Source organism: Silurus meridionalis, chromosome 7, assembly GCF_014805685.1.
Source record: "Silurus meridionalis isolate SWU-2019-XX chromosome 7, ASM1480568v1, whole genome shotgun sequence".
Lineage (NCBI taxonomy): Eukaryota > Metazoa > Chordata > Actinopteri > Siluriformes > Siluridae > Silurus > Silurus meridionalis.
Window position 1 is genome coordinate 20693585 of NC_060890.1, and position 72089 is coordinate 20765673.

Consider the following 72089-nt stretch of genomic DNA (forward strand, 5'->3'; position numbering starts at 1 on the left):
ATCAGAGGGTAGGTCACTCAAGGTCTTCCAAATCGACCTTGGATAACCATGTCTTTATGTACCTTGGTTTGTCTAAAAGAGCTTCTTCATCTTGGAAAATGTTTGGGCTTATTCATTCCAGTGAGGGGAAATCTTAATACTGCAGCATACAAAGTTGTCTGTAGATTATTTTTATTAACTTGAAACTAAGATAACCAGCTTCTGTTCCACACTAGATGAATGCATAGCTTTCTTTTCTATGCAGCAACTTTGCATAAAATATTAATGGTGTCCATGTTTTAACCCATCTAATCCTGGCTTTTATCACACAAACAGAAAGAAGCTCTTTCTGATGCCTCCACCTTTGAGCAAACCTTTGAGCAAACCTGTTATAAGAATGTCGGTGTTAATTCTCCAAAGCAAAAGTTTAAATGTTTTTCGACAACCCACCTTTGATGGGATTGTCAGTAAATGTCTTAGTCTGTTTAGAGCACATGACTATGTCTCTTTCAGAGTTGACTGGACAACCTAGGAGAACACTTTTCTGGGTGCCGCATCATGTCCCCTTACTTAGCAATCTTGCTTTTCCCCTTCTTTTAGACCTCATACAGTGGACCCTCTCTAATGCCCCACTTCATGTACACTGATTGCATAAGTAATGGGATGTGGTAGGGGTCAAGCTTCCACAATTATGCCTATGTGATTTTCCTCTTTGTCAGGTCACATTTATGCAGACACCTTTGGATGTAAACTCTTGATCCACATATATCTTTCTTCAGATAAAAAACCTAAACTCGATCATGACTGCCCTCTCTTTTAGCGTTTTTGGAAATGGGTAGATTCGCTGACTTATTACACTGTGTATGGATTTCCAGCAAAGACCCATTGCTTCACTATACTTCAACTTGCACAAACAAACAAGTTGTCATAATGGTTGCTTCACTGACTTGGTCATTCAGGAATCCTCTGTACATCGTTACAAGTCTTAATTTTGCTACCTTACAGCACTGCTGGGAGAGAGAGTTGTGACTGGCAAGATCTTATGTACAGTCCCATTAGTGAGAAATTTAGATGGAGTCCCAGCTAATTTTTAAGTTTCTTTTGGATGTTCCTCTTCTATTCCTTCACAAATTCAGTGGAATTTCATACCGTGTCAACAGCCACATTTGTCTTGGCAGTAATCCAAGCTGTTAAAGCCATGCCATAAACTTCATAAGCCCTAATGTTGTTTTGGTCTGTTAGAGTGTTAAATGTCTTTTCTTAATCTGCAGATTGCTAGTCGCATTTCTTCTATCCTAATCCCCATGTTCCTTCGAAATTTGCCTAGAGCATAATCTCGGGCCAGGTTGCCATGTCCTCAAGAGCGTTTACAAACAATGTTGCTTCAAAATAGGTTAATTGTCATTGTTATTGCCCAGTTTACTATGAAACTTTAAAACACCAATTGCTAAAGCTCGCTACATCAGCTTCTTTCCAAGATGCTGATATTAGGAGGATAGGGAGGGCTGCAAATGGGTTGATATAAGACTTAATTCCACCAAAAAAAACACATTTTGTTGTTTCACTTTCATCAGCTACATATCACCATAAAAATTTACATTTTGGTATGTGCTTTGCATGACACCACAAACAATTATATTTATTTCGTATGTAAAATTTTAAATATAATGGCATTCTAGTTTTTGTCAAAATAAATATAGACTTGCAAGCTTGCATATTATGAATGAGACCAAAATTGTTTTCAGCTTGTTTATGTGTTTATTGCTCTGCGTATGTTCCTTGTATTTTTAAAAATTATGTTTGTGAGTCAGTATAAATTGGTTACCTTTTCAGTACATGACAGACTACCTCTTCTATCAGACTCTCACTTATGTCAATGAATAAAAAAGATAATAAAGTCCCTGCTGGATTTTCCTCATTCCTGCTTCGCATTTCCTTTGACACAAATTGGATGTACTGTAATTTATTATGATTTTGGGGGGTTTCGAGCTTTCTGTGACCAAGGAGCCTGTCACCTTGCAGGTGGAATGCATGAGGAGAGCAGCAGAATCACCTTCCCCACTCTCTCACTCTCTTCACACACTGATTTACTATTCTACACACACACCTCTTGCAGACTAAGTGACATCAAGCCTCGTTATTGTCATCACATGCCACATTTGTAACCTGTTAAGGAGCAAATTGTGATAAAATGGGCCGATCGCCCCTCTTCACAGTGCACTTAAACAATGTGGACTCTGTGCTACATACACGCTCAAGTGCCAAGTGTCCCTATTTAACATGATCACCTCTTTTTTTGTGTGTTTCTGGCCCCAGCTATTTCTCACACATACAAAACTCATTCCTTCTCCTAAAAAGTCAAGGCCAGCAGGTGTTCAGTGTACACATGTTAAATTTATTTGTTGCTGCATGTCTTAGGTCTGCTATGATTCATAGTGGCAATGGCTGATACCATCCCTCTCTGATTTGTTCTATATAGTGAAAGGTCATGTTTGTCTGTGAAATTCTGTGGCGTAAGAATATTAAATGTGCTAAAGAGACATAAGACATAAGAATGTGTGTTTTACAAGTATTTCATGTTCTTCTGTAAAAAGGCCTTACTTATACTTTACTTATATACATATTTAATCATTACCATTTAAATGTAAACAACCTGGTTATGACAGGATGCTGTGTAATGAGTTTGACTACTTTGTAGATTTCAGTGTAGCCAGTGAAGCACAATGTAAAGATAGTAAACTAGTTTTATTTTTTACACTATTGTACCTTCAAAGCCTCCCTATTTAAATCTGTTTAATGTCTTTTGTATGGCAAACATTTTTTTTCAAGGAAAACAGTTTTAGATTCAGACCATTATGATTTTGTTATAAATGGGGCTTGTTTTTTTTTTTTGGTAATTATTTCACTACAGTTTTTATTTGTTCATTAACAATCTATTAACAAGAAATGTATTTATTCCATGTTTGTTTTGGGTAAGTGGTGTAGTTAGCAATTTAAACTTTGCATTTAAGAACATCATCAAAATTGTTTGAGATTTTATAAATGTTTTGTATAACTGAAATTAGCACTGGCTTTCATCACAAACATTTTGAGAACATTAAAAGGAAATTAAATTTAGAGACGTTATCATGTTTTATCTTTTTTTTGCCTTAGCATTGATCATAAATAAGAACAAAATGCAAGATGAAGATTCGGGAGAGCAGTGGCTTCTCGCTTCACTGGTGTAAACTCAGGATTTGATTGATCAAGAATGTGTGTGTGTGTGTGTGTGTGTGTAAGTGTGTGTGTGTGTGTGTGTGTGTGTGTGTGTGTGTGTGTGTTTGTGTGTGGAGGAAAGGAGTGACCCCTACTGTGCTTTAGTCTCCTTCGTCTCCCTCTGTATTCCTTTGAGGGTTCACATCACAAAATGCATAAAGTTGGTTTGTCTTTTCATTTCTCCTCATGTCATCCTGTAGGTCTTTAGTCGGATGGTTTCTCTCTCTCTCTCTCTCTCTCTCTCTCTCTCTCTCTCTCTCTCTCTCTCTCTCTCTCTCTCCCTCCCTCTCATCACTGTCTCCCTGTCAGCATCGTCACACCACAGGCTGCACCTGCTCTCTCATTCCTAATTAGACTTGTTTAATTAATTATATTCACCAGCACAACATCCTTAGAGTATTTGAGCTCTTCTTTCCTCTTATCCTGAGAGGCTCTGTCTCACATAATTCTTAATGTCATAAAATATTGGGGGGTTGGAGAAGGTTTTGGGGTGGGGGCAGCATTGTGCTGTGGAAATACACCAAGTGGAATTTGCAGCTATATATAATAAGCTAGTCATTTATGATGATCTTGTAGGGGGTCATGGATGTTGTTGAAGGAAAAGTATCTGGATTGGGGGAAATAATCTGTGCATATGAAATTGTTTTGTGGAGCAAATGTATAATTTACTGTATGATCATATTATTATGGTCCATTTGTTTTATAAACTAGTGAAGGGTTTGTGTGTGTGTGTGGGTGGGTAGGTGTGTGTGGCCACTACTCTACTCTAGGTAAGGGAATACTTGCCTGTATTCTTTGCCTCGCAGCTGCCAGGCCTCTGCTCTGCCCGCAGTGTCAATTCACATGCAGAGAAAAGAGCCAATGAAATATTCACCTTCTGATCAACTCTGACACAATGGGCTTGAACTAGAGTAACTTTTGGCAGCATTGTTGTGTGCAGCTGTATTGTGTGTCCTACATGCTGACACTGGCCATATGGAATGTTTATACACCCACACCACTTTGACCTGGCTCGTACTTTGAGGTCATGAGCTTGCTCGGGGCCAAATATGATTCGAACGAAAAATGAATAATCAGAATGCATAATGCAAAACAGTGGAATTTAATTTCATACATTTTATGAGATACATTTGCCCCTATGTATTACATGTACAGGCAACATTTCAGAAACTTAAGATCCTTTTAAGTACATGTAACTCAGGAGGAACCTGTTTCAGGGTCATAATTCCAAGAACCTTTTAAGCACTTGCATACTTTCTTTTTTGAATGGCTGATCCATTACTAAATTTATTGTATTTTGTAATATACTCTCTCTCTCTCTCTCTCTCTCTCTCTCTCTCTATATATATATATATATATATATATATATATATATATATATATATATATATATATATATATATATAAGAGAGAGAGAGAGAGAGAGAGAGAGAGAGAGAGAGAGAGAGAGAGAGAGAGAGAGAGAATATATATGTGTCTTCTTGTCATAAGGGGAAATAAAAAAAAAATCTGATTGACAGCTTGCCCATTTTGCAAAAATAATTATAAAAATAAAAATAAATAAGTCCAAGACTGTTTAGATAAGCTGAATTTTACATTTACATTTATGCTATTTGACAGATGCCCTTTCCAGACAATGTCTCCCCCAATAAATACATTCTAATACTGAATACCCTCACTTACCTGGACAATAAGGATGCATATGTTTGAATGCTGTTCATAGACTTCAGTTCAGCATTTAACAATATCATCCCTCAGCCCCTGATTGAGAAGCTGAGCTTACTGGGCCTGAACACCTCCCTATGCAACTGGATTCTGGACTTACTGACTGGGAGACCTCAGTTATTCCGGATCAGGAACAGCATCTCCAGCACCACCACACTGAGCAAAGGGGCCCCTCAGGGCTGTGTGCTCAGCCCCCTGCTGTTCACTCTGCTGACTCATGACTATGTAGCAATGCACAGCTTAAACAACATCATCAAGTTTGCTGATGACACGATCGTGGTGGGTCTCATCAGCAACAACAGCGAATCAGCACACAGAGAGGAGTTGAAACAGTTAACAGCCTGGTGTAAAGCCAACTCCAGCTCTATCAGCAAAAAAGCCCAGCAGTAGTGTCTCTACTTCCTGTGAAGGCATGGGAAAGCCCATCTCCCTCCTCTCATCCTGTCTTGGACCGCAAGACCCTACCGAGGATAGTGAGGACAGCTGAGAAGATCATCTGAGTCTCTCTTCCCTCTATCAGAGACATTTACACCACAACTTGCATGAGCAAAGCCAACAGCATTGTGGATGACCCCACACACAATCTTTACTCTCCTACATCAGGAAAGAGGTTCCGAAGCATTCGGGCCTCACATCCAGACTGTGCAACAATTTTTTCCCCTCAAGCCATCAGGCTCCTCAACACACAGAACTGAAATGGAACTGAAACCCACATGCACACACTCATTCAACTGTGTGTTACTGAGCTGTTACAAATCTGAACTCAAACACATACTCATTTTGATTTGCACACATTCATGTCTGTAGCACCATCCATTATATATATATATATATATATATATATATATATATATATATATATATATATATATATATACTGTATATATTTATAACTGTTTACATGCTGTTTTGCACATCTACCTGACTGCTGCTGTTGCTGTTTTGCGCAACCCTTTGTGTTTACATTTTCTGTTTATTCACACTCTTAAGTACACTCTTGCATACAATTCTATTTTGCACATTGTACTGTAAAACATACAGTAGATTTACTGGCAGCGCTATTTTGGGTTTTGTGTATCTGTTCTACACTGTCTTGTCTTTTGTCTTGTGCACAACTGTTTGCACTCGGTTGCCCACAATGCACTTCATTTTTCAATGTGTCCTGCATCAGCTACATATGGTTTAAATGACAATTAAAGCTTCTTGACTTTACTTGACTTGAGATTTAAGTAAAAAGTCAGTCTTTTATTTCATTCAAATCTTGCTGTATCATCCATGACCTGTCACACTACAGTATGTATGAGGTAAAATATAACACCATGGTCTCTGAAGGCTCATGAAGCTCTTTAGATGAAAAGCCATGGCAGTTCTCAGCAAAAAACTATGCATTTATTTGCATTAAAGGTCTTGGCTCTATTGTGTTAACTGCTGAGTGATGCTAAAGGAAGTGTTTATAGAAGGTTGAATGACAGCTGATGGGGTTGACAGGGACTGGAACGAGACAGTGGGATGCCCCCTCACTCTTCAGTATAATTAATAAATGGACTACCAGGGGATTTGTGTAGCACTGGCCGCTATGACAGGACCTGTCTTCAGAGCACTAAAGCATTAAATGACCAAGTCCTGTCAGGCTAACTTTCACTGCAGTCCCTAGACACAGGAGCTTCTCTGTAGCACTTCTGTTTTCACAATTTCTAGCTCTCGCACTTCTTTTTCACACACATACACACACACACACACACACACACACACACACACACACACACACACACACACAAAATACACTCCTTCCTACCCACTCCCTTATCTCCAATAAAAATAAATTGCTGCTTTCTTATTTTGTGTTCTAGCTTTTTGTTCTGGTTTATTTTCCATTTAAAGATTTTTGAAAAACAATTAATGGGTAATTAAAAGTGCATTTTAAAACAATAACAGAAATAGTTAGAAATTATTATTTAAATAAATGATATTGGGAAAATAACTTTTTCCTAATGTTGCTCTTTGTTGTACTCACCTATATTCCTCCTACCAATTATTTTAGCTGTTAAATCTAAATTTTTAGTTAATTTTGGTATATATTGTATTATGTAGTTCCCTTTTAGGAACTCGAGCTGCGTCGAAACGATTTGGGAACGCACCCGAGTGTTCACTCTCTGAAATAATGTGTGTAATCAGTCAAAAATTAGATGCTGGCCATCACCGGTGAGGTGACGTCATGACCAGGAGTATAAAACGCATATGAGTGATAGCAGCGTTGGCAGCTTCTGTCTGTTCACGAAGCGCTCTGTGTGTTTGTGTTGTCTGTCAGATTGTTTGTCAGAAAAAAAAAAAAAAAAAGGAAAGCAAAAAAAATAAATGGGAGCAGAGCATGCGAAGTCTGTTCTCGAGGGAACTGTGTTCACTGTGTGTTCATTCATATGGACAATACTGTGGTGGTCTCCTACATCTACCATCAAGGAGGTCTGTGTTCGCGCCCCCTGTGTGGGCTGGTGCACCAGATCATCCTTTGGGCCCAGTGGAAACTCCTCTCTTTAAAAGCAGTTTACATCCCCGGCCGGTTGAACGAGGCAGCAGACACCCTGTCGAGGCACGGGTTGAGAACCGGGAAATGGCAGCTCCACCCCGATGTGGTGGAGCAGGTTTTGGAGAAATTTGGAAGAACCAGGTGGATCTGTTCACGTATTGAGAGACGTCGCGCTATCCACTCTGGTTCTCCCTTACTTTCCCTTACTCAGGAGTGGCCGAGGCTGCGTCTGTACGCCTTTCCCTCCGTCACGCTGCTTCCAGGAGTTCTGGAGAGAGATTGCCGGGATGGAGTCCATCTCCTCCTGGTAGCTCCAAGGTGGCCGAGCAAACCATGGTTTGCAGGCCTTGTAGCCCTCCTTAAGCACCCTCCATGGGAGATTCCTCTGAAGAGGGATCTCCTTTCCCAGCTTGAGGGTGCCATATTTCACCCCTCCCCGGAGCTGTGGAGGCTTTCAATCAAGACCACGTTCTTGTTGGCTCTTTCAAGAGGGTAGGGGGCCTGCAGGCCCTTTTTGTGGCCCCCTCCTTTCTGGAGTTTACCCCGGGTATGGCCAGTGTCTTTCTGTACCTCCGTACGGGTTACGTCGATGTAAGATTACAGACATTCTAACCTCCTCCGTTCCAGGCCCCAGACCAGGAAAAACTGAACCGGTGCTCAATGGACATCTATGTCCACAGGACGGGTCCTTGGAGAAGGACCGTCGAGCTGCTGAGCAGGTGGATTGTTGATGCTATCACATCATTTTATGAGTCCTCTGGTCTCCCCGCTTCCTTCGGTGTCAGAGATCACTCCACCTGGAGTGTGGCTGCCTCAAAACCTTGGTCCTCTGGAGTTCCCCTCATATGTAACGCTGTGGGTTGGTTCACCCTGCTGACCTTGGTGTGGTTTTATAACCTAGACTGCAGTGCCACTCCTGGCCCCTCAGACCTTCTCTAGCTGTGTTGACAGGCACACACTAGGCAGGGACTGGTCAGTCTGGCATGATTGGACACTCATTTCCAAAGCATTTCGACGCAGCTTGAGTTCCTGACAGGGAATGTCTCTAGGTTACGTATGTAACCCTAGTTCCCTGAGTGAACGAGATGCTGCGTCTCTATGCCACACCTCCGGCATCCTCTGGCTGCCGCTGCCCTCACTCATATGCGTTCTATACTCCTGGTCATGACGTCACCTCACCGGTGATGGCCAGCGTCCCATTTTTGACTGATTACACACATTATTTCAGAACGTGAACACTTAGGGGGGGTTCCCAAAGCGTTTCGATGCAGCATCTCGTTCCCTCAGGGAACTAGGGTTACATACGTAACCTAGAGAGGATACTACACTGCTAGTAGATTTAATTATACTTACCTGCAATACCTTTTGCTAAAATTACATAATAAAGTGGAAACCTTTTTTTTTCTCTTAGCCCTGTGTTCGAGGGACATAAATACATAAAGTTGAATCAGCACAAGTGTGATTCCTAAACTGAAGATAAACCAATGGCCTTGCCATTCCCTTTTTGACATGTGTGAGCTATGAAGATTTGTACTATTTTGTTTTCTCTTTACGGTAGTATCATATTTTTGATTTTGATTTGATAACTAAATCATACCAGTAATTGACATTCAAATTAAAATTACACACATACTAACCATCTAGCTAGCAAACAACACCTACAGGGCATAATATTTTTTTGTTCATTTTTACTTCACACAAAACACTAAAAACTACTTATTTTTTAAATATTCTACTCCTTCCTTTTTTTTGTTTCTTACATTCTTGCTTTCATTCTTTTTTTCTTCTGTTGCATATAAAGCACTGTTCCTACTCTTCCTGAGTTTTCCAGCATCTGATGGCTCTAGTTCATTTCTGCTGGATTAATTGGTCCCTGAATGAATTCTGTTGACAGGGCAATTCATCATGAGTTTAGCCTGACAGTGACGGGGCAGGAGTGGGGGAGGGTCGAGAGCAGAGAGGGGCTGAGTAAAGAGGGGTATGGGAAACTACTTTCTCGCTTTCTCTCTCTCGACAACAATTTCATGTATTTTACCACAATCAGTGTAATGCACATAGGGTTTTGTCCTGACACATTTTGGAAGCATCCCAAGCTACTCTGACAGAGCATTTGATTGGACTGTTAAAGCAACGTGGTGCTGAAACGTGAATCCCCAAATGCCAATCAGATTGCCCAATATAATCACATTTGCACTAAGCATTAGCCTTTAATTGCATCATGTATCACACAATAGCCATTAGAGGTGATTAGCTAACAGTGATGGAAAATGAGGTTTGGCTCTGACAGGACTGGCCAGAACATTGGCACAATCTGTTTAATCTCTCTCTCTCTCTCTCTCTCTCTCTCTCTCTCTCTCTCTCTCTCTCTCTCTCTTTCTCTCTCTGTATCTTTCTATCTCAGACATTTTTGTGTCTATTTTTTTATTTGCACAAATATCTTTCACACATCGTCTACAACTCGAATGGAACTTTTAAATCATTGACTTATGACAGTTTTGGAGGGTGTAATTTCTTATGAAAAAATGGAAATGTAGATTTTATGTTCTTCATCTGGAGAAACTTTCCAATCCAAAACAGAAAATGTCCACTTTAGAAATCAATAGAAAGATGCCAAACACAGTGACCGAATACTGAGTAACTGATTACTTATAGATTCTCCAGTGTTCTGTATATGTATGCCCAAGTTTTCCCACACCACCCCACTGCTGCGCTCCCTTCACTGGCTTCCAGTAGCTGCACGTATCAGATTCAAAACACTGATGCTTGCCTACAAGGCCAAAAATGGACCAGCACCATCTTACCTCAGTGACCTCATCACATCTCGCACTGCACCACGCTGTCTGAGATCCTCCAGCACTGCTCGACTGGTACCTCCTTCTCTCAGAATGAGAGGTAAGTACACTTCAAGGCTCTTCTCTGTTCTGGCACCAAGGTGGTGGAATGAACTTCCCCTAGATGTCCGTACAGCAGAGTCCCTGATTATCTTCAAACGACGACTGAAAACTTACCTCTTCCTGAAATACCTAAATTAGCACTTTCCAAGTTTGTAGAATTCGAGTTATATTTATATTAAGTTTGTAATCTTGCGTACCAGTGTAGATTTATTCATTACTAGAGACTCAAAGCACTTTTGTACGTTGCTCTGGATAAGGGCGTCTGCTAAATGACACTTTCTAAACCCATGAGTCTTCAGCATTACAAATTGTTCCAGTATTTTGTATCCCTGTAACTCTAGACACATTTACTAAAATCAAGCTTGACAAATTGTCCATGCTCTGAATAACATGTGTAATCTGTCCAATGGAAAGTGTGATGTCATGACTGGTGACGAAGTGGAGTGGAGCCGACGCTAGCTTCTGTTTGTTCATGAAGCGCTCTGGGTGTTTTCTATATTAAATTGTCTGTCAATTGTTTTCCAATAGGAAGGCTACTAAGAAGACTAAGCACACCTACCGACTGTGTGTTTCCCCCTGCCCCCGCTATATTTTGGGGGATACACACAGTCTTTGTTTGGCTGTCTTTGTTTGGCTGTCTGGGAGTGGCGCACTGGAGTCTGGGATAGGAAGGGCCCTATCAACTGTGGCACATCAATTGCCTAGAGATGCTGGCCGTGCTTCTAGCGTTGAAGCATTTCCTACAGGACAGCAGAGGTCACCATGTGTGGATCTGTTCAGACAACACCTCAGTGGTCTCGTACATCAACCACCAGGGGGTCTGCGCTCATGCCTTCTGTACAGGCTGGCCCAGGGAATGGCGGCTCCACCCTTAGGTGGTGGAGCAGATATGGGAGAGATTTGACAAGGCTCATGTAGACCTGTTCGCAACTCAAAAGGCATCACACTGTCCCCTTTGGTTCTCCCTTACTCCTCTAGCCACTCTGGGGCTGTAGGCCTTGGCTCATGCTACGCCTGTACGCCTTTCCCACTTTGTGCTGCTTCTGGGAGTTCTGGAAAGAGTTCGATGGGATAGAGTCTATCTGCTTCTGGTGGCCCCGCGGTGGCTGGGCAGACCGTGGTTCGTAAACCTGGTGGCCCTTCTTGAGCACCCTTCCTGGGAGTTTCCTCTCAGGAGGGATCTCCTCTCTCAAGCAGGGTGCACAGTAGTTCACCCCTGCCCAGAATTGTGGAGGCTGTGGCTGTGGCCCCTCAGAAAGCACAGCTCCGAGATTCTGGTCTTTCCACCAAGGTGGTAGAGACCATTTTCTAATACAGAGCTCCCTCCACGAGGAGGTCGTATGCCACGAGATGGTGACTGTTCAGTGTATGGTGTGATCTGCACCAATTGGATCCAGTTAACTGCCTGGTCTTGGCCTCCAAGAACAATTCGCCAGAGAGTTCACTCCATGAGAGTGCCCAAGGCGTTCCTAAAGCATTGTTGACGCAGCATCTCTTTCTCCTTAGGGAACCAGTGTTACATACGTAACCTGGAGACGATTATTGTCAAACAACTGAATGTTAATTCTGTTAAAAATGTTCTTTTAAGTGAATTTAATTTACATAATATTTCCTTGTAGCATTATATTTATTTTTTGCTTTCTCTCTTCTTGCACACTCCTAATCTCTAGGAGTGTATCCATCAATGTTGAGATATCAGGATTGTGCACACAGTCTCCTGCACAGTCCTGCTGGCTCTGGTCAAAAATCACCCATAATTGCTGCTCAGGAAACATAACAAGCTGGGCTGCTCGACTGCCTCGCAGGGCTGAGGTAGGACATGATGGATCCCCTGAACTGGCATAATTTATTGCCAAATCCAATTAGATGCAGAACATAAAACAGCAGATAGATTTGCTGTTGGGTAATGTCACAGGGCTTTTCCTGATATGAAGATGTGAAATGCACGTCTGAATCCTCTATTTCAAGAACGATGCCATGGCAAATGAGATCGTCCCGGGGATTAGTGGGCGAAGATGAACTGATAAGACAAACTGAAGATGTGGCATAACACGGCCTTGTTTTAAACAAGTCACAGATAGGAGGCTGTTAAACGCTTATTCGTTTGTGCACTGGGCTGTGAAAATCAGATGAGTTTGTATTATGATGAGGGTTTTGAAAGAACGACATTTGTGTTGCGCCAGGCCTGTTGCTCGACTGCTCTGCCACTTTCATTTAAGCTTTGGAAACAAACAGGCAAATCTGTTACACTTGTGCAACAAATGGTATACCAATGATCATTTTAGTGATTATTTTCCATCACTAGTTTCCAAGAAGCTTTTCATTATTTATAAAAAAAAAAAAAGAAGAAGATAGAAAAATTAGGCTTTAAAAAGGTCAATCTAGAACCTTTGGATATTTATTTTTTCTTTATCAAAATGTGTTATAAATAGACATTATTTAACTATATGAATGTTTAGCCATCTAGACATCCACTCTTGAAAATTAGTCATATTATAAAACTGAATATTCTTTACAATAGTGCTATTATAACTGTACCGCACGAAGCACATAACATAGCCAGATTTTGGTACAACTTTTCTGACACTTTCAGAACTTGTATTTTGTCTTTGGTCAAAAATATGCAATCAGATTTTTACTGTTTAAATATTATTATTATTTTTATTATTATTATTATTATTTTATTATTATTATTGTTTTATTTTTTTTATTATTATTATTATTATTTGATTTATCTAAAAGCACCCATTAAAACCACTGAATCCAGTTCTGTACACTATATGAAATCTGTATTTAACCAGATGTACAAGTCTCGCAATCTGACATTTGCTTTAGACAACCAGAACAATCTGTATGTAGTGGTACTGTCAGTAATTATTCCAGGACAGTTATTTGCAGATTGCAGAGGGGGAAAAAACTGCCGCAATTACTTTCAGGAAAAGGAAGTTGGATGTCATTCATGTTGAAAGCAAGACAGTTTACAGGACTCAACCTATATAAAAAGTCATCAGGCTTTTTACTTTGTACACTACAGCACAGTGAAAAATACTGGAGCACAGATGGCAAGGGCCTTGCTCATGGGTCCAAGAGTTGTAACTTGGCAATATTGTGGCTTAAAGCCAATGTAACATAATACAATGCATGGGGTGGTAGCTTAGTAGTTAAGGCATTTGACTTTGGCTCAGAAGGCCGTGAGTTCAAATCCCAGCTACACCAAGTTGCCACTTCTGTGCCCTCGAGCAAGGCTCTTAACCCCCATATATGCTCAGTTGTATGAATGTGATAATTGTATTTCACTCTGGATAAGGGCATCTGCCAAAATGCCATAAATGTAAATACATTCTAGGTATTTGAACACTGCATGCATTTAGGAAAGAAGTATATTATCATCTTTATGCTTGTTATAATTTTTAAATTATGTTTTTTGAACAAATGAAATCCAGTTCCTATTTATTTTTAATTTAGGCTACATATGCATGATAGTAATATGCATATGAGGATGTTTCTGCAACCCAGTCTTGCAATCTTGAAGTGTGCACTAACATGTATGTGTTCTTTTGTATGTATGCATATATACATAACATTGACAGTGGCAGGTGCTTTTTTTGTTATGCGCCTCTGATGAAAGCCAATCCGCTTATCCCATCTCAATCTGCGTCTGTCTTTTTTCTTTTCTTTCTCTCTTTTTTTTCTCTGCTCCGGATGTCATCTGGCATGCTGAAGAGACACTGCGCTTGATTGGCAGCTGCATCCAGGTTCACAGTTTACTGGTTTCTGTGAAAGAGCCAGATATGCCAATTTAGACAGTGGAGTGATAAAAAAAAAACTTTGCCTCTAAATGGAATAATTTTACCACAGGGAATTCTCGGCAGAGGGATGGAAGAAATCAGGTGGGTTTTCTCCCCCTCTCACTAACAAGGCCTGAATGACAAACACAGACGACAGTTCGGAGCTGACGGAACATCCGGCCGTGAAGCTTCACAGGGGAGCAGCGAAACAAACGGGCAGGGAGAGGAAGTGAGAATAGAAGAAACTGATGCTGACACCATCAGGAAAAGAAAAGAAAAGATTTCAAAATATGAAAATCACACTTAAGAAAATCCGTAACATATCTAGTTTATTCCCTGGTCTACATTCTGCTGGACCTTTCTCGTTTATTCTCGTTTACATTCTGCTGGACCTTTTTTGTTTATTATTATTTTCAGCAAAATAAACAGAGAAACACTAGATAAAGCTATTTCCTGTTAACATGTTTTCTTTGTTATAATTAATTGTATTTTTTTTTAAGGAAAACTTCTGCAGAAACCCCCAGAACCCCATTTTATAGTGCTTTTTGCTTTTTTTCAGGACTGTGAAACTCATCGCTTAGGATTAAGACGCATTTTTATTTTCATGAAAAATGCACACATTTTAATGAATGAGATCTAATGCGAAAAAATTTTTTTTATAAGTAACAAGACACAACAATTATAATTTCCTGTTGTGATTGCTTTGCACACAGCCTAGACATAAAGTAAATAAAAAAAAATCTAATTTCAGACTCTTTCTCTCTTTCAGTCTCATTCTCTTTCTTTTATGAAACATTAAGAATTGTAGTTTCTAAATACAAAAGAAAACATAAAAACTTATCTGACTTATGAGTTGTTGCTTTTTCAAGATTTGGAACTACTCAGCCTTGTGGATATTGTATGATGACAAAGACACTAGTGTGTCTGATACATACAAAAGCAAACTCTTTCACAGGCGTTTTCACATCATGCTTCATTAAGCACCACCACTTTGAAATGACATTAATAATATACACTACATAAGTGTCAAATGATGCAAGTATGAGTTTAAATGATGCAATTGTGGGCCATTTGGTAAAGTTACATGCAACATTACCAAATGTCCATCAGTTACCAACATTACCAAATGTCCATAATGCCCAAACAGACTCAAGTTTATTTATTTACTTTTAATAATAAAAAGAAACAAATAATTTTCAATAATAAAAATAAACAAAAACATATATAAATAAATAAATAAATAAATATATATTAAAAATAATGTTTTTTGTGTATATGTGCCAGCAACTCATTTTAATTGACAAAAATAAATATATAAACCCTAATCTACATATATTTTCATGTTATTTATTGGTAATCAATACTAGTAAATACTATTAAGATAGTTGTAATTAAATGTAAAATTGATTTATGAAATCATCTTACTAAAGTGCCTTTTAATTAAAATGTATTTATTATTTTATACCTCTTAGCCAGATATTTCAATACTGATCGAAATGATCTATAAACAGTTTTAGCTATGTGTATCTTATGTCATTGAGGAATACGTTCTTCTTGAACATGTCTCAAGAATTGTACATAAGTACATTTCATTTAAAAATAATTCCCTAAGGTGTTGTTCTGGTAGTGGTGGAGAGTGCTGTCTTACACGCTACTCCAAAATCTTTTGTAAATATTCAGTTTGAGATTTTATAAATGTTAATTTTATTTATATACAATATAGTTGATTTATATCACTCTACTGGAAACTTTCCACTGGGCCTTTGTGCCATGTGGATGGGGTGAAATCATTGTGGATGAAACCACACGAGGTAGGAAAGAAAGGTTTCACCATTTGAGGCATCTAGAACAACTTTGTATTATTTGTAACTTTCTATTCAATCCAAAAATAAATATAATGTATAGTAACATTAGGATAGTTGATGCTGCTTACATAAACAGTTCTGCATTATGTTGTTCTTTAGATTTTACTACAGCAATATATGTTCCGATTTAAAATAGTCTCCAGGATGTTAAGTGAACTTGTTTAGGCAGGAAGAGCACAAGGATGCCTTGCATCACTCCCTCTGTACAAAGGAAATCCAATCCAATCTTTCAATATTAATCTACCTATCCTCCACCATTCATGATCAATAATCACATATAAAAGGAGTCTCCAAAAAGCTGGAAGGATTAAGAGACATTTCAAAGGGACAGAAATGGCTTCTTGTGTGAGATTTCCTGCGTTAATACCTCGCTCTCTCTTTTTGTTCAGTTACGCTAATTGAATTCTGCTCCATTTAAGAAATAATATTTCTGCTTTCCAATGCATAGAGAGGTTAAACACTTTGTGTGCTCAGTGATCCAAAACATGAAGAAAACATTACTTCTGCCCTCTTTATAAATGCCTCTCACTCTCTTCCTACCTTATAGGAGTTCATTCACATGGCTTTAAATTTCCTAATTACATTTTGGATTGGGTGAGAAACGTTTCCCTTTAGAATAGCACTGAGCTGTTTATAAAGCTCCTGGTGAAGGCTTCAGGCCAGCACTTCAAATGGTTTGTTCACAGACATGCGGCAATATGAATTGCATCTATGATTAATTTATCATTATACCTGCAGACATTGACTGGATGTTTTTGTCGGCTACCATTTATGAATTAAGCATTATTAGGCATTGCATATAATAAAAATAGTTTACATTTATATAATACTAAAATGCTGTTGGGTCAACAGGCACTGCTATTTGTTTTGTAACATTAAATGTATTAATGGAATTGTTCTAGTACTTTGTATTTTGAAACAAACACCTTATTCACATGGACTGGTTTTATAAATGTTCTATATAATAAAAACCTGACAATTATTAGTTTTAAACAATAAACTTTTATTTAACAATGCAGTTAGTGAGGTTTTTGTAAGAAGTTTCTGTTGTAAAAGTCGACTAGTTATATGATACTGGAGCATCTTTAGGACAAATTAATGTATGTTCTGGTTTTATGGGGCTGCTGAGAGAAGATTTTTTATCGCATCTTTTTATCTATCTATCTATCTATCTATCTATCTATCTATCTATCTATCTATCTATCTATCTATCTATCTATCTATCTATCTATCTATCTATCTATCTATCTATCCATCCATCCATCCATCCATCCATCCATCCATCCATCAGGAAGGTGGTAGCTCAGTGGGTAAGATGTTAAATTTCTGATCAGCAGCTTGTAAGCAGCTGCCACTGCTGGGACCTTAAGCAAGGCCCTTAACACTTAAGTGGTCAGTAGAACAAATTAGATGAATGCTCTGGATAAGGGCATCTAATTAATGCTATAAATGTATCTAGCTATAGAGAGAGATCTATACCTCTCTGAACTATACATTTATTTATGGAATGATACCTTTAAAATATACTTGAACAAGTTGGTTTTTAAAAACAAACATCACATAATGAGGTATTTGATTTGACATATAAAATTTATTTTTCATATGCACAAAAATTCAGACTTATATTTAAACAATGATTGAAGTAATACGGCTTTTGTCATTGATCATCCACATCGCTTCACAGTCACGATGTGCTTAAGCTTTCATTTTATGTGTGACATAAGTGTCTTAAATGTGTTTAAGGGTCATGAATTCATTCAGAAACACTGAAACGTCGTAGTCAGATTCTAAAAGAAATTCAAATATGAGACAAAACTGAACGTTTCTTAAAAAAGTCCTTCAATTGTTACTTACTTAATATAGGTTGAGTGTTCTGAGTAAATTACAGGTTTCATCACTGTGTGCAGAAAATAATATATTACTTTAAAAGATTTTCATTTGCTCTTGAATGGTTTTGTTATGAAACTTTGCTGTGTTTTAGACAGTACATTTAAAAGGAGGTGGATTTCAGCTGGTCCTTCTGATGCTCATAAATTCTGTGGCATGGAAGGAACCTTTCACAAAAAAAAGATTGGTATGATCTTAATTTCTGTGAATTGTTATGATTTAAAGAAATATTCCTTTACATATGCATAGAAATTACTAGGCCAAAGATTCAACTGTGAAAGTGAATTTATATTATGTATTCGCACCCAACAGCAAATTGTGGCTGTTATCTTAAGAAATCTGGGCAGGTATTGAGCTTCGTTCTTTATATAATATTATTATAGTTGACTGCTAAGACCAATATGCATGATACTGCTTCAGAGCAATATGTAATATTTTTTAATGACTATTTACAGAATGAGAAAAATCTTACATATTAAATCATATAATAAAGCAAAATCCATAAAAATCACAAAAATAATATAAATAATAGAAAATAAAGAGACTAAAAAAATCATTTCAGTAGTTTTATATGCATATGACAGCGTTTTTCCTCTGCATAGGTACATATATATTTTTTAAATGGTTTTACCATAATACTGTTATAATAATACATTAGACTGCAAATAAAACATTAAACAAAAATCTTTGGCAAGTGTAATGTCAGTTCTGATACTATATTATTAATTAATTATGTCAAACATTTTGTGTTCTGTGAATTTCATGTCCATTTGAGTGCATCTGATTGGATGTGGAAGGGACTGTGTAGAGCACACTCTGTATGACAACAATTGCACTTAAAGTGTTGGACGAAATAACTTGTCCTTTTTTTGTCAGGGTGTTACTTCATCCTAAAGAACAGGATTATCTTTGTTTACTTATCTGAAAGTTTAACTGAACCAATTTTGACTTAAAAATCAATAATGTATTATCTGCTGCTGTGTCAGCTACATCACTTACTTTCTTTGAAAACATGGAGCTAGAAAATATTTTGCAAACACATTTAGAGCATTAGATGCCATGTTGGATCAGTAGTACAATAGGTGTGATGTATTTCTTTATAATGTGCCTTTCAAGCCTTCAGTCAAAGTTACAATAAATATAAGTTGTTTGATATCAGTGGATTTTCACGTGTAACACGAGCTGCCAGGATTTTACAAAATAATTTACAGTCTGATTTACACTAGATCCCTTCACTGCATCCCTTTTTAAAGTGTTATCACAAATCGTGTATTGTATATCGGTAACAGTGTAAAGTATATTTGAAGTAAGAACGATGTGTAGTGCAAAACTGAAGAGAAAATGATAACACCTGGTATTGCCATATTCAGAAAATTCACACATTTAACAAAAATAAATCATGCATACTGCATTGTCATTTAGAATTAAGCCTGCAAGTTTATATATATATATATATATATATATATATATATATATATATATATATATATATATATATATATAAATGCAAAAAATTAAGTTAGGAATATATATTTACTAATTCCCCAGTCTGGGTGCATGGAATACAGGGTAGGGTACAGTAAGCTTGTCCTTTCTTGAGGATAAATCTCTTGGTTTCTCGTTACATAATCAGTGTTTTCACTGAGGCGAAGTGTTTATCCTCAGTTCATGGCTTTGAACTGAAGAAGAATGAGCTGACATGCTGATTTCGGTATGTTTCATTGTATGTGTGTATGTGAATATGTAAAGAAGCACCATGCTGTGAGTCCAGATGAATAATACTGCATTGCACAGAGAGAGAGAGAGAGAGAGAGAGAGAGAGAGAGAGAGAGAGAGAGAGAACAGGAAAGTGATGTGCTGCCATGTGACAGTCAGTTACTGAAAAATGTTTCTGTTTCCATCCATGACGATAAAAAATAACCCAAAATATGAGAAAGAAAAGCAAAATCTGTTGATTCAAATTGCCTTATTGTGTCAATTTCCATATTTATATCATTTCTTGCAAGTTTTCTCATTAGTCTTTGAGATGTGGACACCCACTGTGAATGCTGGCCGGTTTGATTTCGAGTTGGATTTTGATGGCTAAAAGTGGCTCAGCCATCTGATGTCCTGATTGGCTTGTTTATCATCATGTGATGTGTTCACAGCGGCCCTTGTCCAATCTGCTCCGTTGTTCACACTGGCACAACAGGACGTCCAAGGCGATGTTGGGTTTGGTTTGCACAATGTCTAGTGGCGGTCGTAAGCAGCGGCAGCAGCTGGTGGTGCAGAGGCTCGGGATGCACTATAATAATAAGGGGAACCTGGAAGTTAACAAAAGAGGGATGTACCATTTCAATAAGGCATTCATAAACCTAAAATGTACAGTCAGAATCATAGATATAATGGTATGTTCTAAAATAAAACCTGTCTCTTCCTTAATCAGTATTAATTATTTAATTATACTCACAATTCTTTAAAGCTTTTTTTAAGCGTGTAGCAGATAGTAAAAATGCCTTAGGCTTATTTGTTTTTATTTATTTGTACATTTTTATTTACTTTACATTGTAAATCATCATTGGTGTTAGAAATTTACTGTTTAAATATAGCACCTAAAAAATATTAAGCAGTGATTTAAAATGAGAAAGCTTAATGTTAGCAGCAATAATTATTTAAAAAAAACTTCTTTAAAAGCTCTTTAGGCAGTAAAAGAGCATGTTAAAAGTCCTAATATGGTTCTATTAAAAAATAGATAAACTAAATTTAGTTATTTGTTACATGGGCGGACTGATTTCTTTCAAATATAATTGTTAGTTATTTTTCAAATTTGTATAAATTTTTAATTTCTTCCAAAATAGATATATGGCAATCAGTGTGTGGCTGAGCGCCCGTTTGTGAATAAGGTGGTGGAAGAGAGTGGTAAGGATCACACACCTGAATCTGATTTAACTAATCAAGGTTTTCTGTAGCAGTGGCTAAGTAAAAAGAGGTATGTGTGTGTGTATTTGTTTTAAACACTGAAATGAAAAGCAAAGGCATGATTACAGCAGAATAAAGCCAGAGTTTTGGTTGTTAAACCTGTTGCCTGCCTCTTCTTTCTTCCACCTTGATATTACATTCTATTTATTTTGAACTGTAATTTTAATTTATGTAGTATTTCAAACATTTGTTCCCAACTACAATTTACTCTCAAAGTAAAATGTGAATTTAAGAATAACATTTCATGTAACACATTTTCATATGAAAATCTTCAAACTTCAACTTAAGTTAGTAATATTTCATCCAGATTGAATTGTGCCATAATGAATTGGCATGTTGGTTGTGGGGTTTTAACATTTCATTGCAATGTCACTGGTGTGTGTAAATGTTAAAAACAGCTTTTTTCCAGTTGCAGGAATACTCACTCAGTAAGGCTGGGTTGCTGAAGCGCCAGGCCTCGTTGTATGCTGTGTACTGTGGGTGACTGTAGGGATTCCCTGAAAATTCACTCCCTGCAGCAAGACATATAAGGCCATTAAAAAGTGCTTGTACTTTATCAAAGAAATGCACTACATTTAGAATCAGCAAGGGAGTCACAGAGAGGTCCAATAGCCTCTTTATTCTGCTGCCTGAAAATTTGCCCTCATTTTGCTGGTCTCCTGTGAACAGTAATCTCATGTTAAAATCAATGTGGTGCTCCTCTCTTGTTCATGTTGGCGTTTCGCTCTGCTCTCTCTTTCCATCTCATTCTCTTTCTTTTTCTTCCCCACTGTAGGTTCCCTGGTGACAACTTGCACTTCTGCTCTTTCTTTGTTTTTTACTTCCCAGAGTTTATCTCTTTTTGTGCCATGGAATTTCATTGTGTAGAAATTCAGACAGTGGCACTGAGCTGTTGTGTTGGTATAACACCCTCTCATTTTTATGACACTGTAAAGAGAAGGCTTTAAATGAAGAAGGTGAAAAATGGCCTTCTTGACTTTAACAGTGTTTTGGGAACCATCACTAAATCTAGTAGAAAAGAAAAGACCTAGCCATAGAGCTGAACAGATTTCAGGCAGCTTGCTTATATAATCCAAGCACAAAGAAAATACCCTTATAGGCTAAATTCACAGTGACAAAGAGAGAGAATTAAAGAGAGAATTATTAAGGAATCAGTCTAAATATTTGATTATAATGAAATTAAAGTCTTTGCCAGACAGTAGGATGTATGTTAATAAAGATGTGTATACAATATACAAGATCATTACTCACCAGGAACCATTCCAGCCAGTGTGGATGTTGGGTAGCTGCCCTGTCCTGTAGGGGGGACGTGAGGTGGATAGCCAGGTAATGTTGTGTTGGCCATGTCTCTACCTACATACAGAGAGCATAAAACACATGTTCTCGTTAATGGCTATTTTTATTGTAGTTTCTTGTCTGATTTGATGTATTTCTTATGTTCTGGACATATTTACTACATTCATATTTTAGCTCTCAAGTTAGTCAACCCCCTTTTCAGTTTTTTTTTGATTGTCATTGGCTAGATTTAATAAGTACTGTCTTTAATAAGTACTGTCCTTCCTACAATTTTACAAAGGTAAACTTAAAAAAGAAATGACATCAGGAATAGTCAAAACTATATTTAGCCAAAGGCATATTAAACCCAGATCCAATAGAGAACATCTCCAACAGCCAGCCACCTTTAAATGCTGGAAATCACTCCACATTCGACTCAGAGATCTATAAGCATGAGTCATAATGACCAATACTGACCCTTCCGGACAGTCATTCCTTCTATAGAGACACAGAAAAACTCTGCATTCAGAGCGGTAATTGGGGCTGACGTTTAGCTGTCCCAGGCAGCCACGTGTAGCCCCGAGCCAGCCGAAGCAGCCAGTCAGGGGCCCCTTAACGACATTGTTGGAGAGAGTGAAAAATTGGGAGAGGGAGGAAGAGGGAGATGTGGCAGGGGACGAGGGGAAAGTCGGTCACCAGTGCAACTTTAATGAGCAGGCCAGCAACCATTACGGCAATCACAGACCATCGAGTCTGTTCCATAGAGAGTTCCAGGAAGAAGCAGTTTTTGCCACTGCTTTTTTTCTGCAGTATGCCCTTTCTTAAATATTGTTAAAAGTTTTACAAACTTCCCAAAATTCTCTCTTTTTTGTGAATCAATCAGCTGATGGCTTCACTTAGATATGAAATGTACAAATGTTATCCCAATTGACTTGGCTATTGCATTAACTGATGAAATTATGTTTTCAAAATCCTGCAATCTTAAGAATCACTAATGAATTCTACGCTAATGATCTCAAAAATGTTGGAAAATGTTCTAATTAAAAGCTTTATTATTAAGAATATTTACTGAATATTGCCATTGGTTTACATACTCTAATACACAAACTTGTGCAATGTAAATTTAAATATTTTAAAGGTGGGTTAGTACATGTCATGATGTGATTTTTCATAATTAATTCAAAATTTATTTAAAAACTGAAATCATAATCCACACACAAAATATGTGCCTTCAGAACAATGTATCTGTGTCACTGTCAGATTGAGAAATTAATGAGATATAATCCTATCTGTCAAAGTTGCAATGAAAGCTTTTCTAACTTAAAAACCAACATTACCGTTAAGGGGTTTCATCGTGTTGCCAAGATGAAAGACAAAAACATTGTAATCAATAACTAGAAGACTGTTATCATTCATTGAGGAAAGTTGATTCTCCTATACACTTCAGCTTATTATTATTATTAGCATTAGTCATAATTGTAATAATAGCAGCACTGGTAGTGGGTCAATCTGAAACATTGTTCTATGAAAAGGACACCTTTGTGCTTGCAACAATAGTGAGAACAAAAGAAGAGAATGAAAAGAAGGATGAGGAGGAGGTGGAAAAAGATTATTTTAGGGCAGTGGGTCGATCTGGAGCATTTTTATATGATAGGGACACCTTCATGTTTGCAACAACATGGCACTGGGATTCTGACCTCCATTTTCTATATTCAGGATGGAGCAATTTATCATTGGGCGAAAGCCCCTGCACCCTAATTAATTACGACTAAGCAAAGGATGTTTGGAAAGTCAAATTGCTTTAATTCCCTGGCTGCACACTGAAAGTCGTCCATTATCAAATGTGTGCTCAAAGGTTAGTTTGCTTTTGTGGAAGGAAACTAAGCATTAATTTTTGAGCCTAAAAGCGTGAGAGCCCCTAGCGAGGAAAAGACAGGTGCTTTGTTAGGAGAGAAAGTAAGGGTTGCAAGCTACAGGAACTATTCTCACACTGTCTTTACAGGTTACAGCATCAGACCTGTTATAATTGTTCTCATCCATTAACGTTTTCACACCAAATTAGAGAAAAAATATTGTAGATTTTCTAGCATAATGGATATATACAATCATTTCAAATCAGGATCTTATCAAAAAATTTAATTTACTTAAAAAAAAAAAAATAATTCAGTGTCACTGAGTTTTTAAGGCGAACAAAATTACATGTAAATCTCTCTCTGTTGGTAATGCAGGTAATGCAAAATCTTTATTCGATGAGCAAAGGACACAAAAGATCTCTATCTGAAAAGTATTCACACTTCACCAAACAAACCCTGTCTCGTTTGGCACCCAGTGCCTCATGAATAATTTATTTTTAATAGATTATGCAAATTTAACCCTGCCTAAAATCAACATGATCAATAACTGTGGCCATTTTAATTGGTGCTGGAAAACATTTTGAGGATGAGTATAATCTGTGCTCCTTTCCCCTTGTAAAGGAACTATTCATTTGGAAATTGGATTTGGGCCTAAATGCGAGAGATCATTCAGCCGCCTCTAAATGGAGGCTTGAGTTTCCCTCAGCAGTTTATCACTCGAGTGTAAACCGTAGCACTACCATTAACACAGGCATAAACCGTACACCTGATTATTACATCCTACAAACATCCTATTAGTATTAGTAGTTACCATGGGGGACATAAAGGCACATGTTAAAACTCAAGTCAAATACACGTTCTCGTTTCCTATTTAACTTTGAGAATGGACTGAATAACAATGATGATGACAAAACAATGCTCAAAAGCTGTCTAGGAAGATATGTCTTAAAATGGCACAAGTATCTGCTCAGTCTAAACATTATTTGAACATTATTTATTCAGATAAATATCCTTAATTTGTCTGTTTTGCTGTATATTATACATGCCATGTATCCTTGAAAACTGATAAAGCCAAGCTCATGATTGCATAATTATAGCTGATTCATTTGTTTTTACAGTGGACCAACAATATCTCACTATGTCATACAATGGTTATTTTCTTGTTGTTTATAGAACATTATTAGTAAAAATGCAAAATATTTCATTTTATTCATGTTTATATATCTGATATTCTGCAAACATGTGTCCTGTTCAGGATGTTCTTTTAAAGTCTAGTTGATCTTACCTACAGGGTAGCTTTGGGACACGCTGGCACCCAGGTCTGAGGAGCTACTAGAGGACAGACTGGGTTTAACTTCATCCAGCCCTGGGTTTAGCGCAGGAAGGGCATACTCACTACTCTGGAAGCATAAAAAAATTGTAATAGTTAATATGTGTTAAAGATTATGCAATTTTCTTTCTTTCTTAATTATATATTTGTTAAGATTCAGATCTAATGCCTGGAAAGTTGACTGTTTAAATCCCAAGAATGCCAGTAAGTCACATGAGCAAACCCTTACCCCTGTCTGTATAAGAGGCTTTAGATAAAAGCCTTTGCCGACTGAATAAACAGAGAACAGGACAATATAATAGGTTCCTGTTTGTATGTGGCTTAAAGGATGAAGCGCTGATGAAAAACCTTTTGTCTACTCTTCTGATTTTCTTTACATTTTGAAATTTACTGTTTAAAATAAATATTTGCAGATGGAATAGTTGGTGTAACTCACACCTCTAATGAGTTTTGTTCAAGTACCCATGTTAAAACATGTCTTTGGTCTTTAGGGTCATAAAACTGCATCTATTTGCCTATCTACTTTGCTTATCATTTTATAGATGCTCTCAATCTGAAAGTGTCTTCCTTTTTACCAAACAAATCCTTCAGACCGTATCAACAGATGTGAGCCACCCCCCACCCCCTTCTTTTTTTTGTTATTTAATAAAATGAGACTTCCGGCGTCTGCACATTGATAATGTTTGCCCAGATCTTTGTGTATGCGTGTGTGTGTCACAGGGGAGGCCCCTGACCCCAGCCATGTCTGTCTCTATCACAGATAAACTCTAATTGTCTGCTACAACTGTTCGTCATGGCCCCAGCCGATGTTTCTCTCTTTTCCTAAGAGGCCACTGTGCAGAACAGCGGTATTCACATGCAGATGCCGTAGTCGTGGGGAAAAGAAAGATATGAAAAGGATGAGCACATGGCCGGCAGAAGCGTGGGAGGGAATCGGCCATCGGCTTAGAAACTCCAAAATGGCTTTTTAATGCCCTCAACAGCACTCAGACACCTAACTAATAACCCTACATTTACATACAACAGAAATAGAGAGAAAGAGAGAGAGAGAGAGAGAGAGAGAGAGAGAGAGAGAGAGAGAGAGAGAGAGAGAGAGAGAGAGAGAGAGAGAAGAGAGAGAGAGAGAGAGAGAGAGAGAGAGAGAGAGAGAGAGAGAGAGAGAGAGAGAGAGAGAGAGAGAGAAAGAGAGAGACTATGCATAATGAGGCCTGGGCTATGGGAGAGCTACAAATAAGAAAATACTCTGATTAATACTGCCACAAATTAAAGCTGATTTTTCTGGAACATTATCCAGCCATATTTTCCTTTTTCACTCCCCATGCTACTCTCCTTCTGTACCTCCCCCACACATTTAACACCCTCTTTGACTGTCTTTGTGATAGCGAGTCATTTCCAATTCGTTTTGGTATTGATCTTGCAGTGAAAATCAGTTTCGTAATTAGCTGCAAATTAGGCCTTCTTCTGGAGGTGAGTGCTGTCGGCCTGATTAATCGCTGAAGTAATGCCACACGATCACCCCCAAATTAAAATGAACTCAATTAGGTCGTTCCCCTTATGGCTCAGACTTCTGCTTTCAAGGGAAAATTAATAGTCACTTATTTTTAATAGTCTACAGAAAGTAAATAAAGGTTATCCATTTCAATAAACCTGACAATGTACAGAACTATGGTAGAAATTCTACATTAAGTGTCAGTGCATTAATGGCAATACATGTCCCTTATTTGGGGAAATGAACAGGCTGATTACTACCTATATTTAAATGAGGGGTTTTTTTATGAATTATTAAATAGCGCTAACTGTGTAAAAAAAAATTTCATGTTTGCAGCAATCCTTTTTTTATTTCTGCCAAAACATTTTGCAGAAAAAAAAATTTCTTCACTGACATTACCACGTTTAACAATATAGTAGATATTTTCTTTTACTTTTTCTCCATTACTAGAGCAATAAAGTGTAAAGTTTTACCATGCCCCTTTAGAAGGATGATAAATTGCCATTTAACAACACAGCTGTTCCTCACACTCCTGGACTTTTTTGCTTGTCACTTCTATTGTAATTGAATGTACAATAGAAACTGTCTGGACCTGCTCACAGGTTTATCTAAAATAAAACGCTTCTTAATGTGTTGGATTGGTAAAATGTCTGAAAATACATATGAATGTCATCAGTTGGAAGATTGACAATGCATGCTATACCTTCAGTATCTTGTAAATGTAAAATCGTACATGTGAGAAATGACTTAGCTTAGCAAATTAGCACTAATGTTGTCATCTAGCATCAACAAATAAAAAGAAATGTACTGGGATAAAGATGCTTACCTGCTCTGGCTTGATGTGTTCCGAGCTGTGGAAGACGTCAGGGTAGGCCGGTCGCTCAAACACTCGATCCAAGGCCTCCAGCTGTTGTTGGGTAAACGCATCGGCACGTAGGTGTTTCCTTAAACTCTCCACACTGCCCTGGGAATCACTGTTCTGTCCAGAGCCCTCTGAACCATCTACAGAGAATTAAAATAAAATGTAATTAAAACATACTGAAAACAACATATTGTAGACTTGTTTGTAGGCATCTACCACCAAAACATTAATAATATCTGAAAATGCATTTATAACTATGAAAATCGAAAAACAAAAAAATTAACGGCAAAGCCTTTAATTTTAAAATTAAAAGCTTTGCCGTTTACTTTAACTGACTCCTGACTCAGTTTTAAGTTCTTTTTCTTTCTAAAGTGCTCTCAGTAAAGATCGTCATGATGAAGTGATACAAGCCATAGAAACCCATTTTCAAAAGTGTCTGTCATTTTATGATTGAAGTAATTAAACATTCTCTGGATGGGTAAGCAAAGATGACAAAGTATGATACAAAGCAGTGGGCAGAAACCATTTCCCAAAGTGAAAAACAACATCTGTCTGTGAAATTAAAGATTTTTAAAACATGTTTACGTTTGTTGAAAAAAATATATTTTGCTTGAAAAAAAGAGAAATATATTAATACTTTTAAGATAGGTGAAAAGAAAATGCCTATGTTGCACTTGTGAAGAAAGGAGTTAACATATTTAAAATAATCTTAGAAAACACACGGTGCTGTATAAGTAAGGATTTTTGTGCTTTTCAATGTGTGTGATCTAAATGAATGATTTGAAATGTTTCCTTAACTTATTTGGTGATTTTTATGGCCTGGGTTTATTAATTTACTATGGTCATGAAGCTGAGACAGGTCAATTAAAACTATTGTCCAGGTATAATGTGATTATTCAGTCCGCAAACTGGTTAAACAACAATGTGCAAATGCAGCAGTTCCTCTAAATAACCTGCTGACCATAAGTCATTCTCTTAGAGAAAAGGGGTGTCCGCTTTTGTTGTCTTCCTCATCACTATTGTGTTTTTTATCTGACTTGCCTCACATGAACATATATTTGCTCACACCCACAAACACTTTGGCATGGTATTTTGCTCACCTATGGAGCTGCCAGTCTAAATTTGCCACAGATTATGTTGTCTCCTTGGTTCATGAGTCTGATAATGTATGATATGCACAAACACTATCGATTGCCCAGCTGTGAAAGAGAAAGAGAGACAGAGAGAGAGAATATAAGTGTGAGTGAGGTAGTAAGAGATTGAAAGCTGAAAGTGTGTGAGAGTGGGGGGAAGAGGACAGAGCTTGAAATGAAGCCGAGATGAACATCATGGCCTGACTCATCGCACCTATAATGCTGAGCTTAATCCAGCGCTTTTCTCCACTGCTGAATTCAATTGATCAATCATGTCTGTCTGCTGGTTCCATTTCAGCACGTTATTGCCTCTCTGCTCCTCTCCATGACCTTCTTCCCATCACATAACCCCGGGCGTAAGCACCTCTCCCATCACTCACCTGGATGAGTGCATGTGTGGGTGTGTGGTCATCAAATTATGACAAATCCATGACTGGATGTCATATTGCACAGAGAAATCTTAGGACTTAAACCGACGTGAAGATATTTGAATCGATTCTGTAACTCAGATGAGACATAGCTTTCCTTTACATGTGCTTTCTTTTCTTCACTGCTATTTCTGATCTGGCTTTCTTTGCAGGCAGCTCGGGTGGGTCCTAATGGCAGGGGGATCTTTTCCTCTAGTGTGCGCTGGGGGCAAATGGAGTCATTAATTACCCTCCATTACAGGGCCAGGACCACAAACCTGATCAATACAAGTGCATTTGTCATGCACACCAGTGACACAAACTTCCCACACACAAACCCACCCATACACATGCAAACACACAAGCCAATTACTGCTTGGACTAATGTGGCTTTGACATTTTGACTGCAGCTATCAAATGTCATCGTCAGCAGAGCGTCTCTTTGCTGATCTTACACAAAAGCTATAAAAATGTGCTGGCAAATGAAAAAGGATCCGTTCATGCTTAATGTTTTGTTGGTTTCACGGTAGGTGCTGAATAACATGCTTTAAAAAGAATACATGAATAAACTATGAGAATGTGGTTCTTTTATATTTCAGGTAGGAATGAGAATGTATAATAGCCATGTTTGGTAATAATATACTGCTGTGTAGTTTGTCCACTAAGCATCTTTATTTTGGATTTAAAGTGTAATCATGTGTCTGATGAGGCAGTGATCAAGACACTAGAACACTTTTGCTTGTCAGAGATGGAGTCTGAATTTTTTTTTCCCCGTCTATCAGTACTTATGTAATAGCCTTCACCTGGAGCCAGATTGGCTGTGCGCTTTGAGCCTCCGGCCCCAAGTCGCATTCTCGCCTGCCCTGCTGCTGGAGTATTGATCTGCGAGTGTGAGCACTGGATTCGTTTTGACGGGAGGCAGAATAAGAGCTGAGGTAACGAGGGAGGCCACTCTATCAGAGCACAGGAGCGGCTCTGAAACACTGCGGGATGCACAACACCCACAGGGTATGACCTCTCAGTGAGAGAAAGACTGAGAGTGAGCAGAGAAAAGAGGAAGAGAGGTGATAATAGACTAGGTGAGATGATTGCAATAGGAAAATCTGGCAGAAGTAGATGGGAGGAGATCATACAGTAACATTGTCATACACACAGCCAAATAGATTACATCTGAACATAAATGAAGTGTATACAATGTTCCCACATCACAATAATAGCATGACATGTCATATGTTTACTTGATTTTTTTGACAATGTTATTTATTTATTTATTTATTTATTTATTTATTTATTTATTTATTTATTTATTTTTGCTTTAGGTCTGTAATATCTAGATCCGAAATACAATTTCCACAAGAACTGGCTCATAAATATAATATTAACATATGAATAATAAATTCATATTGCTAATATCAATAAAAAAATGGTTAATAGAGTATGAATTACACAATTACATAATAACTATCCTAACTATAACTGATAACATATAACTTCTGCTTCAAGGCAGCTGCTCACTGTTTCTTATTAACTATGCAACATTCTTTTGTTCATTTATTCATACTGTCAGATATCACATAAAAAGTCTGTTGAGTTCAGGTAATCTACTCAGTGTGTTGATCATGTGGTCATGTAGACTAATCTGGTGGCTATAGACATACCTAATTTGCTTGGTTACATCGACAGCAAAAATGGATATTTAAATGGATAAAAATATATTTCCTGCTGTGTTCCTACCCACTGAAATTCTCATAATAGGGTTCAACTGCATTTATTTTACTTATGATAATCTGTGTTTTAGTGTTTTGGTGATGAAAATAAGTACAGACATATTTAGAAATATCTAATTGACCTTTTGTGATGATAAAGTTATACATCATTTATTTAATATCTAACCATATAACTTATTTTTTTCTTCTTCTTCTTCCACCTCTTCTTCTTCTTCATTTTCCTCTTCCTCTTCCTCTTCTTCCTCTTCTTCTTCTTCTTCTTCTTCTCCTTCTTTTTCTTTTTCCTCCTCCTCCTCTTCTACTTCTTCTTCCTCCTGCTCCTCATCCTCTTCTTGTTCTTCTTCTTCTTCTTCTTCTTCTTCTTCTTTTCAATGCTCTATGTGTGCTCTTAAATTGTAAATGTACATTTTCTAAGCCCTGACTCCTAAAGATTGTTGATTTATTTAAACCCAGAAGAGGAGAGTTTCCTTTTTCATACCATATTGCCTTAAGTCTTTATTTCTGATGTCATCTCAGAAAGTTTTAACGGGTTTTCTGGATTTCTGTAAAGGATTTTTAAAATTATGTCCATTGTTAATATCTCTATACAAGTGAGAGGAAATGTAATTAAAATTGATTAAAATTATGATAAAACATACACTATTGTCCTGTTTTGTAATGCATGTAACATTGAACATTAAATTGAAGGGCAATTGAGCTGCTGATAATTCAATGTGATGAAATCATCTTGTCAGATATAAAGCCTACAGTGCATCCAGGAAGAGGGCAGAGTTGCATACTACTTTAGCATGGTGTGTGAACCCATGCTAGGCAGTGGGTAAGGGTGGCTGGTGTGATCTTTCATCTCCTTAATAGCGCATATGAGGCAGCAGTACAGTAATTTCTGTGATATGAAGTACTTGTAGAGGGGTTGGGGGAGCAGTATGGATGGTAGATGTTAATTTGTGAGGTAATTACTTTTCTCGGCGGAATTGCAAATTCCCTTAAATGTCACTTCCATCTCGCTGCTCGGACAGCCACGGGACCAAAGACACAGCAGATATTTCTCTCTCTCTCCCTCTCACTCCATCTCACTGCTTTTAATTTGCAGTAATCCAGTGGCAGTGGCAGATTAATAGCCTGGCTGACACCTGTGTCCCTGTGGCCATCCCTGGCAGAGCTGCAGTGTACATAAACCTGTGTCATGGTGCATTATCTCATCATTGCGTGGGTAAGAGGAGCTGGACTCTGAGCCTGCTGCTGAATTCAGCTCTACTGTAAAGAAAGCTACAGCTGATGCCTCGGTCTGGCACTGTGCCACAGTGCAGGCTAAAAACAAACTGACGCCACCGCTAACACCATCTATTATGTTGTAGCTGACACTGTGACTCTTAACCCTCAGCAGGGTTTTCTCTCAGCACGGCTGAGTGTTATTTTTTCTTCATGCTCTCTATTCATTTAGAAATGCTCACTCTCAGTACTGCTGGGGTTCTCTTGTAATGAAATAAGCATTAGAGAGCTCTAAATAAACCCTGAGTATGTATGTGTATGTAGGTGTTTATGTGTTTGTGTATGTGTGTATAATATACATAGATTTCATTAAATATCCAGTAGAAATTAATTAAACACACACAAAAGGATTGTGGTTAGCTTCAAGTAGAAGTCCAAAATGGTCACATATACTTTTATTGTTTTTCATACACAGAGCAGGGATTGGGTTTGGTGCTTTTCACTACCATACGTAATTGCATTTTAGTCACGCAATAAATCATATTTAATCCACTAAACTGTAAAAATAATAATCGAGTTAATAACAACTAGCTAACACCTTTCTCTCTCTATGTACAAATATATTATTTAATTATTTTTATATTAAATTATTAGTCTTTAATAAATTGTTCTTCTCCTGCTCACTAACAGCAGTTGTGTCTATTTGCGCAGATCTATTTGTAGTTCACATCCATTTATGTAGACGCACATAAAACGTACAGAATCTAAACCCCACCCCCTCAGGACCTCATACTTTCTCTCCTCTATTCTCCCATCACTCTTTCCCCCCATTTTCTCTGTGCCGATACTTAAATCAAGAAAATAGGCTCCCATCAGGAGGGTCATTTCAGAAGGAGGAAAACCCCTGAAACAGTCAGTCATCTTCTAGCACATGGGACACGCGCACACACACAAACACATGGACACATATCTGTAGTCTCCTAGCTCCCATCATTTTTGTGGTTCAAATATAATGTGGCGCTCTGCCCTTGCTGCTTGCCGTGCCCAACCGAGACAGAACAAATGGAAGCATCCCATAGTGACTGATACTCTAAGCAGTCGAATGACCTCTTTCCCAGATCGCTGTAGCGTACGCTCCCTAAATGCATCTGTCGTATGTATCAGCCTCACACTGAGCACTGTGCTCTTCTTTAGCAACTACGGGCTTCATACAGTAAGTCATTTACCCCCTGTACATAGGAACATCAGATTGTACTACAACATTGAAATCTTGCATAAATGGTGACCTCATGAAAAAAAAAACAAGAGCACTTAGGCATGCTCATGTTTGCTTTCTGCAAAGCACAAATTAAACATTAGATTCGATATGATATAATGTGGTTGTTTGGACTGGATGTGCATTCTTGATGGGGAATAAACATGCTCCGGATTCTTCAGTGCTAAAGAGCTATCTACAGAGATCTGTACATAGCCTTTAAAGAGAATTATCTCACAAAAGAATATTTTACTTGTGTGAATGTGCTTTTTTAAAGACAGAGAATATCATTTGGAAACCTTGTGTTGAATGGATTCTTGAGACTGACTACACTGGCTTTCATTGAGTTTGCCTGGCATGCAATTACTGAAGAGCTTTTAATCACAGCATAGCAGAGTAGATTAGCCGAGGTCAAAGCCTCACAGCCAAAAGACATATCATAATAGCCTGCCACATACCTGTACACCAAGAAGAGCACAGCCAAAGTGCAGAAAGACAAATGTCTTTTTATAAAAAGTAACACATCTCCCAAAAACTGAAATAAGGCCAGAGTACAACTAGATCAACAGCATCAATGTAACAAAAATTCATTAATGCTACTACAAAGAAATCCTTCAATGGCCTCAGCAATGCCATTTGTATGGCAAAGAAAAGATCAATGCATACATTTAAACAAAATGTGGGATGCAAACACATATATGCTTCCAGCAGCAATAATCTGACTCATTTAGCAATAGTTTATAATTTCCCAGCAAAACATCTATTTATAAAAGTTTAAAGCTTTGACCACTTATTTCTTTAAAATATACAGTAATACCTGTAAATAATCCTTGTTCCTTTAAAGTAACTGCTTAAGGAATTATTAGGACTGTTAAGCTTTTTTGGTTGGGGTTTTTTAAGGTAAAGGGAATCAATAAAAGTGAGATCTTTGGAGTTATCGACTCGTCATCCAGTAGGAAAGGATAGAACACAAAAGAAAATCCATGTGCTTACCGTCATCTCTTTTCCTTTTCTCTCCATTGGAGCGAGGGATGCCTAGAATACCATTGATGGAGTAAGAACCCACAGGATCACTGGATCCACTTGATACTGGAGGGGATGCTGTGCTGGGAACTAGAAATTGATACAGGGAAAACACGCTGCATGAGAACTCACCGCTGACAATTTAACCAATTCTTCATTCTTATCTTTGTCTAGATACCAGTTTAAAATCCATGAAAGCCAAACAAACTGAGTGTGGGTTTGACCAAAATAAATCCTTCCTACATTTACACCTATATCTTAAACTTGAAGCAAACGTAATAGAATTATACAGTACATTTTGACGAGGGGTTTACAATGTTTAACTCAAACTGTAAGAAACATCAATATAACCACATATGTTAATTGCACAGTCGGATGATCTCACCTATAGTGTGTCCTGTTGTTGAGAGAGATGTTCCATCAGGAGAAGGGTGGTACTGTTGTTGAACTTTAGTGCGAATAATCCTGTGATATGAAAAGATAACAGGTCACAACCTTAAGTACCTATTATTATTATTATTATTATTATTATTATTATTATTATTATACTACTAAAAGAAGACTGTATAAAATTGCATCAGGAATTACAGCAGTAACAGTATAATGTGCTCCAAGATAAAATGTTATCCAGGAAAAAGCTACTCTTGCTTTACTCTTAAAGCAATGTCATCTTTTAATAAGCTCAAAATGAAATACAATAAATTATTAGAAAATTAAATAAAATCAAAAGTACAAGAAGAAACATACAAAGTAATAAAAATTTTGTCAAGCATTCACTAAAGCTATAAATAATCATATTAATACCACTAAAGTTGGCAAAGATTACAATAATTTCAACAAATCTAAGATCAGTGAATATGACCCATTATGTCTTAAATTAAACTATTCTGGAGAGGGAGCTTGCTTCTGCAGAATGTGTTGAAAGGAGTGTCCACTTTTTGTTGGAAAAAAGTTGGAAAGTATACAACCTTTTTAATTTGAAAAATATCTGTGCTCTAGTTGCATTTCTGCTCAAGTGTTCTTGCAAATAAATCATGAAAATCATGTCAGTTCATCTCAATTGTCGACGATACTAACCTTTCCTGCACTAATTCATTTTTTTAACTTTCTCTTTTTCAAAAACTCACATGCACTCATTTCTTCCATCTCCCTCTCTTAATCCTCTGTATGTCTTCCTGAGAAAAACCCCAGAATTGGTGTGGATGAAGTTTTATTGATCCAAACACAGAAATAAAAAAGTTCGGGATTAGCCACATGGGCAAACAGATGCAAATAGAAGGCTATAAATTACATGTGACAGGAAGGCAATAGTTGCTTAGTGCCTTTGCACCAGCTTACGCCAGCATCTAAATTCTTTAATCTGTGAAGCACTTTAAGAATAGAAGAGGCTGTCACATTCATTGGGAAAATTGAGCTTCATTTATCATAAATGCCAATGTGTATGTTGTAGTTCAAATTTGTCAAATTTGACAAATAAATAAATAAATAAATAAATAAATAAATAAATAAATAAATAAATAAATAAATAAATAAATAAATAAAAGAACTTGTATTATAATGTTACTGTTTATTTGTTGCATAAATTTCTTCACATATTGCAAATACAAAACATTTGATCTTTAGGCAATACAAATTCTAATAATAATTAGATTGCCAGTTGTAGCATTTATTTTCGGCTTGTCCAGTTTAAAAGTCATAGATCTACCCATTAAAATGACATGATATTATGCACTGCTGTCACCTCAGGCACTCTGCCCCTCAGGCTATAGCTTTAAAGAAACATTAACTTTACCAGTGATCTTATATTTATATATATATATATTTTTTTTCTTCGGTTTCCTGTTCGTCTTTCTCCTTCTCTAGCTCCATAACAGCAATTTGACCCCATTACTGGTGCAGTCTACATAAATCTCAACACTTTATTTGGGTTCTTATTGAACAAGTAATTTGAGAGAATGAATTAAACGCATTCCCACAGCTGTACATTCCCTGAAGAAATATTAAAATTGCCTTACACGGAAATCAATAATATTGAGTGCCATTGAGGGCTGTTTTGATATCTGGTGGTCAGTGTTTGTGAGTGACTAGAGGAGCAGAAACCTCAGCACAAGAAGGAACTCTGTAAGAGTTAATAATGCATGCCAACGAAAGGTGTTTAAAGATGAACCATCCTCTCATTGTCAACACCCTCAAGCTCAGAGTTTCACACACACACACACACACACACACACACACACAGACACACACAAACACACACACACACACACACACACACACACACAGACACACACAAACACACACACACACACACAACTTTTTTATTGAGATATTTTATCTTGAATTATGTTAAGTGTGAAGATGTTGTAAACATTTAATCCTTTTTCAAGTGTTCTTGAGGTTTATATTTATACATCAGTCTGGGTTTGTCTGTTTGTTTTCTTCAGCTGTTCATTTATTTCATAATTATGGGTTCTACCTAGGACCTTATCTACAGTAATAACGAAACTCTTGAGCACAGTTTTATAAAGAACCTTCAATAATCCTTCAGTGAGACATCCAAAAACGTAAAGATCTCTAAGAGGTTATGAAACTGGGCCTACACATTATTTCTCATTTTATTTTAATGCAAAACTCACACACATATTAATTTTAATCATAAACAAAGACTCTGTTTTCCATTTCCAAACAGCCCACATGAATTGAATGCAATTCATAAAGCCTTAAATAGGTGCTTTTAATTGTATTTACGACAGATACATTTAGAACTTCTCATCCATTCATGTCAAAAGCTGTTTTTTAAGCAATCAGAAGGCATGAAATGATTTTTTCTCCCTTTTCTTGTCTGAGGCGTGTCTATTCTTTGGCATTCAGGCTCATTAAAATATAATGCCGAGGCTGGTTTTATGGAAGAGTGACTCTTAACCAAAGCTCACAGGCCTTTCTTTTCCTCTCCTGCAGCTTTTACTCCAGTGCACATTTGCTCTTTATCAATAACCGCCGTCTCGTTTTCACTTCAGACTTCTGCAATGGAGCCTAATTCCAGATTTGATTATTTATTGCTTGGTTGAACATATTGTGTGGAGCAACACACGGAATCCTTTCGTCTTTCTTTGGAATTCCTACAAAATCTGTGTGAAGTATTTTGCTCTGCTTTGCTTTAATCCCACCATCCATCCATCCATTCATCCATCCATCCATCCATCCATCCATCCATCCTTTCATTAATTCGTTAGTTTATTTACTCATTCATTTATTTATTCTTTCATTAATTCCATATAAATTATAGCAAAGTATATTGTGCTTCTACAGCCCTTCATTATTTAATTTCCCAATTTGTGTCTCATTCACCAACTTGCCTTCAAGTATCATTTTGTTTATTCTTTTGTATCTAAAAGTGTTCAATGCAACGCCTTAATCTGGGTTCTAAATCTATTTTTTTTTTTTTTTTTTTATAAAAAAAATTCCTCGAAATCGCACGTCAAAATTTCCACGAATTGAATTCGTGTCGCATTATACGCTGAGTGATGGTGGCGCTGTGGAAGCCATCCTTAATAACACATCAAATAACACAGGGTCATATCAGTCTGACATGCTGTTTAATATGATAACGTGCTGTTTGGGACATAATCTTAGAGATTCACGGCAGATTGCAAAACAAGGTGGAGCTAAAGAGAGTCAAATTTCTCCACCGAACTTGTAGGAGGGGAGACACACACACACGCACACACACACACACACACACACACCTTTTCATACAGAAAAAATATTGGCATATCAACTGCACAAGGCATGTAATAATTTCTTTTTGGCATAATGCGTTGAATCGTGCAAACAAAAACAAAAAAATAATAATTACAAAAATTATATTGGCACAACGCCTTATTCTAACTTTACCCTTTTGTTTATTTATTTATGCATTTATTTGTTTATGTATTCATTTATTCGTTTATTCTTTTTACGTTTCAGCGTCATTTGATGTTTCTTTTCCATATTATTCCCAGCCATAATTCCCCCCACTCTGCCATCATGCTCTGTTCATTAATAATAAATGTCCATGTTGTCTACCTGTTGATGGAGGAGACGCTGGGCACCGTGTCGTTGTCGCAGATACCCTCTGCCAGCAGCCGGTCCCGGATCTCCCAGGCGAACATGGTGGGGTTGTGTCTCTTATAGTCCGCTATTTTATCCACCACTTTCGGAGTGGCCACCTTCGGCTTGGAGCCACCGATCACTCCGGGCTTTATACTCCCAGTTTCATAGTACCTGCAGCACCCAGAAGGAATAATGGTACATGCAGACCTACAGCAATTCAGTACACAGTAGTATAATATATACATCAACAATTCCTCACATCTGCACACCTCATACAGGCTTTAATAATACTGAACATAACTATTACTTTTAGTATTAAAATTGATTTTTGCCCTACGCCTTATTTCACGCACAAATATCTACAGTATTTCTCATTCAAACCATAATATATGAGATTAATAAATGCATTACTTTAAGACATGATTGATCTCAATGACTTTGATCAAATATATTTGTTTAAATATGAAAAAAAATCATTCCAAATGTATGAAAATTAACATATTTTATTGAATCCAAATTGAACACAATTCATGGCAAAGCCAAGTCTTGTATAAGTTTTAATACAGAGAACATTGATCTACATTAATTTTTTTTATTACACATTTCATGGATCTATTAGATATACCATGACCTATTAATAGCACACATTTTGACTGAGGAGAAAGTGAATATATTATTAAATTATAAATAAACTGCAGTATAATTTTCTAGACTCGAGGTCAATACGAAATGTATGATCTTTCCAGCTTCCCTGCTTACATCCATGCAACATGCACAAGAAGCAGAAATTACACAGATGACTCCTGATAAGCATTTATGGTTAGATAAATTATAATTATATACAACATCTCTCTCTCTCTCGCTCTCTCTCTCTCTCTCTCTCTCTCTCTCTCTCTCTCTCTCTCTCTCTCTCTCTCTATCTCTCTCACACTTTCTCTATCTCTCACCTGCCCAGGATCTTGCTGACGCACCCGTGACTGACTCTCAGTTGTCGTGATATGTCGCACGGTCTCACCCCCTGGTGCGCGAGCTCCACGATTCGTTGGCGCACGACGTCCGGTAGCGGCCTGCCGTTCACGAACACACCGCCCAGCTGGTTCACTCCGCCATGCCCTGTATACACACACACACACACACACACACACACACACACACACACACACACGGAGAATACCGCTTTTTATTATTATTGTAGCTTCCATTTCAAAACAATTGAAAACAATGTAATTATGAAAGTGACTTAAATATCACGTTTTTAGGACTTTAATTAAAAGACAAACCAAGTAATTATTGAGTCAGACATTTCCGAATTCCCGGTTTGTAATTGTGAATTGTGAATAACTAAACTGCTGTACACATTTAATAAAGTAATGCTTTAATTTGAGAATATTATATACACGACTGCAAATAGTTTGCTGCAGATATGCTGTATTTGTGTTTGTCTGTGACAATATAACTGAAACATAACAAAATAATTTACAGGTTTAGTTTCATTTAGAAATTAATAAAAAACAACAACACGTTTTCTTATTTTACCTATTATATTTATTATTATTATTATTATTATTATTATTATTATTATTATTAATAATTTTATTATTATTATTATTATTATTATTATTATTATTATTATTGTTATAACTGATCTTGTAGTGCAGTTACAAAAAATATTCCAGCAAAATAATCTTTTATAAGCACTAAAAGGTAAGAAATCTATTATTATTATTATTATTATTATTATTATTATTATTATTATTATTATTATATATTATGTTTGTTATTCAATTACATCCAGCTCCATGTTTTTTTCCTCCTTCTTTCTGATCCCCACAGTGACGCTTGTTGTTCTTTCCTGGGCTATTACATTACGTGCTTATTCATATTCCTTCCTCCCCTATAATAAATTATTAAGAGTTCCTCCTGTTACACATCTCCAAAAACAATGTCTTCATTATCTTAAACTAGTAACGTTGAATGAACGCGCATATCACGTTGTTGAAAAATAAATAAATACGCGGATTGCTTTGTTTCTGTGGAAATAATGATATTTTGTTGCATTGATGTTCTTGGATGTAAAAGAGTTCATACTGGTTTGGAATGAAATCGTTTTGAAAACACTAAATTGACATAAGCATCGTTTAAGGAAGCCAAGATTCATTTAGCTGAATTATTATTATTATTATTATTTATTCTGAAATGTGTCTTTGAAACAATTAAAAGATCTGAATTTATTATTATTATTATTATTATTATTATTATTATTATTATTATTAATATTAATATTATTATGATGGTTATTATTATTATTATTATTATTATTATTATTATTATTATTATTATTATTAAGTGAAAATATTAAATTAACTGTGCTGTGTAAGAACAGCTTAATTTTAATAGAAATCAATATGTGATATTTCAGTCCAGCCTCCATAGAAGGCTTTAGATTTTTAATATATTTATAAATAAATTGCTATTATTAGGTCTTAGGAAATGAAAGGTGGGAAACTTACGGTGCATGGCGGAGAAGGGGTCTGCTTTGCAGTGAATATCCATTGGATAGCAAAGAAAAGACAGGTAATCAACTGAAGTCGCCGTCTCGCTTTCCTTCTGTGGATCAAAATCTAAATAAAAAAAATAAAAAAATAACAGAAAGAAGCAAAAGACGCAGGTGTGATGTCAAAAAAAGACGAGTGCGATTCCTTCGAGTTCCGAACAGAAAACTTCAGGGTGGGTGGGATGGTGGTGGGGGAAGTTCCCTCTTGAGAAACTGTCCGCTCAGCGAAAAAGAAAAAAAGGGATGGAGGAGATGTCAGGTGTCAAGCATGACCCAGGCTTGTTTTGGTAAACTGACACCGACAACCAAAAACCGGAGCGGGTGTTTGCAGAAGCAGGAGTGTTTTAGCGCGCGTGCACGGAGACCCTGAGCACCACGGACGGTCCCATGAATCCTAGTCGTGTCCTAAATCCCGGGTGGGCTCGCTACCTCGGATAAAGGGAACAAGATGCGAAAGGCTTTACAAAGAATGGTTTCCTCGGTCACCTTTTTTTTTCACCACGGACTAACGGGATGCGCGTGGACTAGAGATGCGTGGGCCGGGACTGGAGCCCCGGGCCGGTAGTGTCGGTGTCTAAAAGCTGCAGATCCCTTCTTTGCTTATATGGATGACTTCTCAGACAAAGGCAGCAGATTCCAACACTTTGTGATTCGCCAACGTAAAAAGCGAGCGGCTAAAATGAGGAGGTCCATCCGCCTGTCACTCCAAAAAGGGGGAGGGAGATGCGCCGGGACTCTCAGATCAGATCTGCTCTGCTCTGATCTGCTCTGATCTGCTCTGCTCTGCTCTGCTCTGATCTGATCTGATCTGATCTGATCTAGAACCATGAGTTCAGTGCGAATTTAAGAAGAGCTATATTTATTTATTTATTTATTTATTTATTTATTTATTTATTTATTTATTTATTTATTTATTCATTCATTTATTTTGTGCAGTGGAATTCTTTAAATACTTCTTTCTGCTATTTTTGTAAAACGAATTAATAATGAATTTACTTTTTTAAACATGATTTAAATGAAATTCTAATAATTCATTCTTTAAATATGACGTATTAACTGTAAAAAAAAAAAAAAGATGCAGATGTTGATGCGCGTGAAATTGCTTAATTGAATTTGGCAACGTGATTGTTTTTTATAATCATCTTCTTCTTCTTCTTCTTCTTCTTCTTTTCTTCTTCTTCTTCTTCTTCTTCTTCTTCTTCTTCTTCTTCTTCTTCTTCTTCTTTTTCAATGCCTCATCATCATCTTATTATACTTCTCCAGTGCCACATCATTATGATTATCGTCATCTTCTTCCTCCTCTTATTATCATCATCATCATTATTATTATTATTATTATTATTATTATTATTATTATTATTTTATTATTATTATTATTATTAATATTATTATTATTATTATTATTCAGTGCCACATCATCATCTTCATTATGATCATGATCATGATCATGATCATCATCATCATCATCATCATCATCACCATCATCTTATTAATATTCTTATTTCAATGCAACATCTTCTTCTTCTTCTTCTTCTTCCTCTTCCTCTTCTTCCTCTTCCTCTTATTATTATTAATATTATTATTAATAATATTATTATTATTATTATTATTATTATTTTCAGTGCCACATCATCGACTTCATCATCTTCATCGTCATCATCATCATCTTCATCTTCATCTTCATCATCATCTTCTTCTTTTTTTTGTCCATAATGCCAAATATTTAAATAGATTTCTGACTTTAATAGGCTTCTCTAAACCCATTTATTCATTCATTCATTCATTTATTCATTCATTCATTTTAGACTAGTTTTCATTTTGCGCTTCTTTGTGGCACACAGCAAGCCGCACTCATTTCACTGTAGATGGCGCTCTGTGGTTTTCATGCTGCTGAGAAAAAAAGGACAAAAACTTCCATTGAGGTGCACAAATAATCCATAGGTTATTGACATTACTGATGTGCATCTCTTTAGGAGAATAGTAGACGAAGAATCCTTTCAGATGCGATTGTTGAAAACATTTTGATGAAATAAATGATGATGATGATGAAAATTGTTGATGATAATAATGTTTTCCACAATAAAAAATCTTTCACCATCATAAACCTGAAGCCACTGATCTTAGAGGTATCACAGATAATCTGGCCTAGAAAAAATTATAGTTTTAAAGTTTATGTATGTATGTATGTATTTATTTATTTATTTATTTATTTATTTGTAAAAGGTGTCAGAGAACCCTTTTTTTTCTTTTTTTTCTCTTATATTAACAATCATTAACAGTGTTGGGTTAATTTATTAATAGGATTTCCAACAATATGCTGCGAAATCAGCATGAATAGTGCGATATTGTTATTTATATGTAAAACAATTGAAAGTCATTTCACCTCAAAAGCGGTGTCCAGAGAACGAGGGATCGAGTACACTCAGGACTCGGGTGGGTTTTTTTTTTTTTTCCCAGAGATCTCTCAGGGCTAAAGGGGTGGAGGTGCAGGCCTTCTAGTTAGGTTAGGGGATGATTTTTCTTGCTCGCACCGCTTTTAGAGGCGTTTTCTGCTACAATATGTAGCACTACGGGCTGCAATTTCACCCTCTGCTGCACACTTACCCCACAGCTACATTTTTTTCCACTGAGAACCCCCTCCTCCTCTGCTGTCTTTCCCCACTTGCCCTTGCGCACTACTCGTTTTTTCTCCTCTTTCCGTACTAAAATGAAGTGTCGCTGTTTTTGTGCAAAGAAAATCTCGATCGGATTGTAAACAGATACAGTGAATCAACGCTTTGTTTAGTCCGGTCAGCGTGCACGAGGCGGCGCGTGAACCCCGCGCCGTGCCGTTTAACCCCGTTATTAGGCAATTACACCGGCACCGTGTCCTCTCAAAGCACCGCTTATAACAGCACACTCTCAGAGCATGGTCCCAGATGAGTATAGTGTTGGATCTCAATGTGATTTCCACGCAGTAGCATCAAATATCTTTGTTTTTTTGTTTTGTTTTTTACTGATTGCAAAATTTCTTGACCTGCAAAAAAAGAAAGAAAAATTGCAATTATTTTTTCAAAAAATGTGACTGAAATGGAAGAGCAGAATAAAGCAGGGCGAAAAAGAACAGCTAAAATGTAATGTGCATGATGTAAAACGTGAGAACTAATTTCATAAAGGCCTCGCAGACTGACAGCAAGTGATCCATCTTCAGTCGCGCGCTGCCTCTTTTTCCTCTCAGACGCTTTCCCAGGAGGAATTGGAAGAAAGGAAAAAAAAACAAAAAAACAAGAGAACTCTGAGCACCACATGGGTACAGCATCCGACTATACAGAATTTTCCACCTCCTAGCAGATGAAATGCTTCTCTTGTCAGACTCATCATGCACATGGAGAAAAAGTTTGATTTTAGGAATAAGGATGTTCTTCAGGTTCTACCCTCTGCCTCCCTAATATGTGATATACGGAGAAAAAACACTCTACTAATACAACATTACTAAATATCTGTATCCAAAGAGTAACTCTGGAAGCTGTAGTAGCCATTTGTGATGTACAATTTGGTTGTAGTCAAATTATACGTTTTTTTTACACGTGTTTCCAAAAGCGTCAAAGAAGTTTCTATGCACGTATTTATGAATGTAAAAAATTGTCTGCACCAGTATGCTGTACCTCGGTCACATTGCCTTTTGTAGATATAATAAATAAATAAATAAATAAATAAATAAATAAATAAATAAATAAATAAATAAATAAATCACACAGTCGTGAACGTGGCTCAGTCTGTCTCTTATTTTATTACTGATATTTGTATTTGTTTTTCCCTCCAACCTTCATCCATTGCATTTTGTGTGTTTTCTTTTGTTGTTGTTGTTGTTGTTTGTTTTTTTTAGACTGCAAATTAGCACAACAGCGTTGCACCAAATCAGTGGTGTAAAAGTGATTACATTTAAAATGTTTAATGTGATGGTTTTACAAATGTAGGAAAATCTAATGTATTTCATTGATGATAATGCACTGTTGTTGAAATATAGAGGAGTTCTGACAACACAAATAGCGACATAATAATAATAATAATAATAATAATAATAATAATAATAATAATAATTGTAATAATAATAATAATAATAATAATAATAATAATAATAATAATAATAATAATAATAATAATAATAATAATAATAATAATAATAATAATAATTGTAATCATAATAATAATAATAATAATAATAATAATAATAATAATAATAATAATAGTATTATAACATGAATACCTATTTCCTATTCAAAATAAGCAAAACATATGTTGGTAATTAGCCTAAAAATACGTATCATATAAAAGTACTCCCTCGTTATTTAAGTTTTTTTGTGCGCCTAATAAATCCATAGCTGTAGCTTGTTGATACAGAATAAATAGTCTGTCTGAGGATAGTGTGTGTGTGTGTGTGTGTGTGTGTGTGTGTGTGTGTGTGTGTGTGTGTGTGTGTGTGTGTGTATGGAGAAGAAAAGCGTGTGGATGAGAAGAGTGTGAAATGGTTGGAGGGCTGAACAGATGGAGAGTTTCCCTTCCGCCCTGCGCGAGCTTTTCATTTCGACATCATTAATTAGATCATTACAACTGCTTCCCATTGATCTTACCATTAAGAACCCAAATTAAAAGGTGAATCGGTTTACTTATTTATTTATTTATATAGAAGTGTAATAATTAGCACAGGGGTTGAAAACCAGCGTTCACTTAATACCAGTGCTCGGTTTTTGTACAAGGCATATCTTAAAGGCTATTCATGTTTGTAGGAGGCAGTGCTGTGCGTTTTTACATTTGGGTTATATGTGTATTTTACAGACCTTAAATAAATGATACTGTCACACTGCGTCTTTCTGTACATATATTGATTTTTTTTCAATTTTGATCAGTACCTGATACTCAGTGTTTAAGTGTTACACCTCCAGCGCTCATTCTTCACATAATAAAATTAATACTGCAGAAATCTTCTTCTTTCAGTAGAGTCGTAAAACTAAACATCCCAAAAACGTAAATTAGGATAAGTATCTGAACGAGCATGTTTCACATGAGAGCTGACAGCTGGAACTGAATTGTGGGCTGATGTGCTAGCACCTTAAACACACACACACACACACACACACACACACACACACACACACACACACACACACACACAAAGGCAGAGGGAGAAAGAGAGTGAGCGAGATAATGAGGATAATAATAAATATTTGCCAGAGATAACAGCTTGCAATAATAATAATAATAATAATATATTATATAAATATATATATTTATATAATAATATTATTATTATTATATAATTTTACTGTTAATGTTATTTGTGTTGTGTCCATGAGAATAACTTTAAAATAATAACATTTTATGAGAAAAATGTAATCCCTATCAAAACATATGAAATAAAATAGATTTATTTTGGTAATCATAATTGGCGTTATACCTTTGCCCCCACAACCAAGTTTTCTACCAGCTTTAATGAATTGCTTTTATGATTGCTTTGATGCCTATATCTCTCTAGGCCTGACTTGTATTATGAAAAAGACACTAAATCAAACCAGCTTTGTTGCTTTTCTTTGTTGCATGTTTAAATACATATTTCATTCTGCATTTCCCATTCACACAGCATCCTAATTTCATTTACACATTATACAAAAAGGTAACGGAATCTAATTTAATAGAGCAAAGTGAAACTAAAAAGGCTGCGCAGTTTGTTTACCGTTTTGTTTTTCTGAATGTTTTATAATCTTTTGGAGTTCTGGATCATACACAGGTTTTGCATTAAGTTCAAAGCTGTGTCCATGTATATGTATGTGAGTCTATGAGTGTGTCAGCATGTGGCCTGAAATAAACTTGTGCCTGGACAGGAAACAGCTTTCCTTCATATTGCTGCAATATGGGAATCGGGCCTCCTGTTCCTATCCATATTTGAATGTACAGCTTCCTTGCTGTGTTTTGCCCTCCGGTATATTAGACCACCTCAGTTTGCCTATAGTTATGCTAATTGACCAATCATAAATCAGCTTTTGAGTCTCGATCTCTTGTTCATGAGATCCCTCCTGGCTATGGGCTGTCTATAATGAGTATGGGTAAGCATGTAATGAGCTTTGCACCAATATGAGTGAACACTGATGATAATGTGTGGAAGGGCCCTGGGTTTCCTGTGTGGGATGGTTTTGTTGGTGTATGTCTGTATTTGATTGGTGGATTTGTCAAAGGGGATACACAGACTTTGTGAAAGACCTATAGAAATGTAAGAGAGGAGAATGCTGAAATATTATATAGCTATAAAGCAGTCATCTTAGAGTGGCTTATGAGTGCTGTTAGATAATGTTCGCTGTCACTGTAATGATCACTGAAATGGTAGCCTTTACCTCTGAGAAAATATTGTAGACCTTAGCTATTTCTTTCTCTCGCTCACTCACTCTCTCGTGCACTCTTTCTTTCGCTAAAATCTAAATTGTGATATGGGGTCTCAAGTCCTAAACATAGTATTCTCTTTCTACACATTTTTCGTCTCCTTTCTTTTTTCTTCTTCTTCTTCTTTTTCTACTTATTTTATTACCTTCAGAGCCACTGGACATGTAATCATAGTTATTTTTCACAGACAGTTTGTTTTATTGACATTCATATTTCAATTTTTAAATACATTTTCATAAAAAGATTGGTCATGAGAAAATCCAACATCTTTACATGGTGTCCAGTTTGTATCTGAGTACCAGGTTTTGATGTTTAACTGAGCAATGGTTTAATTACCAAATGATTATGATGTCATATGGTGCTATCATCATACAGACCAGTCACTAAAAATACAATAAAAGATGCAGATGGAGAGACAAAGAGGGTAATAAAGAGTTGAAATTCTAAGAAAATTGTGGGCAATTATTAATTGCTGAATTGAGGAAGGAACTTGCGTGCTCATTTTAAGATTGCAACATAATATGACTATGAATATTTATAAAAGTTTAATAAATGAATGAATTTTTGTAAATCAAAGTTTGTGTTTGTCACTGCAAAGACAGATGAAAATCTGTACTTTAGATTAATTATAATCCGAAAGAATTGCCATGCTTTTGTTTCACTAAACAAACATATACATAATTTACAAGTGTCTCTCTGTCTCAGTGATCAAAAAAATTCAATGAGTCTGTGTACACATGTAGATCTGGCCACACGCAGACACTGGATTCATAGCATTCAGCTGTTTTACAAATCAGTGTACAACATGTTTGGATATTACTGGTTTCATAACGATTTTTAAAGTTCTAAGAAAGGAAACATCCCCACTTCTGATCTTAATCTTGAATCTTCATGCATTTGTCCATAAAATTTCTGTTGTGTAAATTGTTCTGATGTGTGTGTCCTGTGATAAAGTATGTGAGACCTGTGATTATGATGCTAATCTGCTGTAGCTAATAACTAGCTTGATCTGCCTATAGACCTTTAGAGAATCTGCTTTAACATGTCCAGTCCAGGTGTGATCACCTGTTGCTTAACATCTGCCTTGGTGCCAGGTGCATTACAGGTGAATTTGTCTGAATCATAACTACAGTACAGCAGATACACTGGGGAAGCAGTGTGGGTGAAAAACTCAGAGCTCATATTATTTAACATCAATTTATCAGAAAAGTCTAAATATTACTTTTTCTACTGATCTTTAAATTTTATATCTATAGACATTTTTGCTTATGGACATATGAAATACGGCAGCAACGTTGTAGCCATATGAAATTCGTATAATTTTCTATAAGATGTATATTTGTATAAAAGCACAAAACAATCAAAACCAACATAAAAAAAAACTTTAACACAGACGTTATATTAAAGGTTCAGTTTGCAATTCTTTCTTCGCCTTCTACTTCCTGTAAAGTGAATTGCAATTGCAATGAACACACCAACAGGGCTTCCAGTTCCCTGAAAACTAATTCTCAGACCATAAAAATGTAATCAGTAGCCTGAAACAAAGACCCAACCCCCATCCAAATGCATGACTATACAGATTTAATATATCCAAAAGATTCTAATGTGTCTAGAAACTACAATCTGCATACTATGTATTTCACGTACTATAAATATAGCTGCTAATTGGTTGCACAACAAGTTATGGTCCTGAATATTTCAAAAATTTTAAATCCTTCAATATAATTTCCAAAAACTTAATTGATGTAAAGGTCAATTGGGAAGATTTCTTAAACACTTTCAGAGTTGTTAAACCTAGCACTTGGTCATTGAGAATCATTTCCCAGTCTTGCATCAGTGAAATGAAGAGACTGAAGAAAAAAAAAATGCATGAACCATAATTAGGTAAATGCATCTATTGTAAATAGAATATGCTGTGTTGGCAGAAAAATGCAGGCTTCTATTTGAACTTTAAATAGTTTAATTTACAAAATAAAACCTATACAGTACCTCACATTACAAAACTTTTCCAGTTACTGTACACACAATCCCAACAGCATATGTTTTAGCATGAGTACCTCAAGACTCTGTCCAGGCCTGCAGAGAGTAGCAGTGTGCACTCACGACTGCTCGAGTGTGTGAAGTGAGCAGGAATTGAAGAATAGGCATCATCTCTCTCCAACAGCACCCACATCCCTCACATCCCGCGTTGTGTCTGTGGCTCTAAAGTGAGATCGATGTCTTTCTCTCAGACCAGAAAAAAGCCAGGAACAGCTTTAGCATTCAATCTGGAGCTTCTAAAAACAAACGGCACAACTCTTGTCACAAGCTGGACAGATGAATATCATACACACCTACAGGATATTGTTTTGGTTTTTGGCATAAGCCAGAAAAGCAGAGAAGTAAATAAGTTGATGGATTTTAGTCAACTCAGTTAACTTATTTCACTCGTAACTATAATCCTAAACTCTTTTCACATAAAAGTAGTTGAAACTAAACACATGTAATTCGGTTTATAGATGCATTGGTTATTTTAAACTCAGCTCTGTTTGGCCTTAGGTGTATTAAATCCTGAACATTTTTTTTTTTCAGATTATGCATTGAATCTTCGAAACAATTAAATATAAGATTTGAGTGGTTTAGATTAAATATTCTATCTTTATGTTAAATTGAAAACCCCATTGCTACATTGGGTATGTAAATCTTACTTTTCCTAACAATAATATGTGTATAACAACAATACTTGTGTATTTCTTATGTTTTTGTGTTGATTTGCTATTATTGTTGTTTGTAATGTGTTATTATTATCATTGCTTTTTAGATCCAGTGATTGATATTACACTGTATCAGTGTGTTTCTTTGTTAAAACCCCTTATTTGATAGTACTGTAAATAATTAACTGGAATTGTAATAGTCTTATTATTTTACTGACTTCAATGAATTTACTTACTCTACATTTTTGGTCAATCTTTTACACAATTTCTAAATGAAAAAAAAAAAAAAAAAGAATCATTTGTATACATTTTCAGAATTAGTATAGCAATTATGAAATGCAGATATAATAAAACAGTGCAAACAAAAACAAAAAGTTTCTAAAGTTTATTTTATGAGCAATGTACCTTAAATGGAAGCACTGATAAAAGCTTTAAATGAAAAAGGGAAAACTGTATTACATGTGGACCAGCAAAAAAGCACCAACACCTTGAAGTGACAACCTTCCAACCACATCACACACTTTCTGTTCAATTTTATGTGAAATTCTCATTAAATAACATTCACATAATATGAACAGGAAAGCTCTGGTGAACAGTTTAGGTAGCCACTGTAGGTGTAAACATTTTGGTATAAACAGAGAAAGATGTTGCCAGGCAAGGTCAAATGCAGATCACAATTTCACACAGATCTTTCAATCTCTGGAAGAGCAGTAGACACATTTATCTATATTTCAGAGAAAGACAAAGGAGGAGTGTTTGAAAAGTGTGTGTGAGAGACATCCAGATTGATCGATTGTTTAGGAGCTTCTATTCAGAATAAATGGCTATTGTAGTTTTTTCCCCTTGCTAGAAAACAGTAAATCTCATACATTTTATACACTATATCAATCCATGCTCTTACCAACAATGGGTTTGGGTATTTTTATTTGTGTGTGCGTGTGATATAGCTTTCTAATAAATACCAACTATTAATAGAAAACATGTTGTCCTTAAGGGTATTGCAGAACATACCACACCATTTATAACCACTGTAGGGTGTTATAATTCTGTTCAAAGAGAACCGAATTCATGTATTTTAGGTTTAGTATAAAGGCCAATGGTGTCAGGCATGTTTTCTATAATAAATCATTTGAAATGAAAACAAATATGGGAGTATGGTTACATCAATAAGTCAATAAGACATTTGCAATGTGCAATTTCATTAAATAAATCTCTGTGCTGAGTGCTTTGAATTAGTTTTATATTTGCTTATCCATATATTAAACCCTTGTTATTTTATTTAGAGCAGCCCAGTTTAAAAAATAAGTTATTATACAAATCTTTTTAATGTTAAATCTTTTGTTCAATCAAAATAATAAATATAAAAATATAAATGTACAATCTGCATTCAAAGTTATGAATGTTAAATATATGGCTGAAGTCAGCATTTACACTTTTATCTAATTGTAAATAATTATATAGAATTTTCATCAAATAGTTTTGTATTACTGCCTATTTAAGGATTGTTTGCTTTGCCTGTAGCAGGTGAGCTGTTGGTGAGATGTACTCTAAACTGGATTGATCCCGTTATCTAGTAGCTGGAACTTCATTCCAACTTGGAAAAGATAATCAAAGCATCTAAACACCTAGAATAAATTTGCAGTTAGTGAATATCTCTATCCACTAAGTGAACAATTTGATTTGGGTGTTTATAATTTAGGCCTGTCTCTCAATGTATTAAATAGATGAAATGAATAGGGGTTGTAGTGTCAGATGGTTGATTATTATTTCAGGATCAGTGTGAGGTTTTTTGCTACTGCATGTTGGATTGAGCTTCTCAGTGTCCCATGATGTCATTGAGCTGGGAGTGGGATGATGCTGTCTGCCGTGCTTTGTCTTTTTTGTTTTCTGAGTCACAGGAGAGCAATAATGAATATGGATGCAGTTACTCTGTAATGAGAGTCGTAGGGAATGGCTCCACAGTCATTTTAAACTCCATTTCTCTCTCCATTCTTTCTGATGATCAATTAAAAAGTAATGGACAACCTGCTGTGTTTTGTCTGAGGACAGTGTACACCTGTATTTCTGTAACTTGCAGGCAAAAGTCTAAAACTAGCTATATTTATAAATATAATATGTGTATATTGTATATATGATAATTATAACAGCAATAATGTTAATAATAATAATAAGAAGAAGAAGAAGAAGAAGAAGAAGAAGAAGAAGAAGAAGAAGAAGAAGAAGAAGATGATGATGATGAAGAAGAAGAAGAAGATGAAGAAGAAGAAGATGATGATGATGATGATGATGAAGAAGAAGATATGCATAAGTATGTTTGGTTATTGGTTTAAATTCACTCCATCATTTTCAGTATGGCAATAACTGAAAGAAAGCATTTATGCTACAGAATAACAAGAAACTAAAGGAGCAACCAACATTTATCAGTAAGTTTAATATCTTAGTAAGATGTTGGAATTGCCAACTGTCTTATACATCAATCTAGAATCTCCCATAATTGTTTCATTAGGTTAAGATCTGGTTAATGTGAAGGCCATACTATATCGCAATCGATATCAGAATCAGTTTTATTCGCCAAGTATCTCTGTGCATACAACGGATTAATTTCTGCTTCAGAACAAACCAACAGGGTCTATTTAAAATACAGGCCACAGAACAGCAGTGCTGGACTAAAAACACGAGTTACATTAAACTGTTCTATATAATACACATGACTAGAGCCATTATGATAAAATAGTTTATCGGAGGATCAATGTGATGAGTTGGAGTATTTATTTTCAATGACGTTACAGCTTAAGGTGACAACTGAAGCCAAACTACTATATGGCTAAAATAAATAATAAATGCTCCTTCCTGCAAAATTTATCTTTCCTTTTTAATTGTCATCTGTTTAAATTATGAAAATGCAAATAGATCAGAATCAGACTCTCAGACAGGAAATGAAATGGTAAGCATAAAGTATATTTTAAATAACTGTTAAAACATTTAAATCATTAAAAGGTTATAACCATATTATTAAAAACTATTCGCAGAGTTGCATAGCGTCCATTATAGAGTGCAATAAAGCAATTACAGACGAAAAAAACATTACAGAAGGACCTTACTATAATATTGATAAGGTTATTTAAAAGAAGGATATATAAACCTGTTCATAGATTCATGTATTACATTTCATGGCAATAACATACAATTACAAATGCCATTTTAACTCAATTAATTGACCTTTTAACCTTCAATTTAATTCTCAACAATATTATTATTTTAAAAATTACTTTGGCCCATACATCATTTGGCCGCATCAAATACAATAACTTTACAATAAATTCAGAATGAAGTTTTGTAATTCCTCAATACAGTTTTCAAATGAAAAAATACATTACGTTACATTCTTATATGCTGTATCTTGTCACAATTTGTGCTACCTATATTTTACTCTAAGACGGAGCAACAGAAAGTTTTTATCCCTGATTCAGCAAAATATGATTGCAAATACTGTGTCAGCTCGATAAGTGACACTGAGCGCGAACACTGAGCTTTGCTTCACACTCCATTTCCTCTCTCTGCCTTTCACTGATACTGACTAATTATATCGAAAGGCAAATTTATGCCACTGCTTTTAAAACCGCACTAAAAAATATTATCTGATTGGAGACATTCTTTGATTAATGACTCTCTGCTCGGAGGCTTAATGCAGGCATTAGATTTTAAATCGCAGCAGATCTTTGTGTGCCGTATGAAGGCTACACCTCTCTCCATTTTTGCAGCGATGGCAGAAATCTCTGGGACGGGCATTAAGGAACTGAAGTGATGCCCTGTAACTGATCCTATCTATCTGATGATTTGATGGGAATTCTTATGCATGTACAATGGTAAGGTGTTAATGTGTTAAAAGTAGTGAGCTCACTGAGTAGGAATTAAAAAATGTTTCGTCAAATTATATAGGACAGAGATATATTTAGCTCATCCTGAATGAAAAGAAAGCAAAAAGGCATAAAGAGACACTTGTAAAGCTTTACTAAAAGAGTAATTATTTTCCTTTTGCTATTTCATTCAGCACAAAAGCAAATATCCAAGACTACATCATGACAGCTGAGGAATGTATGAAGACAAATGATATTATGCTAACAGCAACTTAATGACAGATTTTTAATTTTCTATACATGGTCATTTTCTAGCTAGTGGATCATGTGCAAGGAGCTAATTAGGAGTGGTTCTCGGAGAGGAAAAAAAAATAACTCCTCATTTTCAAGGATAATGGAAGAGAAACGTTCAAAATTAATGGCACTATTTATCTTTTTTAAATTTCCATCTTTCTCTGCTGATGGCTCTGCTCCCAAAGGAAAATATTCATAAAACAACGGAACTGACGCCTTAACTTAATAGGTTATTAAAAATGTTCTTGTGTGTGGCACTCGCTCTCCTTTGGAGCAGCTGTACATTTAAATTGAAGTTGTGCCGTTTACAGATTCACATACACTGTGTATACACTTTTATTTATTTCATTACTCAATGATGTTACACTAGAGGCAGTCAGGTGTTGGCCAATTCAGATTTAACAGTGAGTCCGAGTGGGATTATCAGAACAGCGAGGTTCAGCGTTATATGCCTGTATATGCATTAGCTAACCTGTGTGTCTATGCACATGTTTTTGTTGTTATTTTCTCTTTCATTATTCCACCACAAATGTAAGAATCAGTCACCTGTCACCTTCTGCCTAGTGAGAAAGTACTCCCGACATGCAGGATGGTAACTTCACATCAGTAGGACACAATTTTTAAATAGGTGAAATAACTATATTTAGCCGATCTGAGCGTTTTTTTTGTTCAAGGTTGGGGGTAAATCTGTTCATTTCACTGAAGCCTTTGATAGTTTTACAGACCCCTTTGTGCTTATGATGGGTCTCGGCAGCTTATCATAAACACGTCTCTGTTATTACGTGCTAACGATGACACATTTCTTGTTTGGCCTTCAAGGACACAGCACTGAGCTTCACTACAGTAGCAGCATTCAATGCCCAATGATTTTTTCAAGACATTTTAAAAACACTGGGGAGGTGAAATGATTTATGAATCAGAATAAATAATTTATAGTTCTGCCTGCCTCAAATTTGAAGCTTAAAAATACTTATAAAACTGCCTGTTTTGTAGCAAAGATTAGTACGATGATAATAAATCAATTTCACAAACTAACAACAGTGAGTCAAAAAAGGAAAAGTTACCTATATGACACACAATACTGGTGTTGAAGGCTAATTTTAAAATGGATTTACATTCTCTGTAATGCTTTCATTCACTTCTCTTGAATACAATTTATGTTTGCTGCAAACTTTTGTACATAAAGTGAACTAATGAAGTAATGCATGGATAGAATATCTGTCATTCACGCTCATTTTAAAAGTTGTGATCTTATTTACAGTTTTCTCGATTGTTGCTTCTCTTGTCAATTTTAAGATTAATAACATTTTCTTTGGCCATTTCAGAAACTAAAAAATTGTCTGCTGCGCAAATTTATCATTTCTAAGACAGGGCCTATATGCTGAATTCCACCCCCAAGGATTCTCCCCTCCTCTTTTCAATTTCTGCTTAGAAATTCTGCATGGTGAAAAGCTTAAAGTAGAACATATTGGGGTGCTCAGATGTGCCTGACCTGTTTATGCGAGAGGAAGTTGATAGGCTGTTGAATTCCCCTGCGGCTTGTGGCCCAGTGAGGGGGGCTATTCTTTAAACGGACTCTCTGATACTTTCACATAATACAAGGAATAACTCAGACAACAGGACTGAATATTTCATTTGTTATCCATATTCCTTGTGGGCAGAAATGATAGGGAAATGTAAAAACAGAGATTGGAGCCTCTGGAGTGGGAACGTTTGAGATGCTATTTTGCTGTCTATAGACGGAGTGGATGCTGAACCCCCTGCCTGAACTACATCCATCTTGTAGGCAGCTGGGATCACTGCTCTTAATGCTGCCATGTGTTAACTCACTCTGTCTGAACTTTCTGCTGCTCATCTTATAAACCGAGGCTCATTGTAGGCTCATTGTTCTATAAATGCTTTCACTGTTGAATTAACCAAAATTCAGCCATTATTGATGTAACAGAAAATTATAAGCATTGCTTTGTAAGGTTAAAAACCATAAAAATCATAGTTTGCAGACTATTTAACTGTCAGCCATCTTGAAGCCTTTTTGTTCATCTACTGTATCTAAATTACCATTTGGGGTTATTAAACATGCTAAATATTTATACTTTATCATATACATCTATTCATTGAAATTATTGACAAAAATATTTATAATATTTATGGACGAATGCACTTGAAAATATTTCTGGGCTTTAACTGCTTTAAAGGAAGTGGGAAAAAATGAGCAAAATGACAATGTAGTTTTTCTGGAAATGAGAAATAATAATAAATAATTAGTTATATTAATAGTTGTAGTAGTAGTAATAATAGTAGTAGTAGTGGTAGTAGTAGTTGAGTCAGAGCAAGAAATTGTCTATTAAAGACAGAATAAAAGATCATTTGGGTGTGAGGTGGAATAAAATTTGGATAGTACTAGTTCACACATAACAATAATGAGCTCACCAAAGATTCTTACAAGCATAATGCTAAGTTTCATGAGGAGCACTATAAGTGTCTCCTCTGAATTAACTCACCTGTCAAGTGATGATTATGAAAATGAGGCAGGATCACACACTCACGCTGGAGACCATCATCTCATCTTTCCCAAAACTTCTTACTGAGCTAAATTTGGCTGCAGTTGTCCATGCTCAGAGATTGTTCATTACTATGTGTTATCCTGCTCCTTATCCAGCCATTGCATATTTTTTTTAGCTCCTTTCAACTCTGTCTCTCTTTCTCTCTCTCTCGCTCTCTCTCTCATTTCTTCCTTGCCTATTTTGCACTAATTTCCCTCCATCTGCCTGTGCATCTGTTTGAGGGCCGGCAAAAGGATGTGAAATATTGCTCACAGAACAGAAAAGTCAGCTTTTCTTCTCCTTCTGCTTTAGCTCTGTCTATCTTTTTTTCTTTGTCTTTTCTCTGTTGCTTCTTTTCTCTTCCTGCCATTGTGCTTGAATCAGGAGGGGTTTGATTTGCACTGTGAGCTTAAGCCTCTTTTACAGGCTAATTCTACATGTAAACCTGTGTGCTGGTGTGAGTGTGTCCAAGAGAAGGCAGAAATTGCAGAAGAAAAGGAGATATGTGTGAATGAGGGGAGTTCTGTGGAGAAGAGTAGGTAATTTCCTTTCCATGTCTGACCGTTTGACCAATAAGCGGAGTCAACAAGGTGGCACAAAAGATCAGAAAGGTGTTATTGTAATAATCAGACAAAAGCCTGGGGTGTGCTTAGAATTACACGACTGAGAAAAGACAGTGACCCCCACCAAAACACCACCACTTCCCCAAATCCAAAGCTTCCTTCCCTATCCACTCTTTGAGGAAGGACAATAGGGGAAAACGGGTGGGGATGTGGGAGGCCTTTCTGTCCCCATCAGTGCCTGCATGGATTACACATTCCTCCCCAGGTCCAGGGTTGCTGGGCATTCTGGGCAACCGTGGAGATTTACTCTGGTGTATATAGGGAGCTGCTATATTGTATTTTTCCCTGTCTCTCATTTTGCACCTAAAGAATCTGTATGTCATGGAAAATAAAAACAAACAAACAAACAAACAAAAAAAAGAATTTAAGCAATTTATACCTTGTGGTTTACGCCTGGTATTTAAAGAGGTAATTGCGATCATACAGAATTATTGGGTTTTTATTTGGATTATGTATTCAGTTTTAAATGTAATAGGAGCTTATAATTTTAAACAAACACTCAATAACACTCAGTATTACTTGGAATTTAGCAGATAAAAATAATGTTTATAAGCAACTCCTTAAAAATGATGCTTCTTAAAAACAAATTAAGATACTAATGAATGAAATGATGTTATTAGATACAAAATAAAATCAAATAATATACAAAAAAATACGATAACATTTGCATTTAGTGCTTTATCAAGAAAATCCTATAAATGTAAATACAGGTTTCAGTCCCAGATCAGCAAGACAGGGTTGACAGTAGCAAGAAAGACCCTGAGTGGAACAAATCTTAAAGAAGAAGCCATCCTTTATATTGTGATTATAAATCATGAGAAAGGTGAAGGGCAAAAGTCAAACAGTACTAAGTATGTTGGAAAGATATTTATTATGGGCATTTTGTGAATCCTGGGATGAACACAATATTCATGATTACAGCAGTGATTTCTTGAGTACAATTTAACTAACTCCAAGTTTGACTGCAAGTTTACTAATTCATCTCGGTAATGAACCTTTTACCCATTCATATCACCCCTTGATATTTGTCAATTTTAGTAGCATAAACACTAAGTTGTGCACCATTCAGAGCCTCTGCAAGCGAATTAATTGAGAGCCAAAAGGTTTTAGAGGATTCTATTGCGAAACACTCGATTTTATGATATTACACAGAACTTTTAAGGATTCATCTGGACAATTCATACGATTTCATGTGCTTAGTGAATCATAAAATAAAGCTATAGACTTTATAGCACATAAATAGGGTTATGGACAATTGAACTAGCAGTTCCTTTTGAAAATCTTGCATGTCAGATGCAAAGTTATGAGCAGTTAAGTTTAGGACTTGAGGCAGCAGGTAGTTAATAGTTAGACTTTTGCTTACATTAAAGAAAATCACTTGTTATTGAAGCAACAAATGCTTTGAGAGCTTGTGTTTTAAACCTGGAGGTTATGACATTTTAACATTTAAACAATTCTAATTTTGTATGAACAAGATCCTGAAAATACAGCTTAGCTAAAAAAGTACACAAGCGTTATCTTTTTCGTATTTTGCATGTATTGGTTTGCTTTTATAAATAATTGATCACAAATAGTGTTGTAAAGTAATTTATAGTGTGTAATAGGTCCTGATGGGCTTTTAGAGCAGCCCTTACCTTGTGAATTTTTGTCCATTTCCATAACTGCCGGTAGTGATATTTGTCTTGCTATTGCTGCTCATCAGCACACTTTTTTTTTTTTCCCTGGGAGCTTTTTTCCTCTCCCCATGGGGAACACTTTAGATAACTCACCACATTACATGCTTATGTTTCCTTTCTTAGTGCTGCACATGCTCTCTCTCTCTCTCTCTCTCTCTCTCTCTCTCTCTCTCTCTCTCTCTCTCTCTCGCTCTCTTGCTCTCTCTCAGTTTTATATTAGTGATCAGTGAAAGACGCCTCTGGCAATCCCTGCGCAAATAAAAGCTGACATGGTCTTTTACTCAAATCTTCTCCCCTTTCTCGGCCTGCATGCCCCCTCCAGAGATTACCCCTGTAACAACAATTATTCCAAATGTCAATGCTTCCTGCCCAGAGGGCCTCAGGCAAGCGAAGATTAAATCTTTCAACATGAAAAAAAAAATTAAAATGTGCTTGAGTAGATGTAGTGTGAAGCGAGGATTTTTGGTCATCAGGGGCAAAATTGGTGGTGTTTCAGCGAGTGTATTTTCTTGCTGTTGACTATTAACCCCACTCTAAGAGGGGCTACATGTCTTGTCAAGAGCAAAAGCCTACTGGAGGGAGAGACATTATACTGTTTGCAATGGAGGCCTGTCACGAACAAATGAGAGGAATGGAAAAAAAATACATGACCACCTCTTGTGCTAAGGCAGTCAAGCATTAAGTGATTATAGTTTTTGCCCAAATGTAATGTCCTTATATATTTCTAAGCATTTATAGCAGATTGACAATAATGTCAATACATTTAGGCATGTTTGTGGCAAAAGAATTTTTAAATATGACACAAAATAGGGGCATTGATGTTCAAGACTTTATGTTTGTGTGTGCGTGTGCAAGGGTATGTCTGTGTGTGTGTGTGTGTGTGTGTGTGTGTGTGTGTGTGTGTGTGTGTGTGTGTGTGTAAGAGAGAGGTAAGAGGTCATGGTAATGTTGTTTGTAGTGTGTAGTTGCTTAGTGTTTTTGGACAGGGTCCAGTCCATTGGAGTGAATCTGAGCATGCCACACCGGTGAATCTGTCGCTTCTAAACGACCTTCATGACCCCTGGCGTCCTCCCCAGGGACCTTCACTTTCAGAGCCACTGGATTTATGCCAGTCTTGTTCACTGTCCAATAGCAAACCGACAAAATTCATGTGCATTTTCTGTAAATAAAGATTAGAAGTGTGTGGAAGAAAAAACTCACAAAAAAGCTGCATTACATTGTCAATGTAATTTCATAAATCTTGTGTCTGAAGTGACTCTTTATTTAAGACCAGAAAAGGAGAAAATAAGAATAGCAAAAGTTATAACTCAAGTTTTTTATATTTATTTTAATAAAATAACTATTTATTCATGTACTCACAAATGCACATTTTGCATAAGCTAAATGATATATTCACATTAGAGCTAACTGTGGGTTTACCTGCCTTTGGAAAAATAATAATTAATATGAAAATGTAGGATTTATAACGTATATAGTTTGCCTGTAATGCCTCAATAACACTATTTTGATATTTTTAAAATAAGTAATAAAGGTTAATGCACGTTAATCTTATATCAAGAATCCAAAACTCCAATTCCCACTTATATACAGTGTTATATGAGTCTTGAGAAAAGTGTTCTTCAATTAGTAAATACTAGTTCTGTAAATATCCTTCTCCTAGTCTTACATACTATAACTAATCCCCAAATTTGAACATATTAAATACCCAGGCCCAGATCTTTGTATATGAGTATAAAATTAAACAGTTGAATTCAAAATAAGTATACATGTTAAAATATGTTCTATATTAGTCAAGTGCTTTCTCTTTTCATCATAAGTATGTTATAGTAATAGTATACAGTATAAGTATGTCAAAATATTGTGCACATACGGTACAAAATCTGCAGTGTTTTTTTCTAGATGGAACTTAGAATAAAAATTTGATGGTATATTTAAAAAAAAAATGTACAAGATGAGACATGTATAGTCACACATTTATCTGTTAAGGGACATTAGAAGGGTCTTAAAAGTTCAAGTGCTGTCAGCAGCACTGGGACCTTCAGTAGATTGAAAATAAGTGTGTGGAGCAGCTTGTTCTCCATTTTAATTGTAAAACAGATAAGCGCTAAACACTCCTCAGGAATAAATGACTTGTGAGTAATTACTATCTATTACCTCTCTTCCCCAGGGAGCTGTTTACGTGGGCCAGATGGCCACCAAAATGGGATTTAGGGAGAAAATTGACAACATTATTCACCAAGGCATTATCAATTACCTGGCTATCAATTTTACAGTAATCAAGTTGAATATGCGAAGGGTTTCTTGGAGTTGCAATAATTTAAAGCCTTTTTTGAAGCTCTGGACATTTGGGTGTCATTGTCATTGAGATTTATAAGCTGGTGTTGGGTGACCCTCCTCCTTTGTTGGAACAGGAAAGGCAGTAGATGAAGGCTGAGGAGAGGACATACACGGGCCATAAAGAACAAAGGCAATGGCTTTTATGTGTTTTGTACATGCGTTATTTGCATGGTCGGCTTCAGCAAGGTGAAATGGAGCCATTGTTTCCCGGTTCTAAGAGCCCCAATTACCAAAACGCATCGCTAAGAAGTGACATTAGGCAGTGCTTTAGTGCTTTCATTATAGAAGCATAATGAACCCACTCAAATCAAGTGTGACTTTCATTTTCCTGATTGTCAGGTGTTTTATTTGTGTTTTATGTAATATTTTCCATATTGTAATGATGATGACTGTGTGGATAAGCACTAACCTACAGATTAAGGGCTGGAGCTTATCATTACCTAGTTTCATAATGTCCCATCACAACTGCACTCAAAGCTGCTTTAGCTTTGAGATGCTAACAGTGCCTAAATGCTGTCAGGCTTCACTGACCAAATTAGCCTTTTTCTAATGCTACGGATACTAATGACATTGGAGTGAGAATGCCATTAGATCTGATGTGTATTCTGCATTTAAACGTGCATGAAAAAAATGCTTGTTGATGTAAAACAGGAGAAATAGTTAAGCCACTTTCAAATCACACAGTCTACAGATTCCAATAATAACAACAAAGAGTGAAAATATTGCATTTCCACAAAACATAAGCATAAATGTTTGAAATCTTTTGGCCTTAAATCACCACTGCATCGCACTGAGCTTGCTCCAGATCTGCTCCACTCACTAAAGGAAAAGATGATTACCTAATGAGCTGAAACCAGTATTTTAAGACAGTGAAAGCACTAAACTATTTGATCAATACACCAAGGCAGCTGATCTCCCATGAAGCAAAAAATAAAGTTTGGTTTGAGTTATTTTATAAATGTTGTCATGTGAAAATCATTTAACACATTCTTTAACTTCTATAACTTTAGTTATCAGAAACTTTTAAAACGCTCTAATGGCCCTGCCAGAGAGCCTTAATCCGAAAACCGCCCATCTATATGCATGAATACTAGATATGCCTGGTAGCTGATTTGCATAAACGCGAATGTCGATTGAATATATGCAAAATGTGGATGTTAACAGGAGCTGGATTATATAAATCCACACATTTCCAATCATGCAAATCATGTTGTCTTACAGACAAATTGCCTAGCATATAGGAAGGTGGATCAGCTAGCTGTGTCTAAAAGAATGTGTATCATAAAGAGTTCCTATTTCCACACTCTCACCCAGTCAGAGAGAATGTAGAAGTATAAACTTTATATTTTTATTAACATGAAGATTGTGCCCTAATACCGGTTATGAATTGGCCAAGCTGTACGTTAGTATGCGGAACCATTTATAATTAACTTTATATATGTATATGTTTAAGATGAATTGCAAACATTTGCATTTATTTTGTAACTCTTTGATACATGTCATGAATTTGTTCATATAATTACCATAACTTCATCTTAAGAATAGATCAGAGCACAGGGTCAGTCATGATACAGCACCTCTGGAGTTAAGGGCGTTGCTCTACCACGGCAGCTTGGCGATACCAAGATTTTAACCCCCGATCCTCTTATTAGTAACCCAGTGACTCAACCACTGAGCTACCACTCCCCACAAGTTAAATTAGTAACAAAATATAAGACTGCTATTCTAATTCTCTTAATTATCAATTCACATTCATAAAACCAGGTCGTATTTATTCTGGGTCCCTAGTTTTATCCTGAGTTCATCTGAGTGCTCTTCTTGTGTTCCTCTGGGTTTCCTCAGTTTTCCTAGTTTCCTCGCACCTTCCAAATCATGCCAGTATGTAGTATGGCTAAGATAAATTGCTCCTAGCTGTAAATGATTTGTGAATATGTGTGCATGGTACCTTGCAGATCAGGTATAACGATACAGAATTGAGCTCAGCGTATATACATTTGGATTGTATGTAAATTGACAGTCTATCCACTTCACATAGCTATTAAATTATAATTTGAGTTCTGAGGTTTTAAACAGGCAGAAAAAAAGAAAAAATCTACAATTTACCTTACCTGATTTGGTTTTGCTTAGTTTTTCTTCAATTATTCATGTATTCTGAATTGGGACAACCACAGTTGGACAACACTGGGTGATTTATTTTTAGAAAGTGCTCTAAGTGAAACCAAAATGAATGTTTGTTTTTAATATCCGAGTATTGTGTTGTGTTTTGTTGTTATAGTGAAAACAATCTGTTCTGGCTTTTGGAACTTCACTACAAACATTCAGTGGCATTTTATTCTGTCAAAATACAGTTTAGTTTGCTGATGTAATGCTAATGTCTTGACTCATTTCCTCCTCCTATTCAAGTTGACACATTATTACAGATTCTGAATTTAATTTGATTGTGTTATACGTTGTACATGTCTTGTATATCTGCTATTCATACTAATTTCTGCAATGTCTGAAATGAATTCCATAAATCACTTTTCTAAAAAGAAATAATAATACTAATAACAATGTCAGTGAGTGACTTTAATGGATTTGTGATGTATCTCAGTGTATCTTAGGGAAGATTATACTAATTTCTTGCCAGTGCATTGCCTTTGTTAGCACACCAATGTTTTCTCTGCGTTTTTTTTCCCTGCTGCTGGAAATGAGTGAGCACATTAATCTAATGCTTCAGTAGCCTTGTATTTATTTTAATGTGAACATAAGAATAGGAGTGCAGTCTCTCTCCTGGGAAATGAGAATTAAAATCTTTCTAATGATAATAAATGATAATATTAATGAGTTGTCCAAACATAACAAATATAATGAATTAAAAGACTTGAATTGAAACTGTTGTTCATTACAATAGCGAGAGAAAAAAAGAAAGAAAAATACTTTCAGTTAGGAAATAACTTATGCATTAACTCATTTGGTGAAATCTATTGAGCTTAAGATTACAAACCTGGAGACTGGTGTTCATTGAAGCAGAAACCAGGAACTCAAGGGTTGTTTTTGTGTTTGTGTGTGTGGTAAGCCCTTTGTGAGGACCAAAATGAACTAAATGTCCTCGCTATATATTTATAAATATAAGTAATTATAAATTTTATCTAAGTAATGTAAGTAGAATTGCATTAGATATCAGTGCATTAGTTCACATATTCATTCGGCTTGCACTCAAATTAAATGATTTTAAAGCTTATATTTAAAAAAATGCACAGAGCTATAATGTTTCTATGCTTGTATTTATTATGTCACTGTAAGGTCCTCATAAATATGGGTAAGCCTTTGCAATTTAGTGATATCCATCCATTTTCCTTATTGCTTATCCCACATTGGGGAGCCTTGAGCCCATCCCAGGGAACTCAGGGCACACAGGGGAACACCTGGATTGAGTACAAACCCATTACAGGCTACAATTAAACACAAACACACCCACACCCACACCCACACACACACACACACACACACACACACACACACACACACACACACCCTATGGACAATTTGCAAATCCTGTCACCAGTCAACTTGCAGGAGGAAACTATAGTTTACATTTGTGGCATTTAGCAGACAGCCCTTGTCCAGAGCGAGTACAAAAGTGCTTTGAGTCTCTAGCAATGAATAAATCTACACTGATATGTTAGATTACAAACTTAATATAAATATAATTCTTGAATTCTAATAAGCAAACTTGGAAAGTGCTAATTTAAGTATTTCAAGAAGATGTAGGTCTTCAACCGTCGCTTGAAGATAATCAGGGACTCCTGTACGGACATCTAGGGGAAGTTTATTCCACCACCTCGGTGCCAGAACAGAGAAGAGCCTTGTAGTATACTTATCTCTCATTCTGAGAGAAGGTGGTTCCAGTCGAGCAGTGCTGGAGGATCTCAGACAGCGTGGTGCAGTGCAAGATGTGATGAGGTCTCTGAGGTAAGATAGTGCTGGTACATTTTAGCCTTGTAGGCAAGCATCAGTGTTTTGAATCTTATACATGCAGCTACTGGAAGCCAGTGAAGGGAGCGCAGCAGTGGGGTGGTGTGGGAGAACTTGGGCAGATTGAACACAAGTCTTGCAGCTGCGTTTTGGATCATTTGCATTGGATGAATAGCATTCAGGGGAAGATCTGCCAGCAGAGAGTTGCAGTAGTCCAGTCTTGAAATTCACAAGAGACCGAACAAGCACCTAGGCAGCCTGTGTGCACAGAAATGGTTGAATCCTTTAGATGTTGTAGAAAAGAAATCGACAGGAACGAGCCACATTAGCGACATGTGAGGAGAAGGACAGTTGATTGTCTATAGTTACCCCAAGGTTACAAGCAGTGGCTGAAGGAGAGAACAGAAAGTCATAAAGAGTTATTCTAAAATCTTGACCTGTAGATAAATCACCAGGGATGACCAGCAGTTCTGTTTTGTTCAGGTTGAGTTTTAGTTGATGAGCACTCATCTATCGAGATATGTCTGTCAAGCATGCCGGGATCCGAGTGGAAGCTGTGGTATCTGATGGAGGGAAAGAAAAGATGAGTTGAGTGTCATCTGCATATCAGTGGTAAGAAAACCAATGTGAGGATATGACTTCACCAATGGATTTGGTATAGAGGGAGAAAAGAAGGGGACCAAGTACCGAGCCTTGTGGGACACCAGTTGTGAGTCTGCACCTGGAGACTCTAGCCTCTAGAGTCTCTAGTTCCTGGAAAACCCCCAAAATGCATTAAATTAAAATTCAAACTCAAGCAAACTTGCTCTGTCCACTCCACGCATCAACCCAGTATTGCAGTACCTCCGGGAACGGTGCACCAGAGATGCATGGTAAATATGCTGACCACTAGATTACTGGCAAAATTTCACATATAGAAATATGAGTAACGTGAAATTTATTTGACTTAAAAGGTCATTTTAGAATGCATGGATTTTTCATATGTAATGAGTTTGTTTATTTTCAAAATTATAAATTTTTTTTTTTTACACATGATTGCATATTTGTAAATATGGCATTATATGAAAGTTCAGGTCAAAAATTTTAAACTTCGCAGTTTTCTTACATGATCATGTTACTCACATAATGCCATATATAAAAATTTTGATCAGGTGGAATATTTTTGTGTGTGTGTGTTTGCTGTCTTATTTTATTCTAGGTCATAGGCTAAACTGGACAACTGGACACATTAGAAGTCTGTTCCGTATAATGGAGAGAGGCCACCAGCATCCTTCATTTCATCTATATAAACCCCGCACTCCCTAACTATTTGTGATCCGTCTTAAAGCTCTGTGTAAAATGGCTGAGGAAGCTGTGGGCGCGTGTTTCCAGCTCTGTGACCTCGCGTGTGTAACGGTGCTGTTAGTCTTTGGCCTTGGGCTTTTCAGCACCCTTTCAATCACTACCGTAACCCTCCGTCACCCGGTTATGGCTGCAAACTATATTGGTATGAGCGCTGAGAAAACGATGGCCTGACAGTGGAAAATAAGAGAATTTGTCTTGATCTTTGCTTGATTGTTTTCTCTGAGGGTCTGTGGTTTGTGCCTTCAGCTTAAAGGAAAACTTTAAAGGGGAGGCTTCATAGTCTGACAGTGAGTACATCACTGTATACAAGCAGTTTGTAATTCTATCCTGTCCAAGGTGAAAAGATAAAAGGTTTACTTTCACAGTGCAGTTATGTGAAATGATTTGATCTGATTGGTTGAGTAAAGGAAGGAAGGCAACAAATAGCATCTTGTAAGGTTTCTGTACTACTTGATTTATTGCAAGAAAATGATTCCTGTACTTGAAACACACCTCTAAATAGCACTGCACTGTCAATGTTTCTCAAGCCAATAAATGCATTCTTTATATCATTTTTAGTATCTGCTTTATCCTGCATGGCCAGGGTTGTGGTAGATCCAAAAACTCAACAAGGAAGCTGATATACCAGCACAGAATACATCCTAAATGGGATGCCAGTCAATTGCACACATTTACACCTTAAGTCAGTGTAGCATAGACAGTCAGTCTACATGTATGTTTGGAAGAAAACCAGAACTCAAAAGAAGCCTACAGGATGAACATGTGAAACTACAAACAGACAGTAAACTGTAAAGCAATATTACTGCTCACTGCATTAGTCAATACAATCACCTAGAAATTAAAACAGGATGTAAAATAGAAAAAACTTTGTAAACATACTTTTTCCATGCATCCCTATTGTCTGCCGACCTGCCACATAAGCCCAAGAAGTTTTCTGGAATCAGAGGATATGGGAAGACACAAATGAGCAGAGACCTCTAAATCAAGCCTATAATTAGCCACAGTGTCTCTGTCTACTCATGCATGTACTACCAACTCTGAAGGGACCAAGGCTGTTCAGGCTAACTCCAGTTTCCAGATCCTTTGCTGTAAACCAGCCATACACTGTACATCATTTACCCCTACTTTTTGTCCAGAAAAGTAATTTGAAAGTAAAGGAGAATGTAATTCAGAGCAATGACTGACATCTTTGTGCGAGACGGAACAGCCGCTACATTAGATCACACTGTTTTATTATTAAACATAGAAGCATCACACACAAATCACAAATTTTATATCTTATTCAAAAAATATAGCCTTACTAAATAAGGTCAAGTGGAATAGACTTACAGTTCATACAATTGAATCTGTGTCCTCCATTTGTTTAGTTTTATTTGACGGTATAAATTGTTAGACTTTATCATTCTAGTTCATTACATTTAGGTAACAAAGATTGGGAATCTCTAGTAGCTGATGATTTAGTATGCAGCTATAGTGTAAGTCTGTCCTTTCTTTATAACTAGGTGTTTAAAAACATATTGCACAGAATAAAGTGTTCTATCTTCTGTGCAGTATTACAGTAATGTATATTGTTCTTTGTTTTTTAGTTACATCATATTCATTTTCAAATAATGCTACATGCATACAAATGTAATGGGAAAAACATTATTTACAGCTTTTAGAGAATATCTTAAGGGTTTAAGGACTGCATGAATACAAACACAATTAGCACCACAGTGTCTATTAAGTCTTAAATAATAGTCCAGCCTCATGTGATACATTTACACTTTGGTAATTTAGCTCCACCATAATGAACACTAAGATGCTTGTTCAGCATCTGGCCAATAATGAAAGCCAAACTGCATTTTTTTAAGGGTTATGTAGGTTGCAACCCTTTCCTTATTATGTAGTCAAAGCAGTGATTAAAATAGCACTCTACCGCTACATTCCATATGTAAAGTGGAAATATGCAAATTAAAGCATATCCATCAAGTATTGTTTTCTCTGTGGCAGAAAGCTATTAATATTTTCCATTGTTTGTTGACACTTTAACATATGCGTCACCCTCAAATTAGAAATGATTATTTTTTGTTATATGTTTCCTCCACACATTGACAGTGTATTAGTTTCCTTTGGTCTGGCATCTTGTTATGTTTCTAAGGTTTGCCTCTGCAGTGTGTGTGCCTGATTGAAATTTCACTGGCAAAGTCTAAGTGAAATATGGGCCGTGTGTTTAATGGAAAAAATAATTACACGTCAAATGAAACAAAGCATGACGCATAGTTACCAAGGAGAATGACTGCCTACACGAGTCAGCAATGAGGTCAAAACTCTCTCTCTCTCTCTCTCAAACAAACACACACCCACACGAGCGCACAAACACAAACTCATACATGTACACATATACAATGTTTGTGCACAGATATTTACCACTCAGGTACCTGTTGCTTTCACATGACCTATAGTACTAGAATGGACTATTCAGAGAATTTAAAGTATTCATGGTGTGCTACTAAAAACTGAGTTTGGTGTTTTTAATATTCAGTGCACCACAATATACAGTATCTCACAAAAGTGAGTAAACCCCTTACATTTCAGCAATCAATAAATTTTAATATATTTTAAATGTAGCAAATGTAAATATTTTAAAGTAGCAAATGTACAGCTTGTATAGCAGTATAGATTTACTGTCCTCTGAAAATAACAATATACAGCCATTATTGTCAAAATAGCTGGCAACATAAGTGAGTACACCCTAAGTGAACAAGTCAAAACTATGTCCACAGGGTCAATATTTTGTGTGACTTATCTATCACTGCCTTATCCTCCTGGGCATGAAATTCACTAGAGCTGCACAGGTTGTTGCTGGGATCCTCTTCCACTCCTCCATAATGACATCACGGAGCTGCTGGATGTTAGACACATGGTGCTTTTCCACCCTCCGCTTGAGGATGCCCCACAGGTGTTCCATAGGGTTCAAGTCTGGAACATTCGTGACCACTGGATCACCTTCACATCAGCTTCCTCAGCAAGGCAGTTGTGTGTTTGGGGTTGTTATTATGTTGGAAAACTGCCGTTCTGCCCAGTTTCTGAAGGAAGGGCATCATGTTCTACTTCAGAATGTCACAGTACATGTTAAAGTCCATGCTTCCCTCAATGAACTGTAGCTCTGCAGTACCAGCAGCACTCATGCAGCCCCAGACCATGATGCTACCACCACCATGCTTTACTGTAGGAAAGACACAATTTTCTTGATTCTCTCCACCAGGGCGTCGCCACACATGCTGGACAACATCTGAGCCTAACAAGTGTATCCTAGTCAGGACATAGTTCCAGTAATTCTTGCTCTTGGACAGGAAGTCTGCAGCAAACTGTTTGTGAGCCAGCTTCAGAGGAGGCTTGCTTCTGGGATGACGGCCATGCAAACTGAATTGTTGCAGTGTGTGGCGTATGGTCTGAGCACTGAAAAGTGGACCGTCCGCTTCAGCAAACCCTAAAGCAATGCTGGCAGCACACAAGCATTATATGTTTTTTTAAGCCAGCTTCTGCACCTGACGCACAACACAAGGACTCAACCTTTTTTGATGGACCCTTGCGAGGTCTGTTCTGAGTGGAACCTGTCTCTGTATGACCCTGGCTACTGCACTGTAACTCAGTTTCAGGGTGTTAGCGATCTTCTTATAGCCGAGGCCATCTTTGTGGAGAGAAACAATTATAATTCTCAAATCCTGAGAGTTCTTTGCCATGAGGTGCCATGTTGAACATTCAGTGGTCAAGAATTGTACTCAACTGCTTTAATACAAGATACACAAATTAGCAGAAGGAGTCGAAAACATAAACATGATAAATAGGACATTTAGCTTTGCATGGTTACATGACGTACAGCTGTTATCACTTAGGGTGTACTTATTTTTGTTGCCAGATATATAGACAATAATGACTGTATGTTTAGTTATTTGCAGAGGACAGTAAATCTGTACTGTTATACATGCTGCAAATTGACTACAATAAAATATATCCAAGTTTTATTTCTATATTATTGTCCCTTGAAAAATTATACTAAAATGGTTGCTGAAATGTGAGGGATGTACTAACGTTTGTGAGATACTATATATAAAATTTTACTCCACATGCTTACTGATGCAAGGGGAGAGCGAGGGCTGGTCCGCATGGTCTGATCCAACAGACGAGCTCCTGTAGCTCAAATTTGAATTTTAAAGTTAATGCTGTTGATGCTCGATGGAGCAGGACTGTTTTGGCAGCAAAAGAGGGACCAACACAATATTAAGAAGGTGGTCATAAATTTATGCCTGATCGGTGTGATAAGACAAGATGACAAAAAAAGATTCTTTTTTAAAAAGCACAGCATCTACATGCACATAAAATGAGTTTATTATATGTATTAAGTTACAGTGATTCTCACAGTTATATTCTGTTATATGACAATAAGCTGCATTTTTGGAATTGTCCAATATTCCATTGAATTTTCTGGCATAAGTCGTATTGATCTACTTAAAAGTCAAGGTGAAAAAGCCTGAAAAATTTTATAAAGCAGCATTAAGTCAACACACATTGGCACAGATTTTATGTCAGATTATTAGTAAAACTGACATTTGATGAAATGAGATTGTATAAGACTTCTATTTGTTGTTAGAAAGGCTTACTTTGGCATTCCCATAGAGCATTGTAAAGCATAGTGTTACCATTAATTAAACATAACAGCATATTTTGACAAATATATCCTAAAAAAAGAAAGTTTAGGTATAAAGAGCAGGGTATAACATTGCTTATAACTGCATTGCTAGGAAATTTTACATAAACTTCATATGACATACATTTGCTAAAATTAGGAGACCAGGGTAAAGTTTATAAGTGCAGAATGCTGATTATTGACATTTATTTGATTCTGGATCAAAAAAATATGAAGTTGAAAGTCCATGAGAGTCCAGAGAGTTGAAAACATTATCAGAAGGTTGATTTAGAAAGGGCGTGTTTCATATGATTAAAACTGTACCAAACCATTCTTCTGAAAAATTTACCCCAGTGGTGGTTTAATGAAGCTGGTAGAGAGTACTTTTAAACACTCCAAATCTCCCATAGTTCTTCAGTTACTGTATGGGTTTTTGCTCATATCTTTTCTTATTGTTTCATTTACATGTAAACAAACAAAATCCTATCAGATCACAGATAACTTATTTCTATTTGAATGTATTTTTATTTTCATGATATGGTTGACATTTTACATACACTTATTGAAAAAGTGACAGTGTCATTTTTCTAAGTCTTAAAAC

At 36.4% G+C, this 72089-nt stretch overlaps 1 protein-coding gene across 4 annotated transcripts; it reads right to left on the minus strand.

The window, feature by feature from the left end:
• Positions 1 to 19743: 19743 nt before the first annotated feature.
• pax2b (paired box 2b) lies at positions 19744 to 41819 on the minus strand. 4 transcript variants are annotated; one of them, XM_046854697.1, is made up of 10 exons: positions 41041 to 41819; positions 39478 to 39643; positions 38504 to 38701; positions 34824 to 34903; positions 34409 to 34528; positions 27649 to 27824; positions 25289 to 25403; positions 22127 to 22228; positions 21301 to 21387; positions 19744 to 20201 (listed from the first exon to the last, which is right to left on the minus strand). In XM_046854697.1, exons 1-10 carry the CDS (start codon positions 41081 to 41083, stop codon positions 20092 to 20094), a joined length of 1197 nt encoding a protein of 398 aa, XP_046710653.1. In that variant the 5' UTR covers positions 41084 to 41819; the 3' UTR covers positions 19744 to 20091. The 4 variants fall into 4 exon arrangements, with proteins under 4 accessions (XP_046710653.1, XP_046710655.1, XP_046710652.1 ...); XM_046854699.1 differs by having other exon boundaries at positions 19744 to 20220; XM_046854696.1 differs by having other exon boundaries at positions 38504 to 38737.
• Between the last annotated feature and the right edge of the window lie 30270 nt (positions 41820 to 72089).

Excerpts from the sequence above, each read along its gene's own strand:
- pax2b (XM_046854696.1), bottom strand. The coding sequence starts at position 41,083 with ATGGATATTCACTGCAAAGCAGACCCCTTCTCCGCCATGCACC. Across the intron at positions 22,229-25,288 it reads GTCCCAAAGCTACCCTGTAG|GTAGAGACATGGCCAACACA; the intron begins GTAAGATCAACT and ends CTCTGTATGTAG. Across the intron at positions 20,202-21,300 it reads CAGCAACCCAGCCTTACTGA|TGCATCCCGAGCCTCTGCAC; the intron begins GTGAGTATTCCT and ends TTATTATTATAG.